The sequence below is a fragment of the Ylistrum balloti genome, unplaced genomic scaffold (genome assembly GCF_031769215.1).
Source record: "Ylistrum balloti isolate Yb309-2 unplaced genomic scaffold, AGI_CSIRO_Ybal_v1 Utg369850, whole genome shotgun sequence".
NCBI classification, from domain to species: Eukaryota; Metazoa; Mollusca; class Bivalvia; order Pectinida; family Pectinidae; genus Ylistrum; species Ylistrum balloti.
The window spans coordinates 1941098-2013186 of record NW_026782003.1 but is presented as its reverse complement, the minus strand read 5'-3'; the positions used below and the strand labels follow the sequence as shown (position 1 = coordinate 2013186).

The 72089-nt window shown below is 34.9% G+C and overlaps 4 protein-coding genes across 4 annotated transcripts in view; 2 read left to right on the top strand and 2 right to left on the bottom strand.

The window, feature by feature from the left end:
- Positions 1 to 11075, bottom strand: part of LOC132545591 (sodium channel and clathrin linker 1-like) — a 16535-nt gene extending 5460 nt beyond the window's left edge. Inside the window, exons 1-18 of the mRNA XM_060209284.1 lie at positions 10990 to 11075; positions 10361 to 10428; positions 9889 to 9938; positions 9389 to 9461; positions 9057 to 9254; positions 8692 to 8763; positions 8356 to 8406; positions 8044 to 8114; positions 7620 to 7710; positions 6493 to 6584; positions 6001 to 6087; positions 5314 to 5404; positions 4848 to 4946; positions 4337 to 4408; positions 3656 to 3730; positions 3297 to 3445; positions 2336 to 2528; positions 1826 to 1962 (exon numbers count right to left, since the gene is read on the bottom strand). Of these exons, the coding sequence (XP_060065267.1) occupies positions 1826 to 1962; positions 2336 to 2528; positions 3297 to 3445; positions 3656 to 3730; positions 4337 to 4408; positions 4848 to 4946; positions 5314 to 5404; positions 6001 to 6087; positions 6493 to 6584; positions 7620 to 7710; positions 8044 to 8114; positions 8356 to 8406; positions 8692 to 8763; positions 9057 to 9254; positions 9389 to 9461; positions 9889 to 9938; positions 10361 to 10428; positions 10990 to 11026 (1706 nt within the window). The 5' untranslated portion in view covers positions 11027 to 11075. The remainder of the gene's footprint in view (positions 1 to 1825; positions 1963 to 2335; positions 2529 to 3296; positions 3446 to 3655; positions 3731 to 4336; positions 4409 to 4847; positions 4947 to 5313; positions 5405 to 6000; positions 6088 to 6492; positions 6585 to 7619; positions 7711 to 8043; positions 8115 to 8355; positions 8407 to 8691; positions 8764 to 9056; positions 9255 to 9388; positions 9462 to 9888; positions 9939 to 10360; positions 10429 to 10989) is intronic.
- A 288-nt stretch (positions 11076 to 11363) lies between these two features.
- Positions 11364 to 24652, top strand: LOC132545561 (coiled-coil domain-containing protein 22 homolog). Its single transcript, XM_060209250.1, has 16 exons — positions 11364 to 11413; positions 12960 to 13131; positions 13579 to 13711; positions 14761 to 14891; positions 15281 to 15365; positions 16608 to 16777; positions 17069 to 17275; positions 17402 to 17467; positions 18093 to 18332; positions 18608 to 18724; positions 19965 to 20066; positions 20670 to 20777; positions 21066 to 21161; positions 21626 to 21685; positions 22713 to 22787; positions 23069 to 24652. The coding sequence occupies exons 1-16, from the start codon at positions 11364 to 11366 to the stop codon at positions 23183 to 23185; spliced, it is 1929 nt and encodes a 642-aa protein (XP_060065233.1). The 3' UTR covers positions 23186 to 24652.
- Positions 24653 to 28302: 3650 nt separating this feature from the next.
- LOC132545605 (uncharacterized) lies at positions 28303 to 35424 on the top strand. The gene is made up of 2 exons (XM_060209301.1): positions 28303 to 28433; positions 32188 to 35424. Exon 2 carries the CDS (start codon positions 32211 to 32213, stop codon positions 34503 to 34505), a length of 2295 nt encoding a protein of 764 aa, XP_060065284.1. The 5' UTR covers positions 28303 to 28433; positions 32188 to 32210; the 3' UTR covers positions 34506 to 35424.
- Positions 35425 to 41043: 5619 nt separating this feature from the next.
- Positions 41044 to 63460, bottom strand: LOC132545573 (translation factor Guf1, mitochondrial-like). Its single transcript, XM_060209263.1, has 17 exons — positions 63318 to 63460; positions 61419 to 61488; positions 59760 to 59871; positions 58979 to 59127; positions 54548 to 54628; positions 53791 to 53952; positions 53285 to 53349; positions 52140 to 52252; positions 49235 to 49325; positions 48172 to 48301; positions 47815 to 47924; positions 46572 to 46699; positions 46201 to 46271; positions 44959 to 45060; positions 43719 to 43852; positions 42038 to 42296; positions 41044 to 41380 (listed from the first exon to the last, which is right to left on the bottom strand). Exons 1-17 carry the CDS (start codon positions 63407 to 63409, stop codon positions 41252 to 41254), a joined length of 1998 nt encoding a protein of 665 aa, XP_060065246.1. The 5' UTR covers positions 63410 to 63460; the 3' UTR covers positions 41044 to 41251.
- Positions 63461 to 72089: the final 8629 nt, after the last annotated feature.

Sequence of the window (72089 nt, the reverse complement as noted above, 5' to 3'; positions counted from 1 at the left end):
GAATATTGTTTTAAAGGATTCTTAATGACAATGCAGCACCTGTCCTCTGTCATTACTGACTCAATTCTTACCTACATAAGTAAACAAAAGGTAAGTAAAAAAGAGTAAGACATCTTAGAGATGTTGATGTTACTCTGAGAGAATTTTTAATTGAATGATTTAAATATCTTGTTGCATGCTTGAGGTAATATTAATGTTGTATATACCATTAGAAACTACCTTGATTATGAGAAATGTTGTACATTGTACCATGGATGCGTTCTGTGATATCATTTTAAATGTTTATGAGATTTTACACCACATGGCAATTTTAACATCATGAAATAACAAGAGGCCCATGGGCCTTAACGGTCATCTGACAAAAAGCAAGCCAAACTCTAACAACAGTGAGTCTGCCGTTAAAACAGTGGGCTTAATTCATTTGAATAAACATGGTAGCCCTTCCTCCCAGCATCCTACAGGCCCAATATCAGCACTCTGAGCCTTTTGGTTACTGAGAAGAAGTCGTTTACAGATTTTAACATATTTGAACCCTGTGATCTTGAAAGTTGGTCAAGGTCATTCACTTGAACACATTTGGTAACACTTCCTCAAAGCATCTTACAGGCCCAATATCAGCACTCTAATCATTTTGGTTATTGAGAAGTCATTTGCATATTACAACATATTTAACACCTGTGACCTTGAAAGTGGGTCAAGGTCATTCATTTGAACAAATTTGGTAGCATGTAATCCCAGCATCCTACAGGTCAATTATCAGCACTCTTGGACTTTTGCTTATTGAAGAGAAGTTGTTTGTATATTTTAACATATTTGACCCCTGTGACCTAGAAAGTGGGTCGAGGTCATTCATTTGAACAAACTTGGTAGCATGTCATCCATGCATCCTACAGGTCAATTATCAGCACTCTTGGACTTTTGCTTATTGAGAAGAAGTTGTTTGTATATTTTAACATATTTGACCCCTGTGACCTTGAAGGTCATTAATTTGAACAAACTTTGTAGGGTTCCATACCAGCATGCTATGGGCCAAGTATTAGCCCCCTAGGCCTTCTAGTATTTGAGAAGAAGATTTTTGAATGAAAAGTTTACGGAAGACGCACAGCGGATGACGACGGACGAAGCACGATGGCTACAGGTCATCTCGACCCTTCGGGTCAGATGACCTAATTATGACACAATTTTGTCTTCATGTTACAATAGATTATTTTGACATAAGCAGAGATTAATCATATATTGAGTCTGTTCTGTGGACAGGGGTATCTCAACCCGAGTGTTAGCATATGGTTGGTCCGCATGAAGTTTGCTGAGTGCAGCCCAACTAACTCTTACACAAGGGTTGAAATATCCCTATCCTCCAAAAATACCCATGTTTGTGAAGTATGAGAATGCTTCAAGATTAGCAAGAAAACTGTTTCCTGTAATATTTTTGAAAAACATTTATTGGAATATAAATAGGAGCCTACAGTACTCACTACAGGAAAAATCTTAATAGGACTCTGTGTGAATTTCAATGACAAGTAATATCTACAAAACTTGTCAATAAAATTCACTTATTTCAATTTACCAGAGTTTTTCTTACATGAAAAATTCTTAAGACTTGTTTCATTACTCTCAAATGAAATGAAAATTCATAAATACACCATATCTAATAGATAAGTTACATAACAATAATTCTGGATGAAATGAAAAACAACATAACATAACACATGTTTCTAAAGAGAGAAAATAATGATGGTGAATACATCACTGAAGAAAAGAAGAAACTTTTAATGTGGACTATGATAAAAAAAAATCTTAGTTTCCATTTCTGAAACCTCCTTACTTGGCAGACATTCTCTGTTGTCCTGTCAATAGCTTTCTTAGTTCCCCCATAGCATGACGGTTGGCATCTTCAGAACTCTGCAATCTTACTTCATAATCCTGCATCTTCTGTTGTTGTTCATTTTCCAAGATTGTCATCTGAATTCACAGAAAAATAATGTTACCAATCAATACGTAATTATAAGTAAAAAGGGAATACAATAAATACACAAAGTAGTACTTTATCAATTAAACTACAAGACTGTCCCCTTATTCCAGGGATGTTGGTCGGTTTTCATTAACTTAGTACTATATAGGTGACTTCGACATTTTACAATGGTAGAGAGCTCATTTTTTTCATCTTTAATTAGTTAGTTTAGGGACATATACATATACTCTATTTTATAATCAGTGCCTGGCTGATTAGTTACAGAGAAGGTCATTATAACTGAACGGGTACCATTAACAGGTGGGAAAAGGGTCGAAAGATTAAGGTATACTACCATACAGTAACTGTTTAATAAATGTGTACCTCCTTTTGGTATTTGCGCAGTGCAAACTCCTTCTCCTTATTGGCTGTTGATACAGATTTCTTCATTTCATCAGCCTCATTCTGAAGGCGTACTCGGTCATCATTGAGATATTCAAATTCATTCTCCATCTGCTTCATTCTATCCTTCATCTGCATAAACTGTGTTTCATACTGATCCTTCAGCTGTTCATTGCTATACAAAAAGATGTTTCAGAATTTAAGAACAATTTGAATTATATAACGCATAAATACTAACATATATATTATAAATCTAATCCATGTATATAAAACCATAGAAAACAAAACAGGAGTAAATGTTCCTGTATCATTTGTAAACTCTGGCTTCAAGTTTAATTCTGAATGTGTCTGCAATACAATGAGTGATATACTTGTGATATATATCATTGAATTATAATACCTCATTGTATACACTGTGTTCACATTCACTTCCTCAAATAAATTTTACCTTGTAAATACATCCTATATTGAATTTATGTTGTAAGTATATCATCTAATGAGTTTATGTTATAATACTGCCTCTGATGAGTTTACATTATAATACCGCCTCTAATGAGTTTACATTGTAATACCGCCTCTAATGAGTTTACATTGTAATACTGCCTCTAATGAGTTTACATTGTGATACCGCCTCTGATGAGTTTACATTGTAATACCGCCTCTGATGAGTTTATATTGTATATACATCCTATACTGTGTTTTCATTGTAATTATATTCCTAAATGAGTTAACATCCTCTAATGAATTTCATATGTAAATACGTATAATAATGAAATTGCACATTAATGATGATGCTGTCAATTTTATAAGTATAACTGTTGCTACATGCAATTAAGAATTAATAAAAGAGTGTTTTTGTATCTATCATACCTGGAGTTACCACAAAAAAACATTACCAAGCAGAAACAAAGAAAGGAGAAGATTTACTATTGACAAGACATACTTCATTTCTTGACGGCGCAATTCATTCTGTAATGAGTCCAATTTTACATCATTGTCATCTCGACTTCTCTCAGCGTTCACAGCTCGTCTGTTTAGGTCTTCAAATGCATCCTTCTCCTTTGCTGCTTGGGCCATAGATTCTTTAAAAGACTGGGATGAAAAAGATCAAAACAATAAAGGTATGTTCTCATTTCACCATTAATTACGCCTTCATTTTTATTTATAAAATGAATGCATTATGATTTCAGCATTAAATTGCAGTTAAATACAAAATTCTAACCATTAAAGAGTACAGAATAACACACATGAACCTGGTTTTGGTAAAACTTAAGACAGAAATAAAAGTGTGTTATGACTCACCTTTTCTAGTTCAACTTCCACCATTCGTTTTTCTCTGATGGCTCTCTGTAACATCTCAGACTTTTCTGCACTCTCCTTGATAACATAAAATTCACATGTCAAACAGTTTCAAAGTCTTTTTTTTTTTTGTTTAACATTATTCTGGTAGTATGTTAAGGTCTTTTTCAATGTTCAGATTGTTGTAAATTATTTCAGAAATTTTTGCCTCTTGTCTGTGACCTTGAATTTCAGTCCAGCCTATTTTTTTGGACAATATTACAGCCCGTTTATCTCAACGAGCTGAAGAATCTTGTCCTGGAAGTTTCTTATCCAGTGTTTAAAAATCTAAAATAATGATCAAGATAAATTCTAACAGAAACTGACCCAGATAAATTCTACTTGATATTAATTTATTCATAGTCTCTTATTTGATGTTGAGATTCAGTGACCTAATTATGGCACACTTAAGGGATAACCCTTCTGTGTGTTGAAAATTGCTGTGGTACATGTTTATGGGAATCAAAATTGTGTGGATCATTGAAACACAGAACATGTCACATATTAACACTGGCTGTTTCCAATGCTTTTAAAATATCACAACGTTTAAGTATTGTTTTTGGACTGGTGGACAACAGATTAACAAGACTTACCATCTCTAGACTGTGAAGTTCCTTAAGGGGACAACAGATTAACAAGACTTACCATCTCCAGACTATGAAGTTCCTCTGTAAGTTTTGTGATTCTCTCATTGCTTTGTTGTCGGATGTTATCAACCTACAAACAAAACCATGTGTTTGACTTTACACACCTGTAATGGTTACCATAAAATTTACTACAGGATTTGTCCAAAGTATTAAATATTTCTTTGTTATATCAATGCTAAGTGAAGATATAAATATAGAACGATACAATGCAAGTCATAGAGGTTGATCACATACAGGATTCTGCTGGCATCTAAAGATTACAAAATATACAATTTATGTTGACTTCTGTAAATAAACTTTGTGTTGGGAACCTTTCCAAGTTTTAGAATCCATACTGATACATGTAACTGGATTTTACAGTACAGCTTAATCAAAGAATGTTTCACAATTTTAATGGAAATTACAGTGAAATGTCTACAACAGTGAAGATAAATGTCATTGATTTCATTAATCACTGTAATCCTCTGTGATATTCTAGTGTATTAACATACAAATGTCAGAATACAAACCTCTTGTCTGGTGCGAATCCCAGCTTCATTAATCAGTTTATTAATGGAATCTTGCAGCTTCTCGATTTCTTCATCTCTCTGTTTTACTTCCACCTCAGCCTGAAAATCGTATGATTAACATCTACACAACCTACATCTTGTGTTCAAATCTTGGATTCCATAGAAATTATCAATAGAGCAAAAAATTCTGTTCAAACTAGTTATCTGATACAATATTACTTATAACCAACCATCAATTTAAATCAAACAACACAAACATCCCAGTACAGTAAATTCCCTAATTACCTGATAAAACAATTTGTTTCAATTTCAAACTCAAAAGACATATGCACGGTTATAGTGTATTTCAAAATCAATTTACCAATATTGAGCAAAAAAACAAACAAAAATACATTAAATATCAAGCATTATTTCCAGAATAAGGAATAACATATTTCATGATGAAGATTGAATATCATTGCTTCACCTGTTCTTTTTCCAAAACAGCATTTTCCACCATCTGTACTGCATCTCTGACTTGTGTGACAGCATCTACTTCCTTCGCCTCCAGTTCAGCACTAGCGAAACATGTACAAGTTGATATTAGATTACCAGTGCTTATAAACTTATGAAACAAATCTAAAACTTTTCAGCTAGCCATTGAAAATTATTATAAACATGTTTCAGAGAGTATTTACTAGGAAAACAAAATTGTAATTCAATACATGTATTTTGAGATTTGTTCAGTATGCAAAAGCCTTGTAACATCTATAAAAGAATAATAATAATAAAAAAATGGTACAACTGACCACATGACAATTAGATTGGTCTGTACATGTAAAATGGATGATACATAAACATTCCCAAACAGTCACAACAACTGGCTTCCTACACCAGGGAAATTTCACTATATAATGATATATACTTGTTTTAGAGTAACATGGAGTATAACAATAAAAAAATTATTTGACAAATATTTGTATCTAGATCTACCCCAAAAACTTGTACCAATCCTTCAAAATAAATGCTAGAAATCTGTAGCAGATAACAAGACTTAAAGATTTACCAAAATCTACCGACATGCAGTAGATCACTCAACATATCCTACATATGTAACAGGCCAGCAAGGTGCAGACAGGAGTATTACTTACAAACCTGAGATATGAAATCTTACGTTCTTTTCTGCATTTCCTTCACTCTAGCCTCCAATCCATCTTTGTCCATCTTCATGGAATCTGATTCTTTTGTTTTTGTTGTTAATCTGAGGAAAGAGATAAAAAAACAAATACAGGATATGCATTGTTTTGAAGTTACACTCTACATTATATAATACAAATGCATGGTAAACCATATACTGCAAAGATCTAAGTGTGTACAGAAACATATAATTTACACTTTTTCAAAATTGTGTTTTTTGGACCTGAATAAATCAAAAGTTTTATAGACTATAAATCATATTCTCTACCTTATTGCATGATCCACAAACCTCTCGAGCCTTCAGTAAGAATGTGATTTTCATTATTTACAACTACTACTTTCCATTTTGTATCCTATATGATTCTTCTGTATAAAATTTCACTATCACGACATCATATTGAAAACTAAGCTCTATTTTTTACTTTGAGAAAAATTCAACTTCTAAATTAAAATGCCAGGGTTCACTTACTTTTGCTGCAGATTGTCTAAAATTTTCTTCATATCACCCACTCTGCTGTCTGACACGCCTTCTTTAAAGAGAATATCAGCTATTTCTTGGTCCTGTGAGGAAAGAAATTGATAACCATCAGATAAAGAATTATCAATACCTACATAAACATCCTATAAAGTTAAAATGGACAAAGATTCAATAATTGTGACAATGGACATTTACAGAGACAATAACATAACATTATTGTACAGAGATTGTCTGTAACAGACTAATAAAAAAAAGTTTGTCTTTGACAGATTATTGTACATAGATTAACTATGACAGATTATTGTACATAGATTAACTATGACAGATTATTGTACATAGATTAACTATGACAGATTATTGTACATAGATTAACTATGACAGATTATTGTACAGTGATTAACTTTGACAGATTATTGTACAGAGATTAACTATGACAGATTATTGTACAGTGATTAACTATGACAGATTATTGTACAGTGATTAACTTTGACAGATTATTGTACAGAGATTAACTATGACAGATTATTGTACAGAGATTAACTATGACAGATTATTGTACAGAGATTAACTATGACAGATTATTGTACAGTGATTAACTTTGACAGATTATTGTACAGTGATTAACTTTGACAGATTGTTGTACAGAGGTTGTCGTCGAGAGATTAATGTACAGAAATTGTCTTTGATAAGGATAACTGTATTGTATTGTTTACATTGTCTCAGATGTAATAATAAATGTGACAAAAATTATAGTATACTTTTGTATGTCTCAGATCATATATATACTGTATGATGCTTAATATGTGTTTTAATCACATGACATTTTCTTATATGCTGCCACATTTACTGAACAGAAATATGAAAATTATAAAAACATCTGACAGTATATACTGTCAAGAAAAATTAATTACAAGAATCATTTTTGTGAAATTGAATCATTAAGATTGTTGTGCTGTGTGCTACGGTTACAGGTTTAGACTGTTAGTTTAGTCTCATTACCTCTCAAACAAATATACAAATAAAAAAATCAAGCAAACAAAAGTAAATTTTAGGATATTTCCAATCTGTTCCATTCCCGTTATTGTTAATACTGTGTCAAGTTTATTGTCAGGCAATACCTTCCATTGCAGCTGCTGTTCTAAATCTTTGTTGCCTTTCTTCAGATCTTTGTTTTCCATCAATTTTGCTTCTAATTCCTGTTTAGTTAACCTATTAATTTGTAAATATTAAACATCTTATACACATTTATTTAATATTATGCAGTTACATTTAAATGAGGAAATATATCCACTTGAGAGTATATAAACTTGTACATACATGTATTATCAAAATTAAATCTAAAGAGTCATTGAAATGTCTGTCAGACATTCAAAAGAGAGTTTTAGATGTAATTCTACTTCATGTGTTAAACTAATCCAAACAAAATTCCAGAAAATACGAATGATAATCAAATCACGAGTACTATACTGTGAAATCTAATTAAACATTTGGTTTATCATGACTACATGTAACTTGTCTAAAACATCATGACTATATTCATACCTCAAGTCTTGTTGAGTGTCTTCCAACTCTTTGTTTAAGGCCCCAACAGTCTCATAATACTCTGTCTGCATCTATTCCATTGAACATAAAGTATATTTTCATATAAATACAAAAATGTAGGAATGCATATTCATGGTGACATGTGATTTGCATCACTTGTAACAATAATCATTGCTTGATTTTATTTCAGTTTGAAATGTGTAAACACTTGTCAACTAGCTAAGATCTGCTAACATCTGTAAACACTGAATATTGAATTAAATTTAAACAATAATCCATGTTAATATATGACAATAGTCTTGTGCTTTGTACCTTCTGCGCCTGCTGTTCAACCACTCTCCATTGGTGACTGTCCTTCTCACTCTGTAAACATAAGTTCAAGAATTTCAACCTTTTGAATTTCCATTTGTTATTGCTTAGTCAAACACTGTTGAAGTGATCATCTCTAAATTTTAACAGTATCTATCAACTCTGTTACCAAAAACATATGCTGAAAACTCCTAATTTTGTTTAATTTTAAGTTTGAGAAATTAACTTTTGTCAGTTGAGTTCTTTCTATCAAAGTTCTATCAATCAATATATTGATATATTGGTTAATATACATATATAATATATATATATCAATGAGTATTCCCATGGTTTAGATACCTGAAGCTGCCTTTGCAATCTGTCAATCTCCTGATCAGCCTCCTGCCATCGAGATATTGCTGCTTCTTTTTCCTGAAATTGAAATTTTCGTTAATATAAAGAAAGTAAGTGCCTCTAAATTTACTTTTAGCATTCAATCAAACTTGCTGCAGAGACAAAGCATTTTCAAAATATTCCAATGTGAAATATTTAGTGGGAGATATTTTTCATAAAAGGGTAATAGGACTTAAGTTATTTGATACAATGATTGTACAAAAACTGAAAGATGCCACAGAAATCTGATTTGGTTTGGAAAAATGTGATTGCACAGGTTCCTAGTTCAGGAGGTAAGAGACATCTGAATTCTGTGTTTAGATCAGACTTACTTGTAAGGCACTGTCTGCCTGTGTCTGCAGATTGTGTAGGACTTGTTCATTTTCAGTTGTAGGACTATAGTCACTTCCTTCTGATTCAGCGGGTATGCCAGCCAGATGGTTGTCCAGTTTCTCCTTCAGTTGAGCGGATAACAAATTATTTTCATTTACAATTCTGTCCAGCTCTGGCCTCAGGTTACCCATTTCTTCCTGAAAGATAAATAAACAAATGTGATGAATATTGCTTTAGTTGACATGTATTGACTTTGGATTTTCAGCATTCTTGGACTAATCACAGAGATTGGTGGAGTACTTGATGATTTATAGTCTTCCTACATACTCACTCTGTATAGGTCCACTTCCTGTTGTAACTGATTCAGCTGTTGGTCATACTCAGCAATCAAGGGAGATAACACACTATGGAAATTAAAATATGTTATATACTTTTAAAATGTTCATGTACTAATAGCATTGAGCTTTCAATGATAACTTTGACAACTCAAAGCACAGAGACAATGGAGACAATGTATTAATTTAGGGAATACTTACACAGTGTATTGACTGTTAACAAACTTACACTGGGTATTCAGTAATATATCCTTTTTCATTTGGATAAGAATGTTTTACATCATTTTGCATAAAACAGATTCATAATTAAAACCATTTACTCTATATAACTATGAAATACAACAATGACATACTTCTGTATCCAATTAAGAAGAAATGATGTATGGTAAAAAATGGATTTATAGAAGTATAAGTTATATTTAATTTACCCTACACCTTATTTATTCTTTGCATAATATCATGTATGACAAAGCAAAAAGAAAGTTCAATGACATACTTGAATTCTGTCAGCCATGGTGCTGTAGGTCCCTCCTGGGCTAGTGGCCCCTATAAACAAGTACAAATAATAGAAAATACATTACAACTTCACACTACATTTACTTTCATATTGATTTAGTGATCCATAAAGATGTTCAATCTTCTGAATTGAATAATCAATCTATTTAGATATTAATTTAAAAGAATGTCAGTTGTTACTTATTCTTCTTCTCACTTAACCCAATTAAGTACATCTGATACTAAATATCTTATATCATATTCTGTACCATACTTACCAGAGGCTTTCCTACAGTATATCCTATTATAACATAAAATATAAGAAAAGGTCTACATGAAATTCCACTGTATAAAATAATAACTAAAATAAAAAATGAAGTATAAAAAAATTGAATAGACTCTCATCATAATTTACGTGTACACTGTATAAACAAGAAAACTTTCCTCAGTCTGTTTATGTGAATATTACTTACCTCTAGAGGGGGAAGCTCATCCAAGGAACCTGATACATATTTTGACAATGCTGCATTCAGTCTTTGAACTGTAAACCCAAAATGTATACATCAATATCAGCAGAGCAGTGTAAAAACGTTTTGTTGCCATACATGTTATCTAAGTAAGAATTATACACATAAATCAGTCATCTCAATTTTATTTGCTCTTGCATGATTTTATGTACGTATCTGTTCATCCATTATCATCTGCTAATGGAGGATCTTTTTTTCTTTCAAAATTGATTTCCGTATTAAGTAAAGACAGAGTGTACTGGCTTTCAATAACTAAGTGTGCATTCAAGGAGAGAATAAGAAACAAGAGGCTCATTGGACCTGTATCTATCTAGCTAAATATAGTTTTTAAAAAATACGTGATTCTAACGATTTACTATACTAAACACCCATCTAACACCTATAAGTTGTAGTTATCTAATATGAATATAAAGTATAAAACGCAAAACCGTCTTTATATTATTTAGTTTATCGCCACAGGCATTACAACAATATATATTTGACAAAACTTGCGAACGCTCTGAATTATAAATTGCATGTGCAGTGATCCTTGGATAAGTTCAAACATGCACAAACCACCGCGCCACATTACAAACCTTGATCTTTTAGAAAGTTAACCTCTTCGGACTCCATCGTAGACTTTAACACTTAAACAGTAGTTAAAATAAAATTCTTTGGAAGTTCAACATTAATGTATCCAAAAAACGAGACCGAATTTCAAAGAAATGTTCTGTCAATGTTATCTTTTTCTTGATTCTGCCGCCATTGTTGTTTACAACTGTAGTTTCGCAGAAAATTCTTCTGATTAAAATATTTTTGCAATATGAAACAGTCTCAATGTTATTATTATTCATTAAGATTATTTAAAACATCAAGCAAAAGAATGATAATTTCAACAATATTTGTTATTTGTTAAACTTAACCAGTTATTCCGCCCGGTTCTATTGAATCAGTCACATGACAGGACAAGATGGAGGAGGTGGATCACATTATCATTCACTCCCTCCGAGTGATCGGTTGGTACGTGTATTTTCAAATTGAACATTCTTGTATCTACTTAGTAATTTAGTATTGTTACAAAGTAATCTTAAAGCAACATCTACGACAATGCATGTACGTGAAAATACAATGTTTTCCTTTTTGTCATGGACCGGCTTGTCAAACTCTTGAGTGGGTGAGATGAGGACTGTCTTAAAAGTGTCTGTCAGCTGGGACCTGTTCGTTTATGCGGACAAACCGATTCGTTGACATTTCATACCGAAAGGAAAAGGAAATACAATTAGAAATATTACGCGAAATTAAAAACAATGAATAAATGTAACAGAATGCAATAACGGTGCAATTGAAAGGTTGGGATCCATGCTGTCGTCTGTGAAAATGTCATCTATGTACCACATGTACGTTTAGTCTTAAAATTTCAAGTTAATCCAAGGGTACTCTTCTTAAAGTGAAAAGCGATTTGGGTTCATTTTTTTTTTTTTGTATGACTCCATGAGCTGTTGTGATTGCACAATATTTTTTCTGCATTTAATTGATCCGGATGTTGACCCCAATAATATGCTGTTCTATTCCTCATCAAGTGATGATGTCAATTGAGCAACCTTGATTAGAGGATTCAGCCACATCTTATCCATCTGTCCAACTCATCCTATAGATGTTCTATTAGGGAGAGGTCATGACTGTTTGGAGGTCAGTCTAGGTTGTGGATATTATTTGCTGTTCGATAAGCACGACTAAATCTTGTAACTTCTGGCAAGGTGTCGTACATGTCCTGCTCGAACATCAGTTGTACTAGAGGAACAATACACGGTGCTAGGAATTGACCTCTATATGGTGCAGCCATGAAATCTCCTTGGATGATAACAAGGGGTGTTTTGAAATCATATTCAATCGCTCCCCATAAGATGGTCAATCCTCAATTTAAACTATCATTTCCTACCTTGCAAGCATCCTCATAGAGCTCATGAGCACATCTATATACACTATTAAAATGAGTACCTTTACTCATCTAAGAACAAGACCCTTCAACAATGTTTCAGAATGTGTATTCAACCATTGCATTTGCCTCTCAACACAGTAAATTATAGATTGTAATGTGGTGATCTCGGACCAAATGTGTGCTAAGGATGCCCTTTTGCATTCCTTAACTTATTTCTCTCTAGCCGAGTGGTATATTGCGGCTAGTATTTTACCAGGGCTACACTATTTCTATGGCTGTGAGAAAGTAGTTGTGCAGGTGCAAAAGTTGTATTGCACAATCCTGCTGATGCATTATCACACAAAGACCAGTTCAGGGACAGTCTGCATCTCTCTATGTTGCATGGAGTCTCTGGAAAGGATTGCAAAAGGTTGATGGATGGACCAGCAAACATCAATACAGTCCTCAGAAGGCTTGGTAAAAAGCTCACTAGGAAGCAAAATAAGATCAGAAGGGTCTGCCTTTATTTTATCATGTTGGACACAATACCCACCCACCCCCTTTGTAACCTTTTGACATTTTAAATAAAATTTATATGCTTACAAACATAATTTTATAATAGTTAATTATTTTGAATAATTCTAACAGTGACATAGAAGAGGATGTCACAAATCTGAAGCAATTCTCAACAGAGCTGATAGTGTCAGCAGTTGTAAGATGTCTCAAGGTCATCAATAATGAAGTGGATCTTCCAAACTCACTTCCTGGTGGAATGTCTGCCAAGTTTAGGATTGGCACGTCTATGGCTGCTCATATCCAGGTAACTTATATTTATCCATAGATGGTAAACAGTACTGGCAGGAGCATTCTTATATAGCCACATTGGTTTTTAGGTTAATTATGAATATGTATGAAGCAAGAGGCTTATTAAATAGATTCAGAAAGAAGGAAGGGAGAACACTCTGTTGTACATGGTGATATAAAGATCGCTATCTGAAGGAAGGGAGAGAACTCTATTGATTTTGTGTATGCTGTGATAAAGATCGAGATCTGAAGGCAGGGAGAAAATTCTCTATTTCATGGTGTTATAAAGATCGGAATCTGAAGGAAGGGAGAAAACTATTGATTTTGTATGGTTGTAAAGTAACAAATGCATTTTGACTACTTTATGAATTGCTCATTAATTAAAATTTTCTGTCAACAAAATGAAATATCTCAATATGTGAAGATGAAATGATGATGAATGAGTTTTTCATATTTTCTCAAGGAACTTGGTTACAGAGGTGAAATTGGTTACCAGACATTCCTCTATTCCAATGAACAAGAAATCAGGAGAGTGCTTATGTTTCTGGTGGACAAGTTACCTAAGGAAACAGCAGAGGCAGTAGAGGAAGTTCTGGGTAAGATTACAACACTTCCAAATACAGTATTTTTTTGTAGGATTTTTTCAGGGGAATCTATGACACCATTTCCAAAATTTTGATGAATCCCACTACTACGAGATATAGTGGGTCCGCAAAATTTGAGTAAATCCCACAGGAAAATCATGAATGCAGGACTGAAGTATTTGAGTCCCAACAAAACTGAAACATGACTACAACATTCACTGACAAATGTTTTATATACATTATCATTAAAACTCTGTAAATTCAGTTTGCAGAGATATTGTGTGTTGATTTGGTTGAAGTTGAAGTTGTTAAAAGTAAAGTTTCTCAGAGATAATATGAAATAGGCACTAGATGGGAGTGAGTGTAACATGATCAATATTATGAAATGCAAATTTAGCTGTTTTAGGTCATTTAGTCCTGAAAATCTATTTTGTCATAAAACTTGAGACCAGCAATACATCAATATGTCAGTGACAGTGATATAGACATATCATGACAATTCAGAACAATTCAATCCCTATTGTAATTCATTTATTTATTATTTATTTATTATTTATTATTTATGAAAGGAAAAATAAGGATAATCTGGTGCTTTTCTTTCTGTCCATAATTTCAGAAATCTAGGTTATATTGTTTAGGGTCCATGATACAAATAACATTCAAAGTCAAGAACAAATTCATTGACCTTTTGGACACTATTGTTCCTGAAATCATTTTCATGATGTGTTGGGGTCCATCGGGATCCAGACAAGATATATATATGTAAATGAGGAATTTTTGAGTGGTATATCCTGGTTACATTGTTTGAAATTATTTTCATTGGGTCCAACAGGACCCGACAAGATATATATATATATAAATGAGAAATTTGTGAGTGGTATATCCTGGTTACATTGTCTGAAATTATTTTCATTGACCAATCAAATGTCATTTTACATCTCAAATTAAATAGAATCCTTTAATATTGTGTGAAATTTCAGTACGATCCATTGATGATCACTAGTATTATGTATAAAATATAAGTTGTTCATATGGAATAACACTATTATGTCCTTGTTTAGGGGCATCTGTACTGCTACAGAGAACGATAGCTTCTACCCTGGCTCAGCAGTTGAACTCTGTTTGGACCCCGCCGTACCTCAAACAAAAAAGTATTGCATGGAGGGGAAATCCTCCACACTGGCAAAGAGAGGTAATGTGTACAACAACTCAACACACAAACCTAGCATAGCTGTCTAACGCTAGTACTGCAACTATAACACTAGTGCTACAACTATGTAATACACTGTACTGATAGCAGTTAGCAACATGAGAAGTACTGGAATCCTCTCCATCTTATGTCATCAGTGTCATTCATGTTAATGACAATTATACAGCACCTTCATCTGACAAATGAAAAATACGGTTTTTTTTGGTTATTTTTTTTGTTTGTTATATTTGTTATTTGTATGTGTTATATTAACATCACCAGGTGAAGTGATGGTTTTATTTTACATATGACAGATGGATATTTCTTTGCAAAAGTTATGTTTGACTTTTTGCTGGTGTTGCTCTCATGGTAATACATGTTTCCCTCACCAGGGTGCCAGCGGGCTGTGTAAGTTTCATGCCTCCCACCTACATATACCTCAGGGCTTGACAGACCTTAAAAGGAAACTTCCCAAAGGTATGATTCCATGACTTTAATCTGGATCCATATCTCAAAAACCATGCCATATGTAGCAATGAATTCAGAGTTGTTTCATAGAAAACTCTTATATAAATTCTATCACTTCATTTTTTAGCCCACCATCATCAGATGGTGGGGTATTCAAATCGCCCTGCCATCCGTGGTCCGTCTGTCAGTAAACAATTCTTGTTACCGCCATTTCTGGAAAAGTACTGGATGGATCTTTCTCAAATTTCATATGCAGTTTCCCCTTGGTCCCTAGTTGTGCATTGTACCTTTTTTGAACTGATTCGCATTCAAGATGGCCGACAGGTGGCCATCTTGGATTTTGGAAGTAAAAGTTTGTTACCGTTATTTCTGGAAAAGTACTGGATGGATCTTTCTCAAATTTCATATGCAGGTTCCCCTTGGACCCTAGTTGTGCATTGTACCTTTTTTGGACTGATTCGAATTCAAGATGGCCGACAGGTGGCCATCTTGGATTTTGGATGTAAAAGTTTGTTACTGCTATTTCTTGGAAAGTGCTGGATGGATCGTTCTCAAATTTCATATGCAGGTTCCCCTTGGACCCTAGTTGTGCATTGTACCTTTTTTTGACTGATTCAAATTCAAAATGGCCGACAGGCAGCCATCTTGGATTTTGGATGTAAAAGTTTGTTACCGCTATTTCTGAAAAAGAACTGGATGGATCTTTCTCAAATTTCATATGCAATTTCCCCTTTGTCCCTAGTTGAGCATTGTACCTTTTTTGGACTGATTCGAATTCAAGATGGCCCACAGGCAGCCATCTTGGATGTCGACAGTAATACAGCACAAGCATATTGTCCATTATCCACCTGTAACTGACTGCTATCTAATAATACTTTGGGAACTTTTTCAAATGATATTTGCTAATAGGTGCTTAATAAAAATATCTTGTGCCATCATTGAGTACATTCAATGAAGACCAGTTCATGAACATTTACAACACCTGTAACAAACAAAAAAAAATATAAACAAATCTTCAAGAACTGAAAACAGATCCTCAAATGGTGGGCGCCAAGATCCCTCTGGGATCTCTTGTTGTGGAAAGCATTTTTGCTATCGAGTCTGAATGATTTATGTTCAAATTTCAGAATGCTTTCATTTATGGTCAGCATGTGACTGTCTACTCAATTAGAATTTGAAAAACAATGGTGTGGATTTGAACAATTCTGTTATTGTATTGTCACTAAAACAATACTTTTGGTTAATTTCCAGTATTAAGATCCTATTATTCCCAAAGTCTTCCCTATGTAACCAATCAAACAGTCCATCACCATGATACCTCCCCATCTGTCATTGAGAAACTGGCTAGTGAAATAACAGCCCAGCAGGAGTGGGAGAATGAATGGAACCAGGCTGGATTGGCCTCAAGGCTGTCAGAACAAGTAAGAACAAGGCTGGATTGGTATTAAGGGTATCAAAAGAGGTAAAAGCAGACAGGAAAAAACTTGTGAATTACTGATAAAAATGCTGAGGTTTGTTATCTATATAGCATGTGAGTTGTGGTAAATCAAATTTATTCAAAGGAATAAACTTGACATCTACTTAAGGGAAAAGATAGTAAACTTGTTAAGTCTGTATTTGACTTTTGTGCATCACAAGATCTTGAGTGACATAAGGTGTATAAGATACTGTTATACTTGTTGGATGTATTATTGCATGTTGAATTCTGACAGGAATACAGAGAAAAGAAAAAGAACAAGATACAAAAGCGAGTAATGGACCAGTTGCGTCAGGATGTACAGAGGAGTGGAGATTTTGCAGCCTCCAGGAAGGCACAGGATCTACAACAGATGATAGACTCTATTAGCAGCAGGGCAGGGGGTGGTACTAAAACCAAAGGTTCTCGCTTTACGCACACAGAACAACTCATATTTGCAAAGGTAAATGTTGGCAAACCTTTTTGTTGGGGTAATCATGTTATAATTTTAATTTGGGTGTATGAAATTCTTTTTTTGAGTTTCAGAATATTAGTATATGTGGACTTATGATACATTTTGCTTTTTAAGGATGAAGAGAAGACCATGTCACAGATGGGAGGGGATTCTGAAGCAGGTCAAGGCCACTCAGAAGAGGTATATAAACTAAACATGGATGGGTAACCCTTTAGATGTTCTGTCATTTGTGGTTGTGTAAAATTCATTCATTTTATGAAGGGGGAAGGGAGGTCAGTCTTGTAAAAATGATGGGTCTCAACCTCCAGGGACTTGAGGGGCAGGGCTCAAAAGAGGAAATAGGGAAATAGAGCAAATTCTTTAAAATCCTATAGGAATGATTGGATTTTGTCCAAATTTGGTCTGAAGCATTGTTGGGGAAGCATAATCAAGTTGGAATAAATAGTGAATCTCAGTGTCAGGGGCAGGATGGATGGGGCCCAACAGGAGAAATAGGGTAAATTCTTTCAAATCCTACTTCTCCGGTATGAATAATTTGGTCTGATATATCAATAGTTTGGCTGACCCCCTAAGAAGAGAGGGTTGGGGTCAAATAGGAAAATAGAGTTGTTTTGTGTTGTGTACTTGGATATGTAGAATTCCTTTATCCTGTAGTTTTAATGAAGCAATTTTTAGCCAAGCCAAGCCAGGTAATTGATACTGGCCCTGTGGGCCTTCTGTTTGTGGCACGGATTAGTGTTTGGTAGCAAAATTTTGATATGTGAATTATGGTGGAAGAATCATTGTGACTGTTTTACGTTACCAGGAGATTCAGCAGCAGAGAGAGAAGGAGGTGGAGAGTCTACGTGAAGAGGTGTCTGGCCTGGTGTCTCGGCTAGAGCAGATGGACTTGGAGATGCGGACTTTCACAGCAAGTGTTCAGCAGATGGAGGAGGAGATTACCAGCCAGGCTCGCACCAACACAGACAAGGAAGAGGCTTACAAGGTTAAAAAGAGGACACTTGACTTGCTGCCAGATGCTGAAAACAATATTGCAAAATTACAGGTACTAACATACACATACAATTAGTATTTAAATTCAAAACTCAAGGCAATCTTTTTAAGAATTTGTTTTTAATTTTGAAAATTTAACATCATAGCTTTATCTACCAAACTCAATACAATATCATTGTATGATAAATATTTGGGCTGGAGCAAAGTTCATTTCATTGGTTCAACTTACAATCCAGTTTTGAACCTTTGAATATTTTTAAGTTTATTCAAATTGAATAGGTAATGATATACAAATAACTGTTATTGTCTGGTTTGATTTTCCTGTAGACTGTGGTGGACAGTAGCGCCCAGCGACTTGTCACGCTTGCTAATCAGTGGGAGAAGCATCGAGCACCTTTAATAAACCAGTACAGAGAGCTTAAAGATCTCAGCTCTAAAAAGGAGGTTAGTGATCTCTATATCTCTTAACACTATTTTATATATGTCACATGTATCGTCTTATGTTTTCTGTCCCTGTCTTCATCCATGTTTGCTTTTCAATGCTTTGTTGAGTTCATTTTAAGATTTATCCTGCTGAAACTTCAAACTTCTACAGATGTTAGGAAGTAAAATATGTAATAGTTCAAATTTTGACTTGAATCAAAGGTCAAGGTCAAAGTTGTTAAGATAGAAATTGACATGTGTACTTGTCATTACCAATTTTGATATGGAATTATACAGGAAGTCACATGACCAGGTCACTCACGATAGGGAAACTAAGAGTCATCCTCTAATTTGTCCATTCCCTTTAAAGTTTTAGGAGACAACTAATGGTAGGAAACCCCAGGGTTAGTCCTCTGAGTTAAAGGGTTGGAGGAGACCACTCCTGCTGGAGAACCACATGCTTAGTCATATGAGTTTTCCTTTCTCTTTAGGGTTTTAGGAGCCTGCTCATGATGAGGAAACTTTGGGTCAGTCATCTGAGTTGTCCTCTCTGTAGGGTTTTATTATTCATGATGAGGTATTTCAGGTCAGTCCTCTGAGTTGTCTGCCCTCTGTAGGGTGTAAGGAGTCCACTCGTGATAGAGAAGGGTCAGTCCTTTTTCTGTAGGGCTTTAGGAAAGTTCACATGATTTGGATGCTGTGTCAGTCCTCTGAGTTGTCTGCTCTCTGTAGGTTGTAAGGAGTCCACATGTGGTAGAGGAGGGTCAGACCTCTTTCTGTATCTGTAGGGCTTTAGGAGACTCCACATGATTTGGATGCTCAGTGTCAGTCTTCTGAGTTGTCTGCACTCTGTAGTGTGTATAGAGTCCACATGTGGTAGAGGAGGGTCAGACCTCTTTCTGTATCTGTAGGGCTTAAGGAGACTCCACATGGTTGGGAACCTCAATGTCAGTCTCAGTGTTGTTTGCTCTCTACAGGGTTTTAGGAGACCACTAATGATGGTAAACCTTAGAGTCAGGAGATTTGTCTTCACTATGTTGGATTTCAGGAGCTCACTCGTTATAGGGAACCTCAGAGTCAATTCTCATTGTTTTCTTCTCCCTGTTAGGAACGAATTATATCTAAAGCTTGATTATTGATAATGATCTTATTTTTTTGTCATAATGGCTTACTTTATCAGTCTTTGGTTTGTATCCAGTCATTTGGCTCACAAGGCTGTTGTTTGTCATCCATTATACCTATCTGTTGCCTATTTTACCAGTCTGAAGCAGAGAAGAAACTTGAAGAGATTAAGGCATTCCGTGTGAGAATGAAGGAGGTAGCTGATGAAGCCAGACATAAAGAAGAACACTTAAAACAGTTGGTAAGATCGGCTGTACATCATAATCTCCTGTGTCTTATTCTGATGTAGATTGTTGACAAAAGAATGTATGTATATTAACTACAACATCAGGAATATGATATAGAGATCATGTCATAACACCACAAGGTATCTGAATTGGACAGTCTCTGAACTATTCAGGGTTCAACCTAGACAGTTTTATTATATGATTTAATTCACCTACTGATCACTCATTTGTAGTCATGTTGTAAGTCACAATGACATACAGTAGATTAATCATGTAAATAACTGATTGTGTTGTGAATAAAGAATTTGTTCCTTGTTTAAATGGAAAGTTAATAAATCTGCATAAATGTTTTCCTGTCTATTGTAACTTTAGTTTCTGGAGACTATTTGGATATTGAGAAGTTTTAACAAGTTCCTATGTTCATGTAAAATGAAGTGTGACATTCTTCAGTATGGTGAATATGTTAATTAATCAGCCTTGCTTCCAGTGATGCTTTTTTAGCATGTCCATGTTTTTTTTTGTTTTTGTTTTTTTTAAAGAAATAGGGTTCTTTTTGTATCATAAAAATAATTGACTCATTCTGGTTGTAATTTTATTGCTATTATAAATGTTACCAGGTGGCCGAGTACGAAAGAATGACCAAAGATGTCAACAGATCAGCTTACACGAAACGTATTATGGAAATAGTGTCAAACATTAAAAAGCAGAAAGATGGAATCAGCACAGTGAGTTCAACTCCGAGGCTTCAAATTTTTTTTTTTATCTTTTATAAATTCATTAGTATGATACAACATAACGGAGGTATTTGAGTAAAATTCTGCTAATTCTGTGTTTGTTATATATATGCATATATTCACATTTCAGATAATAAAATTTAATACGTTCAAATTATTACAACTCACAAAAGCAAAATAACGTAACTTTAAGCATCATGTTTTGTAGACTACATAAACATTTATTGAATTTTACACTTTTTTTTACAACAGTTTTATAGAAAATTCTGTACATTTTAGGTTTTGATTGATACTCGAGCTGTTCAGAAAGAGATAAACCAGCTAACTGGAAAACTTGACAGAACATTTACTGTGACTGATGAACTAATCTTTAGAGTGAGTCTAGTTACTGTTACCTCAGTCGTCCTTTCACATGTCAGAAAAACTGGTAATATTATTATTTCAACTGACACATTCAGTCTTCCTTGGTCTGTAGTGGTTAGTACGAGTCATTTGACCAAAGTTTATCAGTTGTTGGGAAATTAAAACTGTTTGTTTTAGTCCTCTACATTATCATAAGATTTCATTGTGCATTACAATGGCTTGTACTTTGGAATTTATATCATTCAAACATCTTCATTATAGTACATTGCCAGGTTCCCATTCTTGAGGCAGAACTTCTGGTCTGATGGCCCTTGATCATTTCCATTGAGTTGTGTTTATATTTGTCAGTAACATTTTTCTTTATATCACTTTATTTAGATGAAATCAGTGATAGGGATATCTTAGGGACAGAAGAACTTGACAATATTGAAATAAGAATGCTTGTGTATATATCACTTAATAAATTTTATATTTAGAATGCCAAGAGAGATGAAGCAGCTAAGAAGGCCTACAGGCACCTTGCAGCTTTACATGAGGTAAGACACGTCAAACAGCCATTCAATACAGAATTCATCGTGACATTGCTGTGGTTATTGAAGGTCAAACAGAAATATAATGTAGATCATGAGATTGGCTTGGTGAGCATCCACCATTGTTTGTCTGAAACAAAAAGAATTTGTTTTTCCCCAGCCTTCCAGAGTTTGTACTGCATGTGTATGAGAAGGAAATGTGTTCTGTATAAATAAATCATTCATAGTGTGTGTACTGATCATAAACATGTTGGTTTTTGAAGATTGAAGAAGCGTTGTACTTTTTTGTAACATACAAAAACAAATATCTTTATAAGATCTGGTTATTTTTTTGGTGTTGTTCATATTTTCTGTTCTTTTAAAAAAAAATGCTTACCAGTCTTGGAGGAGTTAGAAAGCAGTAGCAAATCTGTTACACAGGCATTGTTCTTTGCTTGCAAATGGAGAACATACATGCAAATGTTCTCTCTATTGAAGACACGTCAAGTTAGTGTGATAGGAATGGCATTTAGATTCAACAATTTTTTTTTACAGTTACTCCCCTTTGTTTCCTCTGCATTTTACTTCTGTCCACAGATTTTTTCTCTCTGTTTTCAACTGATCACTTTTAACCTAATATGCTTTATTATTTAAACAGACAGCACTGTTTTCACAAAGCATTTTGAACTGACGAGTTTTTGAAGTTATTGCCCTTCTTTTCAGCTTTTTGATCTGATGTGGAGATCTGTTCAGTTTCAAACTGATTTCTTTTAAACTTAATTGATTTTGTTGTAATGAAATAAATTTATGCTTTCTCTGTGTCATTTTATCTACCCATGGTAGATATTTACTGTTTCATTTCCATATTTGGATTCATTTTGATACAATAATGTAGATCTCTGTTTGAATGTGACAGGTGTACTATTATATTGTTCTGGCCTTTAGTACTTTTGTTATTCCTGGATGTTGGTAGCAAGATACACATTCCTTTAGAATTTCTATAAATGAATTTTGCCCTGTTCTGTACATTCATTTTTGTTTAATCTGTTTATAGAGTTGTGAACTTCTGATATCTACAGTGGAAGAAACAGGTGTAATTATGAGGGAGATACGAGAATTGGAGGACCAGGTAAAATATAGTTAACATGTATTGACTTCATTAAGATTTGTATGTATTGCTCTTGCAATAAACTCTTTTCACCACTTATATCTTCCAAAATAAAAACAGAGTTTGAGTTAGTTTCGCCATATTCCTTTTCTTTGGTATTACTTCATTTTTCTCAAAAACTTAGTACCAGACAATGATTTTAACACTTGATATTATAAAAAGTATATTTTCGGCATTTTTATATTAAAATATTGCAAATATCAAGGTGTGTGATATTAATGTATCATTGATTTTCTTGACAGATTGAGAATGAAAGCAAGAACAAAGTTCTGAGTAATTTGGAGAAGATTACGTCAGATTACCAGCAAATGAAGAAGGAAAATACAGCTTTAATGTCAAAACTGAAACAAAAATCTTGAGATTTCCAATCATTTCTCTCATTTAGAAGAAGTATATAGTTATATATACTTTGATTTGCATCAGACACAACCCCCTACTCTTAGGTCACTTTCTTGTAAGTGGGTGGAAAGGTTGACCCTGAAAGAAAAATGACAGGTACAGATCTGGACTGAGGTTGGCAAATAATTCTTTAGGCACATTCAGTTTTCGGGGTCATGCATGTCTGAAACTAGACGTATGGATATCATTAATTTTCAGAATTTTAGGGAATTATGATAATCATTACAGGGTAAGATGGAACACATTGTATTATTAGTTCCTGGTTTTAGATTTGAAAGGAAATTCCAAAATTGTGCATTTTGAACTTTTTCTTGTATTGTTTCTCACCCCCAATACAAATGTATCCTTTTATTCTTTATAATTTTGTGCTGTCTGGACAGTTACAACCATCTGATGAGAAAGCAACCCACGTAACATTAAGTAAAATATTCAAGTTTGTGAATGGAACTGATGCACAGTTTAGAAAAAGTCAAATAACACAGGGATAAATGAGACAAACCCACTGATTGACTCCCCGGTCACATAATTATAATGATCAATTTCAGTGATTTAGTATGTTGTGTTAACTTTACAAGGAGAAGATATGAATTTGTATGCACTTTGCTATTGTAAATCATTGTTTTGATCGTTTGGACATTTTTTGTTCGACACATAACCAAATTATATTGCCTGTATAGGCATTGTATCTGTTCATAATCATATACCTGTCTTTGGTTCAGGTAGTTTGTTAATTTATGCAATATTTATTTCTTAACTTCCAAGCATCCTTCATAACTCCCTTTATTTTTACTTTTTTACCTAGTAGAATCCACAAATACGATGTTATTATCTAGTAATTTAAATTTTGTTTGAAAAAAAAAACTTAAAGTACTGTGTATGTTGATAGTTAAAGTCAGGAGGTCTATTCCATTTTGTCATGTTGGAGTTGAATATATTTCTACTCAGTAGATGCAAGGATACAGCCAATGCTGTTACTTTAATAAAAGATTGGTTTTTATCCCTTACTTGGATGGATACCCATTGGTGTGCTGGGCAATTAGAGTGTAGTGACGAACTACGAATCATCGTTATTTCTTCTGTGTATTAAATGTAATGTAATTTTTCTTGCTGAATCATGTGGCAAATAGTGGACACGACTGCAATTCAGTATTTTTACTTTCGTCCAGCGCTGTATCTTATGACAATTAGGTGTTAACATAGTATTTTTTGTTAGACAGCATTTAAGCTTAAAATTTTCTTGTAATGGTACCTTGTTGATTTCTTGAAGTCATCTCTAAATCTTTTAAAAGAATTAAGTACAAAATATAATTACAATTACTGCAATGTGTTTTTTCATACTATTAATATTCATGACAACTTTTCCATAGATTATCATTTGTATATTGCTTTGTATGAAGCTGTACCTAGAATGCCACTTGAGATTATTAAATCACTATTTCTATTTTTTGTTTCAGTTAAATTATTTTTTGATTGATAGTAATGTTGTAGATTTATCTAACTACTGATACCGAGATATATTACCCGAGCACATTTAAATCCAAAATAGACAAATGACGGTTGTATGATAAAAATTGGACACATTGGTCTTTTCTAAAAGGAATCCAGCTGAAAAATCCTAGTCAAGGCCATTGTGTTAGTTGGTAAACTTTGTTTTAATGTACATTGTTTTTACAATAAGAGTTATGGTTGAAATAATTGTTACTTACATTCGAAATAATGTAAAATCTGCTATCCAATCCCACTCCTTGATGTCAAAAGAATATGATGGAGCAACACTTATTCATATTAGTCTTCAGGGTTACATAAGGGTGGTTTAGTTATACTAACATGATAAAACCACCTCATTTTTCTTTTTTTCAAAATGTTTTATAATTTTAAACATTTTAAAAGATGCTTTAAACATGTGCATTGTCTCTTCTATCAAGGAACTGTGACATGTAAACAAAATTTGCCCATTCAGTGGTAATACATTGGTGCTGTCTATATTTTTATATAAATAGTGTCAAACTTGTGTACATATTTTATTTATCCGTTAATAACCCCACATATGGTAATAAGCCAAACAATATTGCTGTTTGACAGCATTATCAACAAAGAGCGATTCAATGTTCTGTAATAAGCCCACCCTGATTTTGAGTCTGAGGTAATATTTTGGCCCCTGTGATTTAAGGCAGGATACAAATTCTCTCTTTTCATAATGCAGAGTTATCTGCTCTTGTGAGCAGGAATTGACTGTTGTAATGAATACCTGCTAAAATGAGCACATAACTTTGCATTATAAAAAAAATGACAGAATGGTACAATGTATATACTTTAAGTACTTCTGATATATATATATATATATATTTGAACAATGACATGCCTTTTTTACCTTAATTGCCATAGAATTTTTTTTTATGTATGTTATGAATTGCTAGTGCTTTTAGTGAATTTTAAATGATACACACATTTCATTGACTGTTTATTATTACATGCTGGTTATTCCAAGAGATCATTGTCACCGCTGTTTGAACACTAGTCATGTAGGTAAAACGCTGGCAGAGTGATTAATCTATTGTCTAGTGTAAGTAAAAATAGAACATTATAAATTGTTTAATATAAAGATTATGATTATTAAAATGAAATTAACTTAATATTCTGTGAAACCTTTACAAAAATAAAATATGCTTGAAATGATTTGTTTTCAGTTTTTTTCAGTTGAATCTTGATCAGGTGTACAGTTTCATCATCCTCATACAATACAACAGCCTTTGATTCATTCGAGACTTTTTTACTGAAATACATACTGGTACAATTTTTTAATTGCACATAGTTATTGCAGTAAAGTAAACTGAAGATTTAACAGTCTCCATAAATACTTTTCAAATATCAAATATAAAATTTCAGAAATTGAGAGAAAAACTATAAGCTGCAAGTTTATACCCTGGAGAACCTTCAATATTTTGGTCACAACTGGATTAATTCTGATTAGACAAAACGCCTATTGGGATGACCTTAAGTGAACTAATAAAGCAATGTGAAGGAGGTGAAATGTTTCTAGTACCAATATTAGATCACACAAGGGGAGTGGATTGTTAAATACATCTGCATTTCATTTGGCTGGAGCTGTAACAAATGTTACCATATAGATTTGTTGCAAGAACAGGAGAGAACATTTTGAAAAATGAGAGAGTAAACAAATCATCACTGCAGTACATAAAAGTTAGGCAATTATCCGAGAACAAGTAACATTTGTTCATTGTACAAAGGAATAATTTTGGGACGAGATTTTACTATCTTGATATTTGCCATGTTGTAACACTATTACCCGTCCATGAAATTCAACCATGAGAGAATCAACTTAAGGTAAAAAGAACAATATTTATATAAGTATAGTCTCTTGGGAGAGATACTGACCAATATCTCCTTTAGAAAGGCAACTGAAGAAATATAATGGAGTTGTATTCAGGTATATGCTAGCCGCAATATACCACTCGGCTAGAGAGAAATTTTTTTAGCTTGATTGGTTAAGTGTCAGACTAGTAATTAAGCCATCAGTCCCGAGTACGAATCCTAGCAGAGGATAATAACCTCTGCTACATTGGCATCCATGTAGGGACTTGGGGAATTAAATATTAGTTGACTTATGCCCCAAAAGCATCACTGTAACCCCTGGAAACTTGTTCGCGAATGTTTTCTTGGAAGCGGAGTAAGTAACCTAGCTGCAATATACCACTTAGCAAGAGAGAACTTAATTCTCTTAAGCTTGATCGACTGACCGTCAGACTAGTAGTAAGCTAGGCATCCCAAGTTTGTATCCTAGCGAAGGTATTAAAATAAAAAATTACTTCTGTTTCATAGATTCTACCTAATTATGGCAATTTACATCCATGATAGGTAACAGAAATGTGCTGTGAATGAAGGTTGCAATCTCTGTGGGAGGACGGCACATAATAAATTTTTTTTTTTTTTTTTTTTGTACATGATACATTTAAAACTGAGATTTTGACAAAACTTAATTTATATTCTTTTCCTATCATGAACACTAAAATATCCATCAATTCAATTGTGCTATATTTTGTTACACTAATCAAGACAGTCTGCATTATGGTACTTATCCGGATTCACATATTTAGTCATTTCTTAACTTCACGTACACCTTTTTTAAGGGGCAGACTAAGCTTTTTATTTAAATATAAAAACTATAACGTCCAATTTGGCGTAATGTTGGGTATTTTTTGACTATATATTTTGATTCAGCTGATTGATGAATTTTGCAAATGTAAGTTTCTTGGTTTTTTTCCCTTATTGACAAGAAGTATACTCCAGCCACACCAGATCACAAAAAAGAATAAATAAAAGTTAGTTTCCCATGCACCAGGGACCTCTTGTTTTGAAAAATAAATATATGTACTATTCACATTTTTTAAGTTGCATTTTGCCATTTTGGAGATGAAGTGATCAAAATTGCAAATATTTGATAAAAATGTTACATTTATCCTAAAACAACATGTATAACAAATTCAGACGCTTTTATTGAACTATTCCTTAACAAATTGATCACGGACTTGTGCAAGACTAATTGTTTCGGTTGAATTGGAAGATCTCCTTTGCTTTTTTGATGGAAAAATACGTGAGTACAAGATCTGATGCAGTGCTTGATCATTCCATCCGTATGAAAACCGTATGACTCTCTGTGATTATAAAATTAATTTCCTTTCGTATGTTATCACGGCAACAATTCGGAATATTTGAAAATCAATCACATTGTACTTCCGGCGTGTTCGACTTCTCATGTCACGGATGAAGGGTCCCAGAACTTCAGCTGTTCTTATTATCAGATGGAAATGGACATTAAAAATGTATTTTTATAGTTTTCATGCGTTTGTTTTATCGCTTAGATGATTTGATTATGATCATAAGAGACAGAAAGCAGAAGCTTTAATGAAAGCAGAGGGCATAAGGACAAAGAAGTAGAGCATAACGTGAAACGAAAGGTGAAAGGGCAAGGTCGTTCAATGACTTAACATGTTTATAGGTCAGCAGGCGAGGGAAAGGTGAGGTCGATGTGCCGTATGAATTCCATCTGTAGTAGATAGTTTCTTCAGTTATACGTGATACGAACCTTACCATCTGTTGATACGTCGATTCGTAAAAACGATTGGAATGTTTCCATGACAACTGTGACCGCCGTTACTGTTCAATTTAGCGAGTGATCTTGACCAGTCAGTAAGTTCACCTTCCGCCATTTTGACATTATTATGCTTGTTATGTCGACAGGTCATGTACCATAGATATTCTGTTTACTTTCAGTTTATTGTCAACAGGTCTTTGACGAATCCATCATGTGTTTTTGTCCCACAATCTGTAACAAGGTCAATGCTAGTGTGATAAATTACTAATTTGCTGGTCTTACCGTGATACAGATATTAAATCCTGATAAGTTTCTTCTATTCAAGTGGGAATTATAAACGAGATATACTTAGATAATAACATCTTAGTTTTGATGCGATATATATATATATAAATCTTCAGATTGAACCTAATTGGCTTTCAAGACATCAAATTATCTTCTACTATTCATTTGTTATTGTTTTTTTTCTGTTTATTTTTTTATCAGTTACAGACTTTGAATATTGTTCTTTTTAACATCTCATATTGTTAATTTCCTATAATTTTGTTATTCACCTCTGTATGTGATAGTTATATTGTATTGGCAGTCTTTCTTCCAGTAAATTAAAAAAAAAAGTGATAAAATAAGTAGATTATAAATTCTTCAATAGCTGCATTTTGAGTAGAATCAAACACCAAAGTTCTCTGGAATGTTCACTCTAGTCACATGATTTTACAATTTTGTTTGTCCAAGGCATTTCTGGTCTGTGTAATTGATAGATAGCAGCAGGGAAATTTCAAGATGTCATAAAATACCAAAAAGTATGTTTCAAACCCCTAACATTCCTAGGTCAAAGATAATTTTTTCAGATCTTTTAGTAATGTTACAGGATAGGATTGTCACCTTGGAGGCTGATCTAGTCGGGTTTTAATTATAAATGAGTGACATGCTTTTAACACATAAGAATTGTTTTAAGATGTCTATGTGTATAAATAGAATAAGAGGAAACTATATTTCTAGTGTACAAGTCTTACGTGTAGGTATTCCCACAATAAAAAAAATTCAATTAATAATTTTGCCCCATGTACTTTACCTTGTGGCATAAGGATATGATGGAACCTGATCGGAATCACCATTCTGATGATCAGGGTCAAACAGTCAATCAAAATGCCCAGTCATGTTTCAGACAAAAGAATTTAGAGTCTTTTGCAGAAAATACAATGCCTGAACTAACCCAAGAGTTGCGAACAGGATTGTTTATGAAATCAGTTTGGCAGTGTTAATGACAAAAAAAATAAATATGCAACATTCAAAATGTTTCTTTGTTTATATAGATGTAGATTTGAGATATAGATAACTTGTATATGAATATTTGAGATGAGCAAGTGTGTACATGACAATTATGTTCACATAATATGCAGGTGAGTATGGGGTATAAATATTGTGTATGAATGTGGAATGCATCAAAAATGAATGTTGTGGGTGGATGTTTGTTTCTTGAAATGTAGAATGTGTGTATGATAATATGTGGTGCTGGCTACATATATAAATGACTCCATGTAGTCACTCAACAAATGATGAAGAATGAATGTTAGTGGATGAGGTATGTATCTGTGTGTGAGTGACACTATACATATAATATATTTAAAAAAAAAAACCTTTGAAAATTTGAATAAATAAAATAAAAAAAAAAAAGAGATTTGAGATGGTTATGTAACTCAAATAAAATGTTATAACAAAAACTATGACTATTTAAATATTCAAGATGTTTTGTTAACAGAGAGTTTCCTTTTAATGCTATTTTATGAAATTCCGAAACATTACACAAATCAAGAGAAAAATGAAGAATTTAAATAGTTAACCTGCAGACATTTGGAGTATTTCTTTAATCAAAGTACCTTAATGCTCATTTAGCACATTTAAAAAAAAAATCAAAGTTTCGTGTGCATTTCATCCACTTTTTCCTCATCTTCTTGGAGGTTCTCAAGATTTTACAAACATTTTGTTAGCTCTTTTATACCCTCATGACAAAAGTCATCGAGGGACAGGGAAGGGATCTGCTTGTGCATGTTTGCAGGGCTCTCACACCCCATTTTGGGACTGGGGCCCAGGGCACTTAGAATTGGGAAAAATAGTGTCGTTTTCCTTAGTATTGGGAAAACTTGGGGTCTAAATTGGGAAAAAAAGATACTATTTTGCATTGGCAATTGGGCCGAATATTGGCCCCAAATCTGGCAGGTCGAGAGCCCTGGTTTGTATATATGCATGTGTCCCAAATGATGGCACTGTTCTGCATATTATTGCTTTTCCGATTGTCATTATACTTCATTTACACATGGTTGCAAATTTCACCTCTTGTACAAGATTGTATTTCAATCTTCTGTGGTCAAAACCTAGGTCATCATTATATAATTACGGTCAAAAGAAATTGACAGCTTTTTTGATATCACCACTCTACAGCTGCATTACTTTTCTGATTGTCACAATACTTACATGTATCATTTACAAACATTACCCCTTTTGACGAGTTTGTGTTTCAATCTTCTGTGGTCAAAAACTAAGTCACTTTATTGCTATCAATGGAAATAGACATAATTTTTGATCACCACTCTACAGTCTGCATTTCTTTTTTCAATTGTAGAGATAACTTAACACAGGTGTTCACAAACATCATTTCTTGTACAAGTCGACATTTCAATATTTTGCTGTCAAAAATTAGTTCACAATTACTCCAAATAGAAATTGGCAGACACATTGAAGTTTATATTTCTCAAAGTTTCAACATTCTGATTTATGTTACAAGATGATAATAAGACATTTATGATACATTTCTCTTTTACAGATTGACTCATTAAATAGGGAAAATCCCTTGACTTTTACATTGGCATTTCATACAACTTTTAGGCACAATAATGTTCATATCAGCTATGATGCCTTGTTCCCATACAGATCATCACAATCCTATATTGATTAATGAAATTGTAACAAGATCTTTCCTGTGTCCTGCGGTTCGACTTTCTAGTTGAACACAACTGGGATCTGCAGATTCCAGTCATAGATTTATGCTCTAAGTCTTCCATTCCCCCATGTAGGCTCTGTGATACCTGGTTCCCACATAGATTAGGGAATACTCTGCCCTGGTGTAGGCCTACAGTCTCCACATAAGCTCTAAGAATTATCAGTTCCTACATTGGTTTTGGAATCTATGATTCCTATATAGGCCTCTAATCTCCACATAGGATCTTGGACCTCCACTCCTCTCATAGGTCAGTAGGTTAGTAGTAAGAAATTGCAAATAAATCTCGAATAGGTCTTTCTATAGATACAGCTTCAAGAGAGCCAATTAAAAGCGTTGTATTTGTTTAGCTTGTTGAGTTTATTAATATGTGACTGAGATATACATGTGTGTGTTGTTTAGACGCAGTATATCAATAAACTGTGGTCATCTAGTTTCTGATATTGTTGTGTGCAGAAAACATACATACATGCCATATAATGTGTAATGGTTAGGCAGTTATAGGATTTTTTGGTTTAGAGATTTGATGCCATAGATCATGAGTTTCAAGGCCCAGACAGGGCACAAGTCAAAAATTGTCTCTCTTCTTAAATGTTCAAAATACCAATAAATCAACACGCTACATCATAAACCGTAATGTAATTGTACTGAAGTTAGATGCATCAATATATAGTATGAAAATTAAAGAGTTACAAATTAATTGTTATCTTGAAATAGTGCTTTTGAAAATATATGTAGTTTATTGATAAATATCAATATCGAAATAGAATGGTAGAAGATAAGATCCAACCAGTAAAGTTTTTAGAACACCTGATTCTAACATAACATAAATAACATGTTCTTTTCTTTTTCAGTTGGTTGTTGACAAAGTTTGACCATGGTAAACAAAACAAAAGTAGCCAGAATGAAGGAAAGGGAGAGAATTGCTGCAGTGCTAAAGACAGCTGTCCTGAGTCTCTGTCAGGAAAAGTACAAGAATCCTATTGAAGTTGATGCCTTGATTTGTGTAGCTTTAACCCCTACTGACAACCATGTGGTGAAAATTCATGAGACTCTAGGGCATTTTGGAAATAAGGGCTTAGGGTTAGTATCACAAGATACAAATGGTGAGCAAAACATTTGCAAGGTGTCAAGCATCTGGTCAATGGGCCCAAAATCTAAACGGAAAAGGAAAAACACAAATGAAGATATGCTGATACCAATGCAAGGTGAAGGAGATTTTACAGCATGGCAAACAAAAGAGAATTCTGAAAAGTTGTCAGAAATTAGTACCAATGTATCAGGCTCAGAAGCATTGAAAAACGATACACCAGTGAAAAAATATCCTTACCTAGTCCAGACCTTGTGTGGAGAGGATAACATGTATCTCAGCACTGTCAGTAAGGATGTGTTGAAGAAAGATATGGAAAATTCTGTAACACCTACACAACCGAAGGAACCTGCTTCTGTAGCATCCATATTATCAGGGTTGATGATTCCAATGAGTGCAGCATCAACACCTATCCAACCTGTACTACAAGCAGAGAGTCAAACCGTTACACCTGCTGAAACCAGCATACGTCGAAAGAGAAAGCTTGATCGTGGAGAGATAAGAAGGGCATCTCCAGAATCAGTGACTCAAGAAAATGATGATGAGGATGGTGATTCTCAGGATTATACCTTGATTAAAGAGCAAAGTGAAGAGAATCTCTATGACCAGAAGGTTTCAGACAAGGAGAATGTTGACTCCAGTGTAAATAATGAGGAAAGCAACAGTAATCAAACAATAAGCGAGACTTTACCAGGTGGAATAGTGATCAAGGAAGAACCAGTATGGAGCTCTACCGAGGACACAGAACCAAAATGGCCGACAGAAAATGAAGACGAAAACAACAGTGATGTTGATCAAAGTCAAACTTCCAGCACATGTAATACTCCAACATCATTTTTCCAGTCACAAACTGAGAGCACAGAGAATCCCATGGAAATGTCTGTCACTTCAATCAAGGAAGAACCGCAAGATTCTGACATCGGCGAACCAGAAATGGAGATTGATACAGATATTGATTCATCGCAACTTGACCAGGGAAGAAATTCTGATTCAGGCATAATTTCAGAAACAACCAAAAACTCTATTCTTTTGAAAATTCTGAAAGGAAAAAGTTTAGCTGAAGCTTACAAGAGCAGTGTTCCAACGGACAGGTTTAGCAACAGTGGTAATAAAGAAGGAAATTCCAGCTTGACTAATCAGCCTAATGTAGGAGAGGATCAGGATAACTCCCTCGTGTACAGGCTACCATTTGTGTCATTCCAAGACTTATTTCCAGGAGAAGTATCTGGCAATAAAAGTCAGGTATCAGAAAATGTTTCAGTCACCAGTCCTATTGAAACATCTATGAGAGTTGGAGCTGCTCTCACACCCACAGAACATGCAAATCGCAAGTTTGAGTTGCTAACAAGGTCGCTACTGGAAAAGAGAAACAGGGTAAAAGGACCATATTCAACAAGATTGTCGTCTGGAAGAAAAAACCCTGTTAACTACACTGAAATGGCTGATGTTGGGTCAGATTTGGAAGCTAGTGACGACTCTGGATCAACAAGAAGTGAGCAAGATGATTCCTACTCTCCAAGGTTACAGGGAATGCTTGAAGACGATGAAGAAAAAAGTAAACGACGAAGAAAGAAAGGGATAAATCGCTCGTCAGATTTATCCACTTATAAACAGAAGACTTCTAATGTAAAATATGGCATGGAATCAGATACAAACTTGAAATATGACATGACAAATGATCCAAGGTCCAAGCAATCACCATCATCAAATCTACTGTTGTTTGCCTGTAGTATTTGTGGCAGTGAATTCTCGTCACGTGCTGAACGTGATCGCCATGAGGAGGAAGAGCAGTACAGTGAATTTGTGAAATGTCCACTTTGTAATGGATATTTTGGTGATGAAATGTCAAAAAGAAAGCACATGCGAGAACGTCATAAAGTATGTGAAAAAGAATTGAATGTTAGGCCCAGTGGTGGAGGATCCAGTGGGGAACTCCGTGCTCTGGAAGTACCCAAATTCTCTGAAGGGATGCTGACATACCATACAACACAATGTCCGATGTGCTATAGTTTCTTCTACAGTGAAGCAGAGAGAGATGAGCATTTAAATAAAGAACATAATGTGACACCTGTTACACAATGATAGTGGATTAATCAGTCTGGCAACCATTCCAGAGATACGGGATCATACATTCATAACACAGTAATGATAACATTGATAGTTGTCACGCATAATTGTGGGTAGACCTCTAATCTTAAAAATATCATTAAGGAGGATTGTACAATTTCACATAAAATGTGAATCACATGTTACACAACACCCATCCATCACAAGATTATGGAAGATCATACAATTTGACAATTGCCACTTCAATAGCAGATTACAGGTGGTATGTATCGTCACACTAAATGGTGGACCAAGCAATGCAACAGCCATAGTAATACAATAAAGCATCACCTGTATTGTAAACATCATACCTAATTGTTGATTAAACAATGTGTGCCACTTATTGCACATAGATTGCAGATTGTCACAAAATGTTGCATGGTAATGACAGTTTAATGAGCTAATTGACAACATGTTCCAGAACACTTGCAAAATGTAGCATGGCACCAATCAAACAGTTATGGTAATAACACTATATTTTAATTGAAAAAATTATGTACATTTAAGGTCTTGGACAGATTGTCAGTTGTACACAAATTTATGAAAGTATGTTGTGTCGTCATAAGTGTACCAGTGGGAAAATTTAATGTTCGATTTAACAAGAAATTTTTAACAGGTTAAAGAATGGTTTTCTTATTTAAGATTTTTACTCAGATTTTATTTTCTATATTGAATTTGATAAGATTTGACATTTTTGTGTAAATATATTTTGATAGTAATACTGGAAACTAATAACTGGATATTTTCACAGAATTGATAAGGATTCGGGTAATTTCCAGAAACCAAGATGACCAAGAATTGAATACAGTATTACCCTACTGTAAAATCATTTATCATTCAGGGCTTCAATTTCATAAAAAAGAAGAAGAAGAATCTTTCTTTGCAATAATTTCATTGATAGTACTCATAAATCTACTAACCCTAGGTACATGTGATTTTATGGATAGAGAGTGTCTACCGGAACAAAATCAGTTAAAATAAGATTTAGAAAACAAAAAGCTGATGATTTTACACAGTATATGTGTAACAATGTTTTGATCTATCTATAACAATACATTTGTTTTTGCCTTTAATATTATTATGCAGAATATCACATGTTCTTGCTTGTTATGTCACATGGTATGGAAGTTTTGGATTGATAAAAGACCTATATCAATTTCCCACCTGTTCTCTGAAAGTTTTTGTGTCCGATTAAAGCCTGGTTACAGAGAACTTAATCGCAATGCTTTTGATGACTATTCATGTGTGCAGTCAATTATAGACATTTGTTAAATCAAACACATTTGATTGTATTGCATCACGGAATGTGATGTTATGCAAGAAAAATAGTTCTGTTTTAAAACAAAATTGTAAGCTCTTGTTTTGTATAATGCAAAATAATTCTTTATTTGCATGAAAAACTTTGCTTTGAAATGGATTTCTTGTCCAATGTATAAATTAATCTTCCCCCACACATCATCAGTACCTTTGCATTGTAATATTTTTCTGGTCTTGTTCCACTATATGTTGTGTAAAGAAGTGATCCAGCAATAAGCCGGTGTCCCGTATATCCATTTCACTTTCATTTGTAATGTCAATAAGTACTTCATAATTGTCCTGTAAGAACCCCAACTCTTTAATCAAATCAGAGCTTGTGTGTTGGCCTCTATGACTGTTGTTGATAAGATACGAGATCTTAAAAAATAAAAAAAAGTAGATGTAAACCTTGGTTTTGTATGCTACAAAAATTCATTAAAACATTTTACCATAAAAAAAGATTGAGCTGCTGTCTCTATTCTTATATATTGAGATGTTGTAAAAATACATTGTATGTATATGATTTACATGTGATAGCTATATATATATACAGTATATGATGATGTTAGCTTGTTGATATTAATAATGTATATATATTTTGCTTTGTATGAAAAAGTGGTAGTGTTATATTATTGGGAAATGTTCATGCTGCCATGACAAGTCATTGTAAATGGAAATAGTGTTATAAGTATTTTTACTAGTCTCACCATCAGATAACTATCTAAAGGTACTTTTATATTTTTGGTGAGAACTGCTACAACTAATCTCCAGCAAACATGATGAGATTTAGCTTACCTTTTCGATTTCCAGATGTTTTCTCAAGAAGAAACATTTTTCTGTTTATAAATAATGTATTTGAAGGTTCAATTTATCCTTAAAATTGATTTCCCTCTGGCCTTAACACAAGACTTTTCAACAATTATATTAATATATATATAGGTTAGAATGTTTTATGGAAGTTTGGTACCTATGATAATAGGGCCAGATGACACTGATGGCTCAAAATTGCTTTTAAAGAAGTTCAAACTTGTATTACTGGAATTTGGGGACATGGCTCTCCAACAAGCTACTTCTAGCATTGATACTTAAGGTCTTAAAGGTAGTGAAAAATTATATTTACCTAGATTATTATATTAATTGATTCTACAAATTTTATTAAATGTTTAAATGTTGAATAACCTATTTTTTATATGTGTAAATATTTGCTGATGGCTTAAAGTCTCTAACATTATTTTGCAGTTGCAGGAAAGGTGATTTGATTTTACAAATTCTGGTGGAAAAAACTTTCTACATGATATGCATACTATGTTTGACCTTAGTTTGTGAATTTTCAAAAGCTAAAGAGTAGATATGAAGACCGAGTCCAGATTTACATGTAGTATATACATATGCTGGATTTGTCTGTGCTCTCTCTCTGTAAATGTGTTTTGTTTGCTCATATTTTGCACTTGTTTATGGATTTTTCGTTAAAATCTTCATTTACAAGTTTCTTTATGTCTCTGAACTATTTATTCAACAAGCCCATGTCTATTTTTTTAAGCTATAAGTACAGTGTTTTCTGTAATAATGCCTACAATACTCTTTCATTATCCTGTAAAAAGCCTACCTTGTTATGTTTGGTGAATGTTGTGTGTTGCTTCAAAAGGCTTACAACAATGTATGCCCAAGGTTGATAGAGGTACATACATAGAGAATTCATGGTTAGTGTCATAAGCTGTATGTTAGCAAGGGTATAGAAAGACAGAATTTGCTAGCATTTTTTTTCTCGTTACTGAGCAAAACTACAGCTTGATTCTTATGAATGACACTGACCAGAACTATTGCTTCACACAGAAATATATTTCCATTATTCAATTGACATAATAGAAATATTTGGACTTTTTTCAAAAATAAACTTGTTCAATGCAACTAAAACATTGCATTTTAACAGTTTTCAAATTATAAGTAAAATGTTTCAGTAAACCAGAAAGTCAGTCCAACAAATTCATGCACATGCTGAAATACACCTATTTTGTATCTGCGGCCCAGTACAGCAAAAATATAAATGACAGGTGTTTCCAACAATGGCAGCGCCAGTTACAGGATAAATATAAATATCAGACGTACTAATCTTTTACATTTATATAACATTTGTTCAATTCATTTTTCATAAAAAATTTAGTTTGATAATTACATCTTTTCACTACAGGGAGATGATTTAAGACATGTAGAATTTTCAATTAGAAAGCATGACACAATTTGCAGGCTAATTTCTGGGATAATTAGCATAATTCTAGCTTGTAGAGAAATCTAAACGAGAAAAAATAATTGAAGATTTTTTAATGTACACTTGAGATTATGAGTAAGTAATATTACAGGTATAAGGATAATGGATATCTAGAAATATTCTCAACCAAACAACATATTCTGCATTGTATTCAGTATAATTCCTCTCAAAGAGGTCATTTCAGTTACCAGGTAGTTCCATTTTACTTTGGTTATCATTCTTATGAATTATTTTTTGTAAGTTAAAGGTAGCAAAACAGGTCATGTACCAGTAAATATATTAATTAAAGATGTGCAAGTTTAATGAATATTCCCTGGGAAACTCTTCATTGTTTGTTTCCTATTGGAATGCTTTGTTATATGTTCGGTTACCTAAACCAATGGTTTTCTATAGGAAAATTATGTTTAATTAAGTTACAAATATTCAGGTAGCTCAAAAGTCAGTACATATAGGGACACTGACCAATCTCTTGCCCATAAAGTCCATATAACATTACACTGTGTGTATGTTTGTACACATAAGGGCAGGTAGGTGGAGTCAAGTCCCTATAATGCCTGTACACAGTCTAAATAAATGTTTTTTATTTTCAATTTTACATATAAATCCATGATTTATGGCTTTTGTGTACATGTTAAATAAGTCGTATCTAATACTGTTGTCTAATAAATTGCTTCTTCATTCCATAAGTGTAACTCTTTCTTGTTAATTATTCTGTTTCTTGTCTAAAATTTGGTACTTTGTGTTTTCTTCAGTGGTGTGATGACTGTCCTAGGGCCAGGGTCATAATATTTTACCTGTAGCATCCTGGGATGAAATACAAATGTTAAAAGAGAGTTTTTAAGGTCATAGAAATCCGATGGTTCAAGAAGACTAGAGAGTGCTGATGTTTACTTGCCAGCAGCAATCTTGGATGAAAGGCCATCAATTTTCTTATGATTAATGAGCATGACCTAATTTCAAGGTCAAAATTGTGATGGCACCAAAAGGTCCTGGGTTACAATATTTAATATGCAGCATATATCTTAAAGTATGAAGGCCCAGGGTGCTAATGTTTTGCCAGCAACAAGTTTTTTCCAATTTTTTTTTTTATCAATGGTTTCATTAATGATTCAATGAAATTAGATGACTTTGCAAGGTCTTAGTGACCCATTTTGATAAGCTCTTTGATAAGTTCAGCCTGATATGAAAACAAAAACACATCAGCCAACAGAGGGACACAGTTAGTTCCCTTGTGTATGCCAAGAGTCTTTTGAAAGATCTTATAACCAAACTCGACAGAGATGTAGTGAACCAAAAAGTCTCATCATTTTAAAGATTTCGTCCTCCATATATTTCTTTGAATTGGATGTACTTTTTATAAAATAAGCTTCAGGATATATTTTTAAACTGCCGTTTAACTTTCTTGGGGGAGAAAGTTTTCATAACAGGAGAACGAAGGCGTTCCTTCAGTTAAGAATGGGATATGGTGGTGTACAGGGTGAAAAAAATCAAGTGTTCTTATAGAAGAAATGTTTTTTTAGAAGAGGGTGTTGAAGATTGGCCAAAAGCTCTTTGGAGTTCATCAAATCCACATACTATTAATTCCACTTCTTGAATAAACTATAACAATAAGGCTGTGACCCATATTTGATGGTGCTTAGAATGGTGGTCAGTCGTTTTGACAAAGTCTTGGTTGAACAGCTGGACGAGCCAGCAATAAAACATTGTTTACATGGATTCTTGTGAAATTTGGAAATCCAATATAAAAGGGGGAGGTCCATATCCTGATCATTAATAGGCAATTTTAATGATGGTAATACCAAAGCATGATTAGCTAGTATTTCGTCTTTTGAAAGATTGCATAATGTATATGTGGGGTTTCCTGTGTTATCAAGCAAGTCCAGTTCTTTGCAGACAAGGATCAAGTTAGTGGATGCCGTATCAGCAGGCACAATCATGTTGTGTAAATCTTGAAGCATGAATTTTACAATTTAGCCTCCAATTGAATTTTTCTTGTACTCTTTATGTGGGGCCATGAAAGTGCTTTCCTCATTACATCCTCTGAATAACTGAAAAAATGCAATTGATAGTAATGAACTAATGAATTTTTACTGATAAGGTAAGAATTTTAATTGTAGTCTGGCAAAGTCAAAGTGATTTTAATGTAATTTTACTGATGAGGTATAAATTGGTATTACCATCAGGCAAAGTCGTAGTTGTTTTAATGCTGCCCACTTATCAAAGAAGTAAACCAATCAGAGCAATTACTCAACTTACATATGTATTTCTGACACACACTTTCTCTGCTATCTTTAAGGCTGTAATATTGCTGGCAGATTCCACTAACTCAACTTACATATGTATTTCTGACACACACTTTCTCTGCTATATTTAAGACTGTAATATTGCTGGCAGATTCCACTAATTGTCTGTTTTGATCTATACTTGTATCATCTGCTGACAGTCCTTCTCAATCTGTTCTACATCTCCTGATCATACCATAATTTTACAAATGTGTTTCTGTGGCATTTGTTAAAATCATATTTATCATTTTGTAATGAAATAGATCTTTCCCCACACTCTCCTTGTTACCCCCAAAAATGCAATTTTGGTAACTAATTAATATTTTCAATGACAAATTAATCATTTTCAAGATATTGCAATAATTTCAATCAAGAAAAATATAGATGACATGGAGATGGAAATCATATTTAAGAGTCCAGCCCTTCTGGCAAGACTTAACTGATTACAAAGTAGAGTGGACACAACTGATTACAAAGTAGAGTGGACACATTAGCTAGCAGGATTTTAGGTATTCTGTACCAAATTTTAACAAGTTTCATTTATTTTATAAAAATGGTATATATGATTAATTAAAAACATATTCCAAAGATCGTAAGATTCCTGATTTGCAGAGTGTAAACTACCCTGAGCAACAATGTTCTAAGCAGATAATGAAAAACAAAACAAAAATGAAAAAAACAACTTGATTTTATCATAAATAAATAATTTATGTAATTGTACATTTCATGTTTTTGACATTACAATATCAACTCTTAGTGAATTGATAACAAAACAGCAGTCCTTGTTTGATACACGATGTATTTCTCTGATGACGGAACAATATCACACTTATTCTTTCACTATTTCCTCAACTGCGATCACATTAATCTCCAAAATGCTACTTTTTCTTCAACACTTTGATGAATGTATCCTTTGGTATTTTTACTGTTCCAACCTGTTTAAGTTTCTTAAGATAATCTGCCTGCTTGTTGAGTAGCTTATTTTTTCTGGTAACATCACCGCCATACTGCAAAGAGTTAAGAAAAAATATTTGTGAAGAGCCAACTTAAGTGAAAGATCACCTGAATCTACGGACACAAATAAGAGGCCTGTGGGCCTTTATGGTCACCTGACTTGTTTTACTATTGATAATACAGTATTTTCCATTAGAACAATTTTACTGCTCAGCCTAAAAGAAATTGCTTGTAACTGGCTTAAAATGTCCTTATAAGGACATCCTTGTTGAGACCTATTCCAGTAAAACATCTACCTGACCCCAGGACTCCAAAATAAATCGCTTCTCTCCATGGTTCATTTTGCTGCCTTTTACACCTCAGTAAATTACCAATTTAATTCTAAGGGTGATACCCCTAAATAAAACATGGGGAGTCCTTGGGTGAGATAAATGACCTACTGGATTAACCCTGAGGAACCAAGTCTAATATTCACAGTTTATAACTAAAATCAAAACCTATTTAGGATATGTATCAGTATAACCTCCAAACCAGGGAGAAACATGCCTCTTTTTCTCATACTCTACAAACACATGTTGGTACTTGTTCTGAGTCAACTGGCTATGTAATACAGATATCATAAAAACGATACAAGTACCAAAATAACTTCAACATGAAAACCTCTATACGCTTTCTGAAAACAAAAATTCTCGTAGATAAAAAGAACTTACACATTTAGCCAAGACATCTTTCTTGATGGGTTTGATATCCTCTCGTGCAACAATATTGCCATGTACAACTGCCTGAATTGTGACGTAAGTCAATTGGCGAGGAATAACTTCCTTAAGACGGGCACATATCTCCTTGCCACGCCGTTTAGAGCTACTCATATGACAGATCATTGTCATCTCTTCAACAGGGAGTTTATTGATGTGGAACTCAACTTTTGCTAGATCAGATGTTCGGTATCCATGGTCATCGTAATCAAAACTGAAACAATATAAACATGTAAGACATTTGTTCACATTCTGCTGAATGATTCATCAATATAGCAAACCTACACACCTACAAACCAACCCTAATGAACCATGACAAAAATTACCTGACTTATCATCTAATTATTTATCAACTGACATCACATTCCAAAGTTACGCTAATCACTGTTATCCTTGATGAGGCTCATAGATCATGTTCAACAAGAGCCATTATGCTGTAGTCAAGTTGGTTATGAGTTTGGTATTGTTGCTTTTAACAGCCAGGGTTATTTAAGGACATCCCAGGTTTGGTTAATGGAGGAAAGCAGGAGATACCGAAAAAAAACATCGACTGCAGCTAGTGCCTTGCTGGTGACTGCCCTCTAGTGTACGACCCAGGGGTGGAGGGCAAGTGATGAAATATTTTCACATGCCCTAACCACTCTGCCACTGCTGCTCAAGTTGTTTGTGAAAGAAGCAGTATAGGAAGTTCAAGTCAAACTTGTTTGAGTTCTTGGCGAAGACATACCATAAAGAAAGATCATTGATCATTGCTACTCTCTGCTTAACCCTCAGCATTGTGACAGTGTAATGACCGGTTTGCCTTATGTTGGTATAATGTAACTGTGTGGGGTCCTGCTGGAGGCCTTTGGTAGTACACTTAATGTGGTAGCACTAATAACTAGGCTGCAGCTCCATACTATTGTACAGAAGCATACTCACTTGGCTGAAATTGCTACATTAAAATTAAGGGATAAGGAATTCTAAATATCAAAGCAAACAAGAAAAAACATATCTATTATCCTATTGGACCCCAACCTTCTGTACAAAGGGGGTCACCAAATCATTCATTCGTCAGACCCAATCACTCCTACAGGAAAAGTAGGACTTTAATGAATTTGCCCAATATCAGACCCTGCCCCAGAGGGCCAAGGCCCAGCGTTTATTAAGAATTGATTCCCCTTCCACCAACGATGCTTCACACCAAATGTTCGCAAAATCCAATCATTCCTACAGGAGGAGTAGGATTTTGAAGAAATTGCTAAATTTCCCCTATTAGGTCCCATCCTTCCCGCCTCAAGAAGTTGAGACCTACTGTTTACACAAAATTGGTTCCCCTTCCCCCAACAAGGGGAGAAGGAGAAAAATTTTTAAGAAATTGCTCTATTTCCCCAAATGGGCCCGACCCCTCAGTCCCCTAAGGGCAGAAACCCATAATTTATACAAAATTTGTTCCCTTAGGAAGCATCTGACCATATTTGGTCAAAATCTTTTAAGTTATTTATGACTAGCAGCGATTTTAAGGGGAAAAGCTTACTTTCGGGCCAGGTGAGCAGTTTTAGGTATACACAATTTACAAGAAGTGTTATAATATGTTTACAATATCGGATTTAAAATCGTAACGCACTTTTACTGAAAGAAAAGGAAATCATTGTACCTTGCATAGCCAGATGTGACGGATTTCAGTTCATCATAAAAGTCTACAAGCACCTCATTGAGTGGAAAGATGCACCTTATTACTAATCTGTTTTGGTCTATATAGGTCTGTTCTTGTGGTTCACCACGCCTTGACTGAAACAACAAAAATATGTAAGCAAATCTCAAAGAAATTTATAAGTGTTGTATTATACTTCTCAAGATAATTCATACGTTCAATAGTCTTACCTCCAATATAAAATTTTGATATTTTGATTGCAAGACAGCCCCTCCACATGAAATATTTCTGTCTACAAGTCATTCCAATAACTGTATTTTTCTTGAATTTAACCCATGGAGCTGACACATAAACTCTGGCCAGGTCAGGAGGTTGATTTATTACAGGAAAATAAAACCTAGGGGCTAACACATAGATTCCGACACCAAGTCAGGGGGTGGGCTTATTACAGGATCATAGACTCCAGCAAACATATAGATTCTGACTCCTAGACTGGGAGTGGGCTTATTAGAGTTAAATAAAATCAGGGGCTAACACATAGATTCTGACTCGGAGTCAGGGGGTGGGCTTATTACAGGACCATAGACCCCTCGAGCAAACATATAGACTCTGACTCCATGACTGGGAGTGGGCTTATTAGAGTAAAATATAATCAGGGGGCTAACACATAGACTCTTGACTCTCAGGTCAGGGGGTGGTTTAATTACTGGAAAATTAAACCAGGGGGCTAACACAGAAATTTTGACTCCTAGTCAGGGGGTGGGCTTACTGCAGAACAATAAATATGTTTGTAATTCTACTCCATGATAGATATGGTTGGTCTTAACAGGATTAACAGACATGGACTTAATTAAAGTTGGGTAGTAATTGGTTGGTGACTGTACAATTTATATTGACAGCAATTCTTGTCAGCTTGGTGAAAAACACCAGCACTAATTCTTGTTACAGTCCCTTGTAAAATAACGGTTGTAAAGACATAACATCATAATAGCTTTTAAAAATCTAATGTGAAATGAAAATGATTGTAAGATACTGTTTATCACATAGCTTAGATACTTCTCAAAACATTTGTTAAAACAGCATTTTATTGGACTGACACAAAACTTGTATCTCCTTCTTTGGTAAAAGCATATGATGCCATGAACTTACAAAGTCACAATGGAAACAATGGTAATCTTCAACTAATGACAGCTGCAATGAATGATTTTATACTGATTAAAGAGTCGTAATGTGGTACACTTACAAGGCAGAGTGAGAGCACAGTGGTCAAGTATTGATCAGGAATGATGATGGTCGCTAATATCATTGGTTCCTGAAACTCCTCTATAATGCTCAAATCTGGAAGCTGTAAGATCAAGTAGGACATTTTTTTAACAAATATCTTAAAATTTTATGGTATCCTGAATAACATTTTTATTTCGATATAAAGTGTAGACATTAGTGAAATAAACATTCTTTAAAAATTTTTAGATCAGTTCTTGAAAAATCTTGAATTCTATAACATAGCCTATGACAATTACATGAGCCTTAAGCCAGCTGAATAATGTAAAAACAGGGCAGTAACTTTAACTCCTATAACAATATTAAGGATGATTTTACAAACAACGAACTTGAATACAACTTTAAACAGTAGTTGAATAACTTAAAACATCATTAAAGCTTTGATACAATATTTTGACATAGGACAAGAACCATAAGTAGAGACCAAAGGGAACATACATATGAAATTCGTGAGAGATTCATTCAGTACTTCTTAAGAAACAGGGATAACAATCTAGATGTAATACAAGATGGCTGCTTGTTGGCCATTTTGTTTTTCTGATCAATCTCAAACTCAAACAGGCACAACTAGTAACCAAGAGGAACCAATACATGAAAATTGAGAAAGATCTACACAGTATTTCTCAAGAAATGGTGATAACAAACTTTTGAAGTCAAAATCCAAGATGGCCACCTGTACGCCATTTGTTTTTTCTGATCAGTCCCAAAATCAAACAGGCACAATTAGGGATTAAGGGAAACCTACATGTGAAATTTGAGTAAGATCCATCCAGTACTTCTCAAAAAATATAAAGAGATATTTTGAAAAAAATAAAATAGGCCTGCTCTTGGATAATGTTTATGTAAGTATCCTGCCCAGATTGAGCATTTTACAAAAAATGTAGGCCTTGTTGGTTTGTCTTCCAGGTGTTTAGTGATCATACACTATCCTTGTGTGGTATCTCATTGCTATATACTGTATCTTGTCTCTCTGTTTATCAATTCATACCATTTAAGTAAGTTGTACATATTTTTACAGTATTGTGAAAATTCACCACAGAGGAAAATACAAAATATTGTCAAATATTTAACAAGATTTACCCAATAGGAAAGGATATGTATTGACCGATTTGTGTCAATCAAAACTCCACAAGTTATGTTAAAGGCAGTAATTTGTGGTGTAAAACAGCTTTCATTGTAGACATGCACAATATCTGTGGCTTACCTTACAAGGGTTCAGGACATCCACAATCTCGTCTCCATAAATTTTTATGTTCTTTTTTCCTTTGATCCGAACTTGAAATTGTAGAAGGAAAATAAGAAAAATATTTATTTCAGAATATCAGTCAATTAGTCCAAACATGTACAAATATATGTGGACTTGATTATCTTCGGTCTTCTTCTCAATTAAACCAATTAATACAAAATAAAATGACCCAGTAAAATTTTGATGAACTTGAATGATATTATGGTATGCCTGTAGATGTTATCAAATCATTATTTAGTTGATTTCCTTGAAATATAAACTAACATATTTGAATATAAATATCAATCCCAGTTTAACCATACAGCTGTGAACATGTTATCACGACATACCTCTGTAATGTACATTAGGGGCTGTAATGATGACAGATGCCCCGAATTCTTGTTCCAATCTCTGACAAAAAACATCCATGTGAAGCATACCAAGGAAACCAAGTCTCCAGCCCTGTCCAATGGCTGCACTAAAACATAGAACCAGTGTGTAAATATAAACAACCAGCCCTGTCCAATGGTCGCACTACAACACAGAACCAGTGTGTAAATATAAACAAGCTCTCCAGCCCTGTCCAATGGCCGCACTAAAACATAGAACCAGTGTGTCATTGGCTGCACTAAAACATAGAACCAGTGTGTAAATATAAACAAGCTCTCCAGCCCTGTCCAATGGCCACACTAAAACATAGAACCAGTGTGTCATTGGCTGCACTAAAACATAGAACCAGTGTGTAAATATAAACAAGCTCTCCAGCCCTGTCCAATGGCCGCACTAAAACATAGAACCAGTGTGTCATTGGCTGCACTAAAACATAGAACCAGTGTGTAAATATAAACAAGCTCTCCAGCCCTGTCCAATGGCTGCACTAAAACATAGAACCAGTGTGTCATTGGCTGCACTAAAACATAGAACCAGTGTGTAAAAATAAACAAGCTCTCCAGCCCTGTCCAATGGCTGTACTAAAACATAGAACCAGTGTGTCATTGGCTGCACTAAAACATAGAACCAGTGTGTAAAAATAAACAAGCTCTCCAGCCCTGTCCAATGGCTGTACTAAAACATAGAACCAGTGTGTAAAAATAAACAAGCTCTCCAGCCCTGTCCAATGGCCGCACTAAAACATAGAACCAGTGTGTCATTAGCTGCACTAAAACATAGAACCAGTGTGTAAAAATAAACAAGCTCTCCAGCCCTGTCAAATGGCTGTACTAAAACATAGAACCAGTGTGTAAAAATAAACAAGCTCTCCAGCCCTGTCCAATGGCTATACTAAAACAGAACCAGTGTGTAAAAATAAACAAGCTCTCCAGCCCTGTCCAATGGCCGCACTAAAACAAAGAACTATTGTGTAAATTTAAACCAAGTCTGCACTAAAACCTTCTACAGTTGTACTAATTACTAGAATACAGACAACCCTCTATTGTTGTACTAATTACTAGAATATGGCCAACCCTCTACAGTTGTACTAATTACTAGAATACAGGCAACCCTCTATAGTTGTACTTATAACTAGAATACAGACAACCCTCTACAGTTGTACTAATTACTAGAATACAGACAACCCTCTATAGTTGTACTAACCTGTTTTCTAGACTGACAGCCACACTACTGTCGTTGAGGGTTAGTTTGGTAATGGCAGCCTTCAGTGATGGTAGCTGTGATTGATCTGATGGAAATATTCCAGCAAACACCTGAAATTCATCATTATATAAATAACGAATCAAGAATATTTAATAATGGGGAATATGTAATGATAAGTTTTTTCCAAAGACACAACCAGTGAAAGATGTGTACCACAGAAACAACAAGTGTAAGTTTTGTACCACAGAAACAACAGGTGTTGGTTTTATATCACATAAACAACAGCTGTTGGCTTTATACCACAGAAACAACAGGTGTAACTTTGTACCACATAAACAACAGGTGTTGGTTTTGTACCATTGGCACGGCAGGTTTGAATCCAGGTAAGGGTTCCACTGGTGACTTCTGGTGACAGAAAGTATCGCCCACTTGAAAGTCAGAGATCTTCTTTATATTTGCATGTATGAATCCTACTTGTCCTGCATACCTGTACAGAAAGAAAAAAAACAAAGAGATACTAACGAGACGTGCAGAATAGACAGTGAAAGGAATATTTGTGAGTATTAACAAAATATACTGCCGCACAAATTTTAAAACACAATAGGGTTATCCCTATTCCAAATCCATATAAATCTATAAAAATTAAAACCCCATTATTCAGAATCATTTTTGTGCATGACGAAAATGAGTGAAAAGTTAAAACTATAACAAAATTTTCCTGTATATAGAACAGTAGATGTGAGTTATAGACACTCTGAACTACTCCCACTATAATACCACTTTACAATATAGATACAATGTAGTATAAGCTTAAGGAATAATTTCATACTAATGCTATCCTTGTATCAGTTATTTTAATGTTCGCAGATCAAACCTTATAACTTTTACCTTATGCCTTGGTTTTGTTATGGCTTGGTACTGAGGTTAATGATGATGTTCATACTGTGTTTCAATAGTCACAGGCATGACTTATACACTGACAGCAGTAAAGGTATGAAAATAATTAAATTGTAAACCTTCACTTACTGATATCAAAGGCAGAGAAATCATGCAATCAGACGGTGAATAAGATGTGAATATGTTGTATACCTAAACTGTACTTACAAAACATTCACCAGTTTCTCATTAGGATGCAGAATGCCAGTTCCCTGAACTTCATTGTTGTATACCTAAACTGTACTTACAATTCACCAGTTTCTCATTAGGATGCAGAATGCCAGTTCCCTGAACTTCATTGTTGTATACCTAAACTGTACTTACAAAACATTCACCAGTTTCTCATTAGGATGCAGAATGCCAGTTCCCTGAACTTCATTGTTGTATACCTAAACTGTACTTACAAAACATTCACCAGTTTCTCATTAGGATGCAGAATGCCAGTTCCCTGAACTTCATTGTTGTATACCTAAACTGTACTTACAAAACATTCACCAGTTTCTCATTAGGATGTAGAATGCCAGTTCCCTGAACTTCATATGATTTTCTTGAAAATAATGACATGATTTTATCACCTGAAAAAAAGAAGAAGAAAAAAAAACCCATTAAACATTAAAAAAACCCCAAATTTCTGAGGGTAAAATTCTAGTCATAAGCTGGGGATTTTTATTCCAAAACAATATTTTAAGCTTGTCTTTACAATCAATGTGAGATTGAAAATTTGAGACCATAGGATATTATACTCTATCATCACTGCAAGTCCAGCAGGAATAAACTTTAGTGGGGGACTTCCCAAGGAACATAAGGATGTTTCTGTATTTACTTTTCTAGTCTGACTTCTTTTTCTATAGTTTATCAAACATAACTGGTTATACCTATATTTACAGATGTACAAACCTTTCTGCTCTCTTCTATATATAATTCTATATATCTACGACAATTATTTACAATGATGTACATTATCGATTGGTTTTTAACATATTCCCCACAACTCCTCATATCTCCCTCCACACTGTCATTCAGTGATGATGACATAATCCCCACAACTCCTCATATCTCCCTCCACACTGTCATTCAGTGATGACATAATCCCCACAACTCCTCATATCTCCCTCCACAATGCCATTCAGTGATGACATATTCCCCACAACTCCTCATATCTCCCTCCACACTGCCATTCAGTGATGACATATTCCCCACAACTCCTCATATCTCCCTCCACACTGTCATTCAGTGATGACATATTCCCCACAACTCCTCATATCTCCCTCCACAATGCCATTCAGTGATGACATATTCCCCACAACTCCTTGCCATTCAGTGATGACATATTCCCCACAACTCCTCATATCTCCCTCCACAATGCCATTCAGTGATGACATATTCCCCACAACTCCTCATATCTTCCCTCACACTGTCATTCAGTGATGACATATTCCCCACAACTCCTCATATCTCCCTCCACAATGCCATTCAGTGATGACATATTCCCCACAACTCCTCATATCTTCCCTCACACTGTCATTCAGTGATGACATATTCCCCACAACTCCTCATATCTTCCCTCACACTGTCATTCAGTGATGACATAATCCCCACAACTCCTCATATCTCCCTCCACACTGTCATTCAGTGATGACATAATCCCCACAACTCCTCATATCTCCCTCCACACTGTCATTCAGTGATGACATAATCCCCACAACTCCTCATATCTCCCTCCACACTGTCATTCAGTGATGACATAATCCCCACAACTCCTCATATCTTCCCTCACACTGTCATTCAGTGATAACATAATCCCCACAACTCCTCATATCTCCCTCCACACTGTCATTCAGTGATGACATAATCCCCACAACTCCTCATATCTCCCTCCACACTGTCATTCAGTGATGACATAATCCCCACAACTCCTCATATCTCCCTCCACACTGTCATTCAGTGATGACATAATCCCCACAACTCCTCATATCTCCCTCCACACTGTCATTCAGTGATGACATAATCCCCACATACACTGTCATTCCCCCCACAACTCCTCATATCTCCCTCCACACTGTCATTCAGTGATGACATAATCCCCACAACTCCTCATATCTCCCTCCACACTGTCATTCAGTGATGACATAATCCCCACAACTCCTCATATCTCCCTCCACAATGCCATTCAGTGATGACATATTCCCCACAACTCCTCATATCTTCCCTCACACTGTCATTCAGTGATGACATATTCCCCACAACTCCTCATATCTCCCTCCACACTGTCATTCAGTGATGACATAATCCCCACAACTCCTCATATCTCCTCATATCTCCCTCCACACTGTCATTCAGTGATGACATATTCCCCACAACTCCTCATATCTCCCTCCACACTGTCATTCAGTGATGACATAATCCCCACAACTCCTCATATCTCCCTCCACACTGTCATTCAGTGATGACATAATCCCCACAACTCCTCATATCTCCCTCCACACTGTCATTCAGTGATGATGACATAATCCCCACAACTCCTCATATCTCCCTCCACACTGTCATTCAGTGATGACATAATCCCCACAACTCCTCATATCTCCCTCCACACTTCAGTCATTCAGTGATTCAGTGATGACATATCCCCACAACTCCTCCTCCCTCCACACTGTCATTCAGTGATGACATAATCCCCACAACTCCTCATATCTCCCTCCACACTGTCATTCAGTGATGACATATTCCCCACAACTCCTCATATCTCCCTCCACACTGTCATTCAGTGATGACATAATCCCCACAACTCCTCATATCTCCCTCCATAATGCCATTCAGTGATGACATATTCCCCACAACTCCTCATATCTCCCTCCACAATGCCATTCAGTGATGACATATTCCCCACAACTCCTCATATCTCCCTCCACAATGCCATTCAGTGATGACATATTCCCCACAACTCCTCATATCTCCCTCACACTGTCATTCAGTGATGACATAATCCCCACAATTCCTCATATCTCCCTCCACACTTCATTCAGTCATCCCCACAACTCCACAATGTTCAGATGACATAATCCCCACAACTCCTCATATCTTCCCTCACACTGCCATTCAGTGATGACATAATCCCCACAACTCCTCATATCTCCCTCCACACTGTCATTCAGTGATGACATAATCCCCACAACTCCTCATATCTCCCTCCACAATGCCATTCAGTGATGACATAATCCCCACAACTCCTCATATCTCCCTCCACACTGTCATTCAGTGATGACATAATCCCCACAACTCCTCATATCTCCCTCCACACTGTCATTCAGTGATAACATATTCCCCACAACTCCACATATCTCCCTCCACACCGCCATTCAGTGATGACTTCTCCCCACAAGTCCTTGTACCTTTCTTTACACTGCCGTCCATCACTAAAACATTCCCCACAGCTCCTCGGTACTGATCATACTGTGAGTCAAATACCAGACATTTCAGGGGTTTGTCTCTGTCTCCCGGAGGACTGAAAACAAAACATCACCAATGAATACGATTACCTAGTTCATACTTCATCTCACTTTATAAAAATACACAGTATGGATTAGGTAAACAAAGGCCATTAGTAAGAAAAGAAAAAATTTCAAAGATATCGTATTCTATCATATCAGGTATTCGTGAATACATCTGAACAGGTAAGTTTACAAAGTTTTCAAGGAATCTAAGTGATTCACAGTATCAGTCAAAAAACAATTTTACAACAGCCTAACAATATAGCAACACTACACAACCGGACGATAACTTCAGGTGACAAATCCAACAATATGTATGAAAACCTTAACTCGAACCTGAAATTCCATTCTAAAATGTAACTACACTACAACATAACACTAGTTTTATGTCACCTTTTCTCCCTTATAAGACATTAAATATTTCTGCACTCAATTGACCTTTGACTTGAAAATGAAGATTGCAATAACCCAATGATGTGAAAATGGTATATGTTACAAGTTTCATCAAGTTATTTTCTTTATAACTGTTAAAAAGTTATACACCAGATGACTGTATCAGAAGAAAGAAGAACTATAAAACCAGTACTAATGCAATGTCTCGCTTCATTCAAAGTCATTTGTCACAATGACCTGATGAGAGATCACGGCAAATCATCTGTGGCCGAGTGAGTGATAAAGGTGTACAACAACTTTCATTAATACTTGCATATCTATAGTTTTAATGTTATTGCCTGGACAAACATTTTTTAGAGCAATGTGCACTTATTCAACCTTTGACCCTGAGGTCAGGGTCACAATGACCAAACAGCAGTGCACAGCATATCATTTTAAGTGATGCAGGTACACTGTAAATTTAGTGCCATCAAGCTGTCTTCAATTTACAAATGTTTTTAAATGTTATGGTTCAGACAATAAGTTAATTGAAGAACCAGAACAAGAAGCAGTACTAATACAATATGGTTATAATGTCACAATATAATGTATCTAAACTGTGACTGCATTGACTGACAGTCTACGAGGAGTAGTATATGTATAAAGAGACTTACGGGGGAATCCTTTCTATAATGGCTGTTAATAAATCTTCTATACCAGTGCCAACCTTGGCAGATATCTGTAACAAAAAGTTCCTGAAAATCAGTACCAGTGATAAAGTATAGTATAAAGAGGCTGAAAAAGTCTTAAATTCAACAAATACTACCTAATACAGAATGAACAAAAATAGGGGGGGAGGGAGGGGCAGATAGCAATATAATAATGTTTACCATAACCTACGGTTGGAAATATTTGTGAAGCAGTGGGACATGGGAAGGGCTGTGGAGGGGCTTGATTTTGCAATAATCCAGGTAATTAAATATAGCAGCTAAATTATTGAAAGTGAGTCAAACTCTCAAAAATTTATGATATAAATCCCTGTAAAGATGTATACACATGTAAGGATATGGTATACTTGCCAGGTGACTGCTAAAATTGGCCTTGCACAAAGCCTAATCCTGGTGAATTAGCTCCAACAAGAACCATGAAATATTGACACTACTGAACAACTTTACAGTACCTTTAGTACATCATTGGGGTCTGTCTCAAACACATTGTGGAGCTGTTCTAGGACCATTTCTGGCTTTGCATTGTAGAGATCTATCTTATTCAGGCAAGGTATCACAGTTAAATTTCTTTCAAATGCCAGGAAGAAATTAGCCATGGTTTGTGCTTGAACTCCCTGAAATAAACAGAAAATAAAACTTGCAGCAATCATTATGACATCTCACAGTAGATGTGATTTTGGATAAACATTCCTCTAGTTTTCAGTCTTCTCTGTTAGTCTTACTATTACATATAATGGCTTAGTCTTGCTATACAAAATTTTCAATAAAAATATTTTATTTTGGTTGTGTCATATCTTCGCCCTTGAAAACCAGGAGCCAAAAATATATGCGGCCCCAATTTTTTTATTCTTATGTGTTAAAAAAAAAAAGAGTTAGCCATCACTTCATAAAGATTAGCTACCTATCACTACATTAGAATTAGCTTTTTACTACCTCATCAGAATTAGCTATTTACTACATGTAGTGCATTGCAGTAAGTCATATTTACTATTCCATTGAAGTTAGCTATGCTACACTTACTGGGTTATATTTACCAGCTGTAGCTATGTTATACTTACATGGTTAGACCACTTACCTGGTAAGAGTTATCTAATGATGTAGGTCACTGACCTGATTAGAGTAAGCAATATCATACTTACCTGGTTAAAGTTAGGTACAGCTACAGTTCAATTACCTATACCTGATAACTTTCAGCTAAAGGTCACTTACCTGGTTAGCATCCACCAGTAGTACAACACCCTGGCAGGCAGCAAGTGACCTTGACACCTCATAGTTAAAGTCTACATGGCCCTAAAGAAACAGAATTCTTTTTTCTATTGTCACAAATTCAAGCAAAAAAAAATCAATGGAAAAGTGATTGGTGCTTTACATATAATTCTTACTAAATTGTACATGTATGTTTTAGCACTAAAACATACAATGGTAAACATTTTGGAAAACAGAAAAATAACAAAGAAAAGTTTACGTGACTTACAAAGCCATACATCAATTTGATTTCATTCTATTGTTCCAAAACAAAAATTATTTTTATTGATAGTAAAACTGAGAATGGAACATGATTTACCAGTGATATATCCAAAGAAACACACTATATCTTCAAAGATGGGATTTTTTCACTGCCTCTCCCCATTACTTATTAGTATTCTTTTTTAAACTTTATTTATTTTACAACAATTGCGGAACAAGTTATGTCAACTTATACTAATCACTCTTGTTGGCCCGTATGTAAGCGCGCGAGGGGTCTTATTGTGGGAGGAAACCGGAGAACCCGGGGAAAACCCACGTGGTCGGGCAGGTGACCCCTTACCTTTTCATGTCCGTTCCGGGAATCGAACCCCGGTCGGCTAGGTGAAAAGCGAGTGTGTTACCACTGCGCCACCCTTCCACCCTTATTAGTATTTCTAAGAGATTCAGGATGTAGGTTTGTCTAACCATCCACCCTCACAACTTGTGTAATCCTAAGGTCTAGGCCTACATGTGGATTTAGATGCCAAAGTGTTTATAAGATTCTGGAGGTAGGTTTGAACCATCACCCCAATAACCAGCGTAAAACTGTCACCCCAATAACCAGTGTAAAACTGTCACCCCAATAACCAGCGTAAAACTGTCACCCCAATAACCAGTGTAAAACTGTCACCCCAATAACCAGCGTAAAACTAAGACCTGGGCCTAGATTTAGATACCAGAGTGTCTATAACGTTCAATAACCAGTGTAAAACTGTCACCCCAATAACCAGTGTAAAACTGTCACCCCAATAACCAGCGTAAAACTAAGACCTGGGCCTAGATTTAGATACCAGAGTGTCTATAACGTTCAGGAGGTAGGTTTGTCTGACCTTCATCCCAATAACCAGTGTAAAACTGTCACCCCAATAACCAGTGTAAAACTGTTTGTCTGAACCTTCATAACCACCCCAATAACCAGTGTAAAACTGTAAATTTACCAGAGTGTCTATAACGTTCAGGAGGTAGGTTTGTCTGAATAATAACCTGTGTAAAACTGGGTAAAAGGTTTGTCCTAACCAGATTGGGCCTAGATAGATACCAGAGTGTCTATAACGTTCAGGAGGTAGGTTTGTCTGACCTTCATCCTAATAACCAGTGTAAAACTGTCACCCCAATAACCAGTGTAAAACTGTCACCCCAATAACCAGTGTAAAACTGTCACCCCAATAACCAGTGTAAAACTAAGACCTGGGCCTAGATTTAGATACCAGAGTGTCTATAACGTTCAGGAGGTAGGTTTGTCTGACCTTCATCCCAATAACCAGTGTAAAACTGTCACCCCAATAACCAGCGTAAATAACCAGCGTAAACCCTAATAACCAGAGTGTCTATAACGTGTAAAACTAAGACCTTCATCCCAATAACCTGTAGTGTAAAACTAAGACCTGGGCCTAGATTTAGTGTACCAGAGTGTCTATAACGTTCAGGAGGTAGGTTTGTCTGACCTTCATCCTAATAACCAGTGTAAAACTGTCACCCCAATAACCAGTGTAAAACTGTCACCCCAATAACCAGTGTAAAACTAAGACCTGGGCCTAGATTTAGATACCAGAGTGTCTATAACGTTCAGGAGGTAGGTTTGCCTGACCTTCACCCCAATAACCAGTGTAAAACTGTCACCCCAATAACCAGTGTAAAACTGTCACCCCAATAACCAGCGTAAAACTAAGACCTGGGCCTAGATTTAGATACCAGAGTGTCTATAACGTTCAGGAGGTAGGTTTGTCTGACCTTCATCCCAATAACCAGCGTAAAACTAAGACCTGGGCCTAGATTTAGATACCAGAGTGTCTATAACGTTCAGGAGGTAGGTTTGTCTGACCTTCATCCTAATAACCAGTGTAAAACTGTCACCCCAATAACCAGTGTAAAACTGTCACCCCAATAACCAGTGTAAAACTGTCACCTGGGCCTAATAACCAGAGTGTCTATAACGTTCAGGAGGTAGGTTTGTCTGAACCTTCACCCCAATAACCAAAACTGTCACCCCAATAACCAGCGTGTAAAACTGTCACCCCAATAACCAGAGTAAAACTGTCACCCCAATACCCAGCGTAAAACTAAGACCTGGGCCTAGATTTAGATACCAGAGTGTCTATAACGTTCAGGTAAAACTGGTAGGTTAAAACTGACCTGGGCCTAGACCAGAGTGTCATAACCCAAATAACCAGAGTGTCTATAACGTAAAACTGTCACCCCAACGTTAAAACTGTCACCCCAATAACCAGTGTAACCAGTGTAAAACTAACCCCAATAACCAGTGTAAAACTGTCACCCCAATAACCAGTGTAAAACTAAGACCTGGGCCTAGATTTAGATACCAGAGTGTCTATAACGTTCAGGAGGTAGGTTTGTCTGACCTTCATCCCAATAACCAGTGTAAAACTGTCACCCCAATAACCTGTGTAAAACTGTCACCCCAATAACCTGTGTAAAACTAAGACCTGGGCCTAGATTTAGATACCAGAGTGTCTATAACGTTCAGTACCTTCATCCCAATAACCAGTGTAAAACTGTCACCCCAATAACCAGTGTAAAACTGCCCCCAATAACCTGTGTAAAACTAAGACCTGTGACTAGACCAGAGTGTCTATAACGTTCAGGAGGTAGGTTTGTCTGACCTTCATCCCAATAACCAGTGTAAAACTGTCACCCCAATAACCAGTGTAAAACTGTCACCCCAATAACCAGTGTAAAACTGTCACCCCAATAACCTGTGTAAAACTGTCACCCCAATAACCAGTGTAAAACTGTCACCCCAATGTAAAACTAAGACCTGGGCCTAGATTTAGATACCAGAGTGTCTATAACGTTCAGGAGGTAGGTTTGTCTGACCTTCATCCCAATAACCTGTGTAAAACTGTCACCCCAATAACCAGTGTAAAACTGTCACCCCAATAACCAGTGTCTAACCAGTAAAACTGTTAACCAGGTAAAACTAAGTGGGCCTAGATTTAGATACCAGGTTTGTCACCTTTGTCCATCCCAATAACCAGTGTAAAACTAAGACCCCAATAACCAGTGTAAAACTGTCACCCCAATAACCAGTGTAAAACTGTCACCCCAATAACCAGTGTAAAACTGACCTGGGCCTATAACCAGAGTGTCTAGTGTAAAACTGTTCACCCCAATAACCAGTGTAAAACTGTCACCCCAATAACCAGTGTAAAACTAAGACCTGGGCCTAGATTTAGATACCAGAGTGTCTATAACCAAGGTAGGTTTGTCTGACCTTCATCCCAATAACCAGCGTAAAACTGTCACCCCAATAACCAGTGTAAAACTGTCACCCCAATAACCAGTGTAAAACTGTCACCCCAATAACCAGTGTAAAACTGTCACCCCAATAACCAGTGTAAAACTGTCACCCCAATAACCAGTGTAAAACTGTCACCCCAATAACCAGCGTAAAACTAAGACCTGGGCCTAGATTTAGATACCAGAGTGTCTATAATGTTCAGGAGGTAGGTTTGTCTGACCTTCATCCCAATAACCAGTGTAAAACTGTCACCCCAATAACCAGCGTAAAACTAAGACCTGGGCCTAGATTTAGATACCAGAGTGTCTATAACGTTCAGGAGGTAGGTTTGTCTGACCTTCATCCCAATAACCAGTGTAAAACTGTCACCCCAATAACCAGTGTAGTCACCCCAGTGTAAAACTGTCACCCCAATAACCTGTGTAAAACTGTCACCCCAATAACCAGTGTAAAACTGTCACCCCAATAACCAGTGTAAAACTGTCACCCCAATAACCAGTGTAAAACTGTCACCCCAATAACCAGTGTAAAACTGTCCTGGGCCTACCAGAGTGTCTATAACAGGATAACCAGCGTTCACCCCAATAACCAGTGTAAAACTGTCACCCCAATAACCAGTGTAAAACTGTCACCCCAATAACCAGCGTAAAACTGTCACCCCAATAACCAGTGTAAAACTAAGACCTGGGCCTAGATAACCAGTTTAAAACACCCCAATAACCAGTGTAAAACTGTCACCCCAATAACCAGTGTAAAACTAAGACCTGGGCCTAGATTTAGATACCAGAGTGTCTATAACGTTCAGGAGGTAGGTTTGTCTGACCTTCATCCTAATAACCTGTGTAAAACGAAGATCTGGATTCAGATTTACATACTGGAGTGTCTATAAGGTTTAGGAGGTAGGTTTGTCCTTTATATTCGTGGAACAGTGAAGCTGTCTGAGCCTTGACAGTGATGCCTCGCTCCTTCTCCACCTGTAGGGTGTCCAATACCTGCTGGTTTCTGACATTCTTAGGTATAGCACCTGATGGAAATATGAATGACAGCTCAAAATTAGAATGTATGAAAATAAGAAATTGATGAATGTAAGATTTCCTTTAGATATTCTTACTCGCCATTTTGTAAATTAGATCTTTTGTGATACATGTAACTCAGCTGTAGGCATAGTAATAACAGGTTTTCTAAAACTAAAATTTGAATTGATCTATTTCACAAATAGAAAACTTCTATCTATGATGGAATGATCTCTGAATGCCAACATTTTTTTTTAGACAATAGAAAGGTGTTTAATGGCAAGTCAATTATATACTGTTTTATATTACTGTTTACTCAAGGTGAAGGTCAGGTTTAAAAACAACTCATTTGCAAAGACATTATCATAAAACAGCATATTATCTCTTACTTTGTTCATTGAAACTTGCCTGACATTTCAAGTTAACCTAACAGGAGAAATATACCCCTGAAATATGCTTTGTACAAGTTTTAGACAAATTACACTGTAAAATATATTTGGAGGAACATTTTGATCTTGTGCTTCAAATTTACAGCTTCTAAATACCTTCATTATTTTTTGCTCAAATTGGAAAAATCAAGAAATTTCATAACCACCGATTATTGTATTCTCATCATTTTTAAGGTCTTTTAATACAATTTTACCTGTTATTTCAAGAAGTCTGTCTGCCAATGTACTCTTTCCATGATCCACATGGGCTATTATACTAAAGTTTCGTATATTTTCTGGAGAAAATTTAGCAAGGTTAATTTCATCCTGAAAATTGACATCAAAACAAAATTATTTCCTAAAAAAATTAACATAGAATACCTTGTTCATACACAGGTCTAAGGAAAACACACACAAATGAATAATGAAGACACTGTATATATTGAATAATCAACCACTCAAAACAAATATCTAATGATAATTAATGAAGATGCATAATATTTTTTGGCAAAATGATTCAGATTTGAGTGTAAAGGGTATTTTTAAGGTTTACCTGTTTGTGGTTTTATTAAAATCTTAAAACAGTACCAATGTTATGTCATGAAATTTGGAAATGGCCTATTAAAGAGGTCATGAAACAGACTATGATTTTCTCTGTTTTATTTTCTACTTTTTTGTGATTTTATGCCGTCCCGGAAATGGTGAAGAGTAGAAACCCCCAAAAATTAACATTTTTTTCAGTATACAGTACACAGTGTATATCTCGAACAAAAAATATTGTTTAAGTTAACCACATACAGTCCAAACTATATACCTTGTACATTGTACAATTGTTGAACTTAAACATGTTGAGTAAGAAAAGGCTAACAAGAGATCCAGAGGGCCTGTATTGCTCATCTGGTTTAGTTTGCTGATAATTCTTCAAACAAACTTAGTGGAAAAACAACCAACAAAAATCATGTTTATTTCCCCTATTAGGCACTACCCCTCTGCCAATGGGGAACAGTTGCATCATATATACAAAATTGAAGACTTTGCTGTATTTCCCTTATTGTGTTCCACCCCACCTACCCCAAAGTGCCGAAACCCATCATTCATACATTCAATTTCCCTTCTCCAAATGATGCTTCAGGCCATTTGGGCAAAATCCAAACATTCCTACAGGAGGAGTTGGGTTTCAAAGAAATTGCTCTATTTCTCCTTACAGACTCGCCCCTCTTGCATAAGGAAATAATTTTCCATCAAGCAAGAATGCTTCAGACCAAATTTGGGCAACATTTGATCATTCCACCAGGAGGAGAGGGATCTTAAACAATTTGCTCTATTTTCCCTATAGGGCCATGCCCCTCCTGCCCTAGGTAGATGATTGAGGCTCACTATTTAAACAAAACCGATCCTTCTTCACCCAAGGATGCTTAAAATGAGTGCAAAATCTACTTCGTCATTCATGACTATTAGCAATTTGTAGAAAAAGTTGACAGACAACACCAGAGGATGGATGACAAACACTACAGTATGCCAAAACTTCACTTGTCCTTTGGACCAGGTGAGCAAAAAAATGGCAGTATGTTTTAACACGATTTGTCCATTTTGAATGAAATAAATAACCTTAAGCTGCTTAATCAGTTTCAATTTTATACGTAATAATGAATCTAGCATCCTAACATCCTAACACAAAACATTGGGCAGCATTCATTGAGATATATCATTTGAAAAGATGTTAGGAATAAATACATATCTATATCAATGCAAAAGATAATTAGATTTAATTAGTTTCAATATTTTTAGAAAAATTATCAGTCCATAGATGAAATATACTTCCAATTACTACTAAAACAATGTCTAAAACAAACCACAAAGTCATAATTACGTACCCCAGCTTTAGCCAATGTTGTAGAAGAAGAAGAAAAGAACCTGTTGATTTGTCTGTTTATATTTACATCTCTGAAAAAGAAGAGTCATTCTCTGTATCTTCAACATAATAATATTTACAGATGGTATATAATAAAATAAACAAGATTTCTAATTTCTCACAAACAGCATTAAATCTAGGTGTATGTATCACCTAGTTAATCTTAAAATTCACAATCCAACTTCCATGACTCCATACCATGGGTACTGCCAAATAACTAATGTAATGTTAGGCTACATATCAAAATTTAAGTTCCAGTTTTGGTCTATCTCAGTTTCTGGTCAATTTTCAATATTAGATATGAAACAAAATAAGGATAATGTTGTTGAAAAATCTACACATTTGTAAGTCAATTGCAAAAGTTCTTTCACTTTTCATGTCAGAAAAAGTGACACGAGACACTGGGTGAGGAATTAATTCTACACCACACTTATACAGGCATCAGTTTTATCTGACGATATACACTGACTTAATTAAGTTCAACATTTACTTGATTTGCAAATGGGTGTAATCACAGAGAGTAATTAGTCCTCAGTGTCCATATACAGTAAACATACTTAATTTGTTGCAATCAAATTGTAGCACATAATACCTTTTTAGCAAATCTGCACAATGATAAACCATGCAGCAAATAGAAACAGCAATTAGCTCAATCATATTTTAGTGCAATACTTTCAGCACTAACATCTGATTACCACTAAAACATGCATATTTATAGTATGTCACAGGTGCTGGCAAAGACCAAGATTGATCTGGGAGAACAATTTTTGTTTTCAAACTATGATAAAGATATCAAATTTCTTCAGGTAAGTTCAGAGTTAGCCTAGTCATTGTTACTTATTTTCAACAGGTATGGAAAAGTCCATTGTGATTTCCCAGAGTTACATCCCTTCATTTCATTCTGTCAGACAGTAGAATGATAAGACTGACAGTCAATGGGGACTGAGAATTGACAAAGTCCTAGCTAAAGCCAATTCCACTATTACAGCAGTATTCCACTTTAACAGCGGTACGTTACTGTGTAAACACACCAAAATCTCATAACTTCAGCATATTAAGGTACACACGACTAAAAGCAATAGTTGAGGGACATACCTCCATGTTCAGAATACATGGATGTGACGATAATGGTGCTTAGTTAAACATTTCAACTGGGCAGTTTCCTGCAAAACTTGACAGAAATTATCAAGTTCTGTTTCATTAATGAAATATTGACATTTACTTCACATTGATATTGCTATAACTTGCATAGAATTTGCCTTGTACCATCCACCAATGAACGCAGCTGCTGACACAGGAGTGAAGTTTCAGAGCTTGGGAACTCAGCATGTTCACAAAGTCAAACAGTTACTATGTAATAGGAAGGAGTAATGAAAAAAACATCCTGCCCTCAGCGGAGTTTAACTATAAGTGGCCTTTTGATCTCTACTGCTTGACTAAAGGGAAATTCCCACTAGCTGAAGCTAGTAAGGCCACCTGTTTTCTCAACATCTACACTACTCCCTCCTTCACTAAGTCTTCGACCCCAAACACAAGAACATCCAAAGTTCAATATATCCAAGGAAGCATCTCAATCGCCTCTAGTTTCTATCCTTGATGTGACCATCAGCAACAAATCTGTAGTAAGCGAGGCTAATATAAGGTGACCTGTTCTCTCAACTTCTACACTGTATCATGGCCAGCCAGTAATTATAGCACACACACACACGCACGCACGCACACACTAGTCCTAATTATTCTGAATTTCTATCGACTTTTTTACAATGATTTGAAGTTCATCGACTCCAGACTGGTTAATTTACTGCGGATCCCCGACTGTTCAATGTCAAAAGCGGAAAGAACGACACGCAGTGTTTTTTACCCTGGGGTGTGCTGAAATAATGCTTCTTTCCACAAAACTTTGGCGTGTCTAGTGATTCTGAGAAATTTCCTACATCCTGGGCAAATGAACATTTTGGAAGAACAACACGATCACATAGGATGACTCCTCTATCTCAACCGGTGAGGAACCCCATGGGCGCAGACATTTTGAATTGTCAGTAAAAGACACGAACGACGGGAGTAGAGATCCGGATCTGAACCTTAATTCTCGTATATACTAGGTCTATGCCTGCGGTGTAACTGTCGTCGTTATTATTATATTTATTATTATTATTGTTTTGCCGTGTGTGTATGCTTTTAGTATCTGCAAGGAATATCAAGGAAAAACGAACTTTCGATATTAATACACTTACTTGCTTTTTCAGATGTTATGTGCTTCTTGTATTTGATGTATCATGATTTCTGAATTAGATTTAACTTAATTAGCCTAACTTTGCATGACGCTTTATGTATGGATAATTATCACCATAGTGATAACCCTTTTATTTCTAAAAATTATTATAGCACAATGTTTTATTACTTATTCAACCTTGTTATCTTTTAATTTACACTATATTGATATATTCCATGTTAATTTTTACTCATTTGCTATGTAAGCGATTATTTACATTACATTTATAGTGTCTTAGTTCTCTGTGTAGCAACCCTTGCGTGATATGCAGGTACTCACTATTATGTCATAATCTTGTTTTAGTATATTTCGTTTTAAATCGTTATCAGTGCATGATATATATAATTATGTGGTGTTATGTTATTGTGTGTTTTACTCTCTCCTTGTATATCTTATCATGTGTTAGCTACCATTGACGGTTAGTATGTTATAATACCCACGTTTCTTAAGCTTTTTGTTGCTTTCATTTAAGTTTGTCTCAAAAATAGCGCTACAGCTCTGATGTTTTCTTTGTTTAACATATGCAATAATTAAAGGAAAGTTTCTCATATCTTATACAATGTATATTTATCAAAAATGGTTGTTGGACTCACCAGATCTAACAATTCTCCAAAACTGAATATTCTACCGTTGATGTCTGTTCACCATAGATCTTACCTCTCTTCAGGCTTTGTATTTTAATATAATCCGACTTTTTTGTTATTTTTTTAAGCATGGCGACATCACCTTAGATAATCTTACAAATACTCAATGTGGCATGTTAGAAGATATCTAGCTGAAAACAGTGCGTATTGATCCTGGCGGAACACGACTAACTAGAGGAGTGAAACTTTATATTGAGACAGGCAAAGAGCAAAGACGTAAACATAAATTTTTTCGATCTCTTTCTTGTCGAAAAAAGCCTTTACATGAAATCCTTTCTATCGTTTGTAATTAATTTCTGGAATACGTTGCCGGATTCTATAAAATGTAATCAACCATTAACAGGATTGAAAAATCATTTGAATGTACCAAGCCTCAAAGCTCCGTCTAGTTATTATAGAGGTAGTAGATTCACAATGTAAAATTAAGGATGGAGTGCAGTTTACTAAGATTTTATTTATCGTGTAGAAATCTTGTCTCTAGTCTATTTTGATCATGTAATCAAGAAAATTCAACCAAAGAAACCTTTTCGTCGAATTTTTCTCAGAACTTCCTATTTGTCGTTTCGGTATTTAAAATATTCCCATGCCACCTGAAATACTGCTATTCGGTGAAAATTAGCATGCCGATGCTGAAAATCCTTTGACATTTTTTTCATGTGTCTAAACTTCATTGTCACCTCTTAGGTATTTGAATTATTTCTATTTTTCCTTTGCACAATATACAACTGTTACACCATGGCTAAGCCCCACCTCTCTCTCTCTCTCTCTCTATCTGTCTCTGTCTTTCTCTCTCTCTCTCTCTCTCTCTCTCTCTCTCTCTCTCTCTCTCTATCTCTCTCTCTCTCTCTCTCTCTCTCTCTCTCTCTCTCTCTCTCTCTCTCTCTCTCTCTCTCTCTCTCTCTCTCCCTCTCCCCATAAAATATTGACACAGGCGGTCAGAAAGTAGTTAAAAGAAACACAGAACATGTTTGACAAAATATTAATTTTAGAGACTATTTAACTGTAGGAATAAAAAAAAAACAACAACAAATCGATGAAAACAATGTATATATATATCTGTTCTCGCTCAGCATCGAATCGCTGTCATCAATATACATCACTGTTACACCTTTTTAGAGATCTTTGTTTCCGATATTAATTCTAATGTAATTGACAGGAGATCTGACTGTAAAAATGGGAAAAGCGTTGGGTAGCGCTCGTGGTTAATATAGTGGCTGTAGAACAACTACACCCAACTACAGTTTTGTACGGTGAACAAACTTTGAATTAGTCAAACGATGTAACCACGCAGCTGAGCCAACACACTTACAGGTACGTAAATTATTATATTTACCTCTACTACGTGCAGGTCTAGCTATAAATGGCGTTTATTCATCATTCGATAAATACATCACGTACGTACATACATAAGATATCCTGTTTAGATATGAATTCGGCGGGAAAACCATTGTAGACCCAAGAGAGACCCGAGTGATTTTCCGATTTAAAATCATTGACAATAACCGAACCCAACAACCAATGAGGAGACGTTTAATATATAGTCCTATTTATAGATTTCTAAACCACAGCGCAGGTATATGAAGGTATTATACATCCACATCGATTAGTGTTGGCTCAGTCGTGTGGTTACTTCGTTATTGAAATGGTTTCAAAATTTGCTCGAAAAACAAATCTTAGTAGGTTCGAATCCTATGATAACTACTGACGCCGTCCAATACTTTTTTTCTGTGTGAAAAAACACAGCCTGAGAGAGAGAAAGCGAGAGAGGAAGAGACATAGAAAAGGAGATAAAGAATAATAAGTAAAATGTATGTTCCTGAAGCTACATGATACTGGGTGGTGGTGGATATTTGATACATGAAAAATCATATATGCTATTGTATATAAATACTGCACAAAAGGGCATCTGTCAAAGACTGGAGACAGAAACTGAAGTTTACGTAACCTTTTGACAAGACAATACAATACATGTTAGGTAATAAATGTGTCATTATAACATTTGGATCAATTTTCCCACTTCTTCCAATCATTTACAAATTTCTCTAGCTATTTCCCCTTAACTGTACCTTTGAACTTTATAATGGTCAAATATAGTAAAAATCAGAGCATTAATATTCAGTGACTTGTGTAGGCATCTAGTTCTGTAAAGATATCGTTAAATTAGTGAGATGATTTGATTGTCAATTTTATATTATGTAGAGTTTTTAGTATTGATCTTGCCAAAAAATAGGATGTATTTTGTGTAAAGTAAACGGAATAAAAGAGCTTTTAATAACAATTCTAAACTTTGAAAAAGATTTTGAGTTTGATCACATTCACAAAACAAATGTTCAATGGTTTCTCTATCTGAGTTACATATGTAAAGAACGTATTTGTGTTGTAGTCCTTAATGAAGTCTCCTATTAAGTAAATGCCTTTTATACCATCTCGGATAAAAATCTGGTTTGCCACCAATTGTTACATTATCATTATGCCTTATAGGTGTTTGCAAGAGTGACTTCCCCTTTAGTAGTTTCATGTTAACTGAGTTATCTAATCTATGCCAAGCTCCCAAAACATCTTTCCAAAAACTATTATTACAATTTTCCTGAGAAATCTTTATATAGTTACCTCCAATATCTAGCAGTCAGCTGTAATTATATACATATACTGTTGTTGTCAGTTGATATTATAGACATATACTGTTGTTGTCAGCTGTAATTATAGACATATACTGTTGTTGCCAGCTGTAATTATAGACATATACTATTGTTGTCAGCTGTTGTAGTACACATGTACTGTGGTTGTCAGCTGTAATTATATACATATACTGTTGTTGTCAGCTGTAATTATAGACATATACTGTTGTTGCCAGCTGATATTATATACATATACTGTTGTTGTCAGTTGATATTATAGACATATACTGTTGTTGTCAGCTGTAATTATAGACATATACTGTTGTTGCCAGCTGTAATTATAGACATATACTATTGTTGTCAGCTGTTGTAGTACACATGTACTGTGGTTGTCAGCTGTAATTATATACATATACTGTTGTTGTCAGCTGTAATTATAGACATATACTGTTGTTGCCAGCTGATATTATATACATATACTGTTGTTGTCAGTTGATATTATAGACATATACTGTTGTTGTCAGCTGTAATTATAGACATATACTGTTGTTGCCAGCTGTAATTATAGACATATACTATTGTTGTCAGCTGTTGTAGTACACATGTACTGTGGTTGTCAGCTGTAATTATATACATATACTGTTGTTGTCAGCTGTAATTATAGACATATACTGTTGTTGCCAGCTGATATTATATACATATACTGTTGTTGTCAGCTGTAATTATAGACATATACTGTTGTTGTCAGCTGATATTATATACATATGCTGTTGTTGTCAGCTGTAATTATAGACATAAACTGCTGTTGACAGCTGATATTATATAAATATATTGTTGTTGTCAGCTGATATTATATACATATACTGTTGTTGTCAGCTGTAATTATAGACATATACTGTTGTTGTCAGCTGATATTATATACATATACTGTTGTTGTCAGCTGTATTTACATATAGGTACTGTTGTTTTCAGCTGTAATTATATACATATACTGTTGTTGTCAGCTGTAATTATAGACATATACTGTTGTTGTCAGCTGTAATTATAGACATATACTGTTGTTGTCAGCTGTAATTATAGACATATACTGTTGTTGTCAGCTGATATCATATACATATACTGTTGTTGTCAGCTGTAATTATAGACATATACTGTTGTTGTCAGCTGTATTTACATATAGGTACTGTTGTTGTCAGCTGATATTATTTTAAATAGTGTTGAATCATATACATATACTGTTGTTGTCAGCTGTAATTATAGACATATACTGTTGTTGTCAGCTGATATCATATACATATACTGATGTTGTCAGCTGTTATTATAGATATATACTGTTTTTGTCAGCTGTAATTATGTACATATACTGTTTTTGTCAGCTGTTACTATTTACATATACTGTTTTTGTCAGCTGTTGTTATAGACATACACTGTTTTTGTCAGCGACTGCATACATATACTACAGTGACGTCATTGTGTCTTTTATCGCTCTCATTTCTATATCCAAATACAGACAGGACAGGTATCGAGAAAAACATGTCTGGCGTTGTTCGCTTGATCGATAATGAAATGTTCTATATATAGACCTTTATACATAAGCTTCAGAGCCATATGTATATATAAATGTTATACACGAGAACCAGATCGTATTGGCTCAGTCGTGTGGTTCCTTCGATATTCTTCAAAAGCTTTTGGTTTATGAGAAAACACATACTAGTGTGTTCGACCGCTGTGCCACTGGCGCTATCCAATACTTTTGACTTTTTTTTCTTGTTTGATATATAGAAACTAGATTAAAATAATTCTTTGAATTCCATTTTTTTCAAAATTGTGTTGAACTTTCGTAAGGGAAAAGAAAAAAAAATGATAAAAAGGAAGAATTAACTTCAATTCGATGGGAAAGAGGACATGTATAAAAAAAAGATATTTCCTAGAAGATCAATCTGGTCGAATATGAATAGCTTCGGTTGATCTATTTCGAATAAAAATGATTTACATCTGAAATTGAAATTTGATATAATTTCAACAGAAGTGTATGATCAATATAGGACACAAAACAAATAAAACAAAGTTTAATTGCCTTGAGGGAAAACAATGCTTTACGATTTGTTGATTAAACATGTAAGTTTAAAGAGATAGATGATAATACAAGGAAATGTATCTACAAGAATAAAATGCTGAAAAAAGAAAACGAATCTAAATATTTTAAATAGTGTTGAATCAAAATGATATTCACGGAATCACCAACCGGATTAGCTCTGTTAGATCCTACTGTCAAATAAATTGGTCAAAAACTGTTGATCAAATGTTGAAAAGAGAGACAATAACTCCTCCTAAACATTGTTAAGTTCTCACCACCATTCAGGAAAATATGATTTCATATCCTGCTGATTATGTCTACATAGTTTGAAATAGATCGAGTGGAATATGTGGGAAAAGATATCCAGACAATTAAAAGTTTACGACGGACGGACAATGCCATACTACAATACAATATACGTGTTGTGTTGAAGGTCGTGTATTCCTACTTTAATAACATTGACACTGTAATATCTCTAATACCAAACGGTTTATCCAACCTAAGATGATTATTTATTAATGGGATACAGTTCATAAGATTTTACCCAACACAAACACTGAGTAGTCCAATCGTTCACTTGTCTTATGAACGTTTTCCAGTTTGGTAGAGACAGATTTCTCGAATCATTTTATATTTAAACGCTACAATCATGTTTATTTTACATTTTGTTGGATAACTCTCCACTTATCTAATTCGAAATATTTTGATTAATCTTTTTGAGATATCGTTTAAAGTAAAACGGAAACTTAAACATTAAGAGAAACATTTCTGTTAAAATATCAATCCACCCCTGACGTCAAGCGTACGATACATCGGAGCTACACATACGCAGGAACTTTTCATTTCGATACTATATCATTGTCTATAAATTAAAGTGAAGTGCCCTGGAAGGCCCTCTAGGACAACACTGTTTACATTGACTGTCCCATGTCACTACAGGAGATTGTTGATCATGGCAGGAGATTGAATACGTTTTCTATATTTGTTACAGATTTACAGAGGTAAAAATAATCTTCAGCAGTGAAATGTTTGGTCTGTGAAGATGAAATTAGTAGTAGTGGTGGTAATAGTAGTAGTAGTGGTAATAGTAGTAGTAGTAATAATGGTAATAGTAGTTGTGTTAATAGTAGTACTAGTGGTAGTAGTAGCAGTTGTAGTGGTGGTAGTTGTATTAGTGGTGGTAGTAGTATTAGTTGTAGTAGTAGTAATAGTGGTAGAATGAGTAGTATGGTAGTAGTAGCAGTAATAGTAGTAGTAGTGGTGGTAGTAGTAGTTGTTGTAATAGTTGTTGTTGTAGTAGTAGTATGGTAGTAGTAGTAGTAGAAGTAGTAGTAGCAGTTGTAGTTGTAGTAGTAGTGGTAGTAGTAGTAGTAGTTGTTGTTGTTGTTGTAGTGGTAGTGGTAGTAGTAGTGGTAGTAGTAGTGGTAGCAGCAGCAGCAGCAGCAGCAGTAGTAGTAGTAGTAGTAGTAGTAGTAGTAGTAGTAGTAGTAGTAGTAGTAGTAGTAGTAGTAGTAGTAGTAGTAGTAGTAGTAGTAGTAGTAGTAGTAGTAGTAGTAGGAGTGGTAGTAGTGGTAGTAGTAGTGGTAGTAGTGGAAGTAGTAGTAGTAAGTAGTAGTAGTAGTAGTAGTAGTAGTAGTAGTAATAGTAGTAGTAGTGGTAGTAGTAGTAGTTGTGGTAGTGGTGGTAATAGTAGTAGTAGTGGTAATAGTAGTAGTGGTAATAGTAGTAGTGGTAATAGTAGTTGTGGTAATAGTAGTGGTAGTAGTAGTGGTAGTAGTGGTAGTAGTAGTAGTAGTGGTAGTGGTAGTAATAGTAGTAGTAGTAGTAGTAGTAGTAGTAGTAGTAGTAGTGATAGTAGTAGTGGTAGTAGTAGTAGTTGTTGTTGTAACAGTTGTCGTGGTTATAGTTGTAGTAGTAGTGGTGGTAGTGGTAGTAGTAGTAGTGGTAGTAGTGGTATTTATCATCATTATTATTGTTATTGTTTCGTCGTGGGTGTACGCTGTGAATGTTTGCCAGGAAAATCAAGGAAAGATGAATTTCGATATTAATACATTTACTTGCTTTTTCAGATGTTATTTGCTTCTTGTATTTCATGTATCATGATTTATGAATTAGATTTAACTTAATTAGCCTAACTTTGCATGACGCTTTATGAATTAGATTTAACCATAGTGATAACCCTTTTATTTCTAAAAATTATTATAGCACAATGTTTTATTACTTATTCAACCTTGTTATCTTTTAATTTACACTATATTGATATATTTCATGTTTTTATTTACTCATTTGCTATGTAAGCGATTATTTACATTACACTTATAGTGTCTTAGTTCTCTGTGTAGCAACCCTTGGGTGATATGCAGGTACTCACTATTATGTCATAATCTTTTTTTAGTATATTTCGTTTTAAATCGTTATCAGTGCATGATATATATAATTATGTGGTGTTATGTTATTGTGTGTTTTACTCTCTCCTTGTAAATCTTATCAAGTGTTAGCTGTCACGGTGATAAGTTGGGTGCTGTAATACCCACATTTCTTTTGGTTTTTGTTGCTTTCATTTCAGTTTGTCGCAAATATAGCGCTACAGCTCTGATGTTTTCTTTGTTTAACATATGCAACATTACAGGAAATATTCTGGTATATTGTACAATATATATTTACAACTTTCTTAAAGTTTGATGTGTTTTTTAGGTCTTGTTTTCTTCGTTTCCCGCTCTGTCTGTAACCACTTTCTCTAAATCTTACATCATCAACTGTCCATCATTTCAGCACATTTTGTGAGTTTAATTCCTAATTAAGGTGTTACATAATGACAATCTGCCTCTCTATTTATCGTGCTAGGATAGGCGAGATCTACCTGCATTCTTCAAACTTCGTGATCTATGTGACCTGATATATTCTGTGTATTGGTCTATCAGTATTGTTTATCTGTTGATATTTTATTCTAGACATGAGGCCGCTCTTCGTAAATGCTGTCAATGTTAGTAATCTCACCACAATGTCTTTTTTTTATTATAAG

Coding starts and splice junctions, on each gene's coding strand:
- LOC132545605 (XM_060209301.1), top strand. CDS start 32,211: ATGGTAAACAAAACAAAAGTAGCCAGAATGAAGGAAAGGGAGAGAATT.
- LOC132545561 (XM_060209250.1), top strand. CDS start 11,364: ATGGAGGAGGTGGATCACATTATCATTCACTCCCTCCGAGTGATCGGT. Junction 14,892..15,280: donor CTCCACACTGGCAAAGAGAG/GTAATGTGTACA, acceptor TTCCCTCACCAG/GGTGCCAGCGGGCTGTGTAA. Junction 22,788..23,068: donor TACGAGAATTGGAGGACCAG/GTAAAATATAGT, acceptor TTTTCTTGACAG/ATTGAGAATGAAAGCAAGAA.
- LOC132545573 (XM_060209263.1), bottom strand. CDS start 63,409: ATGTTCATTTGCCCAGGATGTAGGAAATTTCTCAGAATCACTAGACAC. Junction 61,489..63,317: donor TTATTTCAGCACACCCCAGG/GTAAAAAACACT, acceptor CTTCTTTTTCAG/AGATGTAAATATAAACAGAC. Junction 43,853..44,958: donor CTGTGCTCTCACTCTGCCTT/GTAAGTGTACCA, acceptor TTGTTGTTTCAG/TCAAGGCGTGGTGAACCACA.